This window comes from Grammomys surdaster, unplaced genomic scaffold (assembly GCF_004785775.1).
Source record: "Grammomys surdaster isolate TR1022 unplaced genomic scaffold, NIH_TR_1.0 126158, whole genome shotgun sequence".
Classification (NCBI taxonomy): Eukaryota; Metazoa; Chordata; class Mammalia; order Rodentia; family Muridae; genus Grammomys; species Grammomys surdaster.
The window spans coordinates 2,005,825-2,077,913 of record NW_021620966.1 but is presented as its reverse complement, the minus strand read 5'-3'; the positions used below and the strand labels follow the sequence as shown (position 1 = coordinate 2,077,913).

General features: G+C 42.9%; 2 protein-coding genes across 2 annotated transcripts in view; one reads left to right on the top strand and one right to left on the bottom strand.

Annotated features, from left to right (window-relative positions):
* Nucleotides 1–18,694: 18,694 nt before the first annotated feature.
* Psma5 (proteasome subunit alpha 5) lies at nt 18,695–34,535 on the bottom strand. Its single transcript, XM_028757303.1, has 9 exons — nt 34,159–34,535; nt 31,734–31,800; nt 28,268–28,394; nt 26,940–27,007; nt 25,777–25,884; nt 25,591–25,649; nt 24,737–24,839; nt 23,983–24,069; nt 18,695–18,934 (listed from the first exon to the last, which is right to left on the bottom strand). The coding sequence occupies exons 1-9, from the start codon at nt 34,185–34,187 to the stop codon at nt 18,857–18,859; spliced, it is 726 nt and encodes a 241-aa protein (XP_028613136.1). The 5' UTR covers nt 34,188–34,535; the 3' UTR covers nt 18,695–18,856.
* Nucleotides 34,536–65,018: 30,483 nt separating this feature from the next.
* The window catches only part of Sypl2 (synaptophysin like 2), a 12,300-nt gene continuing 5,229 nt past the window's right edge, over nt 65,019–72,089 (top strand). Inside the window, exons 1-2 of the mRNA XM_028757426.1 lie at nt 65,019–65,072; nt 65,239–65,313. Coding sequence (XP_028613259.1) covers nt 65,019–65,072; nt 65,239–65,313 — 129 coding nt within the window. The remainder of the gene's footprint in view (nt 65,073–65,238; nt 65,314–72,089) is intronic.

Sequence of the window (72,089 nt, the reverse complement as noted above, 5' to 3'; positions counted from 1 at the left end):
CAAAAATATCTCTGTGTGTTCAATGCAGGCAAAATAATTTCTTATGAAATTTTAGAATTCAAAGTTAATTGAATGTATGGATGCAGAAACCGTATCTGCGAAGGGCTGACTATTGCTGTCCTGGAGCCTCTACAGAGCCCCAGGGGAGAAGCAGGGATCACACAGGCTCTGAGTTTGTGCACTGGGATTCTGTAAACAGACTTCTCTCCTGCAGAAATGTAAACATTAGGGTTCCACATGCCAGACCATCTATAGAAGATGCCTGTCATCGTGCACGGGAGCATGGCGCTACTGAAAGCACATGAAGCCTATTTCAGTAACCAACTGGAGAGGAAAGAAAACACAAATCACTCTCTCTCTCTTGGGAATCCACTTCCTTGAGGGTAAAAATGAATCACCCTCTCCACGCTCAGAGCTAAGGATCCAGGGGCCCAGCTTGCCTGGCCTACCAAGGCAGGGACTCCAGAGCCCTATGCTTCCAAATTCCAGCTGGAATGCAGGGACAGGATGCATGACATGCAGGTCTGCAGCACAGCATGGGCAGGAAGACAATCTTTACAGAATTTAGTTCTGTTAAAAGAGGCACTGCTAGAATCGGAAAACATGAGCCAAAAATAAGATCACAAATGTTCCAGTTCTCATGGAAGCTATTCTTAGAAATGAAAAAAAAAAAAACCCTAAACATTAAAAAAAAAAAACCAAGTTTTCAAAGATCTATTCAATTATTCAGAATTCTCTGAGAGGCAGGATGATAAGGAGAACACTGGGCTAATAATCACTGGCCTGAGTTTACTTTCAGCTCTGCCAGAAGCCCTGTGAACTCGGGCAATGCTGTCTAACTTCACGGTGGGGGTAGGGCGCTGCAGTGGCAATGACTCTGGTCTCCGAGTTGCAATTCTGTGACTCAGCAACACTTTAGCCTCTCCATTCTAGTTCCTAATACTAGAGAGCTGGGGGCTGAGGGGGTTAAATCAACAAGCCAGCTCCCTAATTCCAATAGCCATGTTACAAGAGTGACCCTGCATTATTTCAATCCTCGGAGGAGCAGAACACTCTATGGAAGGGGAGTGGTGAAGACCTCTGGTACAGTAGAATGCATGCGTTAGGAAGCTATGTGTGTGCAGCCCCCTGATGCAGTGGAATGCATGTGTTAGGAAGCTATGCGTGTGCAGTCCTCTGGTACAGCAAAATACATTCGTTAGGAAGCTATGCGTTAAGTTATGCATTAGCATTCTGGGAGGAAACTGCATGCCACCATTCTAATCAATGTACGAAAATCTTTCTTCTTAGCTTATGGAGGAAACAGATTAAACTGGGGAAAGGTGCACCTAGAGACAAACAGGGACAGTAGCAGGAAGGGGCGGGGATATTGATAGAAGAATATAGTTACTGCAGGATGAACAAACAAAAAGCCTTAAGCAAGCCGACTTCAGCCTAAGAGTACAGGCCAATACTGGAGAAAACAGCCCCAGGTTTCTGAATAACCCTGTAGGCACTAAACAACACACAACGTTAAAGTCACGTGAGTTCTGGAATAGTCTGACCCAGTCTCTTACTGCTCCAGCACCACAGAATAGACTAAAAAGGCCAAGACATTTTAGAAAACAAAATTCATTAAAAGCAACAAAGTCTTTGGTACTTCCAGGAGTAGGTTTGGTTTTTTTTGTTTTTTTGTTTTTTTAAAAAGAGATCCAATTTAATGAAACAATTTATTTCTAATCCTACCTAACAAATGAGATACATTTCACCATTTTGTTTTTTTTACGTCCAAGTCCTGACTCACAGGAAGGCCAATGGCTGAGAGCTGCTTGCTGGTTGTGGACCAGTCTGCCAGACCCTAAGCTGGCTGCTCAGCCTTCGGGTGTGGGGACTTACTTCCTTGCTCCCTCTGCTACACCGCCATGCTGGCTTTCTTCCAGATCTTGGGTACGTGAAGCTCTTCCTCGCCTCAGGCTTTATGAACACGCTGTTCCCGGCCTGGAGTGTTCCTCCTGGCAAATCCTAGTCATCCTCAGTAGCAGAGTAAGTAACATCTCAGCAAGACCTCGGCGTCCCAGATAAAAGGGCCTCTGCCAGTCATGCTCTTGTGGTTGCTTCTTTCCTTACCATATTTGTAACTATACATTGTTTCTTGGCCATTTTCTCACTGATTCATAAAGTACACAGATATAAAATATAAGGCAGCAGCTATCTGGTTTTTTTTTTTTTTTTTGAACACCAGCTCCCAAGATCTGGCATCCAGTATAGTATCTAACACATGTGAGCTCATGAAACCATTGATGGATAAAAATAACAACTTTTTAAAAATTAGGGTGTCGGTGTCCTGGGCTAGCCTTGAGTTCCCTACACAGCGTAGGATGACCTCGAGCCTGGTCTTCTGGTCCTCCTACCTCCAGCTCTGGAGTGCTGGGATGACAGGTGTGTGGTGGAGGAGCAAGCCTAGGGCATTACTCATGCAACGTCAGGAGATCACTCTACCAGCAGAGACACATGCCCTTGACCCTTGAAGATGCATTTATTAAAGCAGTATTAAATATTATTATAAAGCATCATTCCTACTTTATAAATGAAGAAAGTTGTTCAGAGACATTACATACTCTGCCTGAAGTCACACAGCTGGTAAGTGGAATGACATGGTTTCCAAGTCACATCTGTCCAACTCCAGACAACACATATAAATGCTACTTTTTCTCCAACAACGTGAGAGACAAATGAACTCATGACACGAGCTGGTCCTTGCCTTTAAAGAGTCTACAACCTGGAGAAAAATGCTTAAATAAACAAAAATGAACGTAAGACACTCAGTACTGGACAAGGCGGTGGAGCTAGCTGACTGTTACAGGGAAGAACAGGAGGAAGCACTGAGGACGGGAGGGCCTTTAGACAAGGTGGGAGCCCCAGGAACAAAGCAGGTAAACAACAGAGCTTAGGAGACTGTGGAGGTGGCCACTTTTACTGGGATGGAGGATTTATGTAAGCTTAGAAGCTGTGACGTGGTGGGTTAAAGAAACACGCATATAATAAACAATTCCTTCAGCACTCAGGCCTAACTCCTTACCAAGCAAAGGCCCTGAAAATACCTACCACACTTCATCAATATTTCTCCAACTGGGTAAAAAGCTACCGTGGCTGTTCTGCTGAGGAAGGGTTAAAACGTGTTCCCCCTGCAGCCACTAATGCCAATAAACAGAAACTCAAAGGAGAAGAAAAATCACTATTAAACTACAAGCAGACTTCCTATATAACTGAAAGTTATTTAAAACTCACTACTTACCTGCAATTATCTTAAGCAATTGAGCATGTATCTGGTGATTTTTTTCAGGTTATTAATTTGGTCACTATTCCCTCTCCACTATCCATAGCTTCAAGAAAGTTTGAGGGGACTGTCTGTGGGCAGATATACTGTATACATGTATAAAATTGCCAAAGAATAAATAAAAAATATTTTAAAGACAGAAAGTCAATTTGAAAGGACACTCTGAAATGTGGAAGCATATGACTTTAATCCCAGCACTCAGGAGACAGAGGCAGATATATCTCTGTGAGTTTGAGGCCAACCTGGTCTATAAAGTAAGTTCCAGAACACCCAAAGCAACATAGACAAACCTTGTCTCAAAGAAGGAAGGAAGGAAGGAAGGAAGGAAGGAAGGAAGGAAGGAAGGAAGGAAGAAAGGAAGGTAGGTTGGTTGGTCCTTTCTCATCTCCTCCTTTACCAAGTCCAAAAATATGGTCCCCCATTGATGTTGCAGAAAGGCTGGTTCCAGGAGCACTGCCCTATCTTCTTTGGATAATAAAATCCACCAAGCTCAAGTTCTTTACATTAAATGATGGAATGTTTACATAGAATTTACCTATTTCCTCTCACCCAATATTAAAACCTTCTCTATTTACAATAACCAACACCAGTTGTGATTTTTGTCTAGAGAATCTTAAGTACAAAATAGTGTCCATAGATGTTCATTCTACATTCTCTGTGTGTGAGAAAGACAAAGAGAGACACATACACACACACACACACACACACACACACAGAGAGAGAGAGAGAGAGAGAGAGAGAGAGAGAGAGAGAGAGAGAGACAGAGACAGAGACAGAGACAGAGAGACAGACACAGACAGACAGACAAAGAGAGTATGACAGAGACAGAGTGTGTATGTATGTGAGAGTGTGTGTGAGAATGTGTGTGTGTGCATATGTGTGTCTATGTGTGTGTGTATGTATGTATGTGAGTGTGTATGTGTATACATATGAGTGTATGTTTGGTGCATGGGTGTGTATATGCTCCTGAGAAGGTGGACATGTGTGTGCATATGCACCTAGATAGAGGCCAGAGGGTGATAGCCAGTGACTTCCACAACTGTTTTTGACAGTTTCTCCACTTTATTTTTGAGGCAGTGTTTTTCACTGAACAGGGAGTTTGCTCATTCAAGTGGACTGGCTAGCCAGTAACCCACAGGGATCCTGTCTTTGCCTCCCCATGCCATCATACCTTGCTTTTCATGTGGGTTCTGGGGATCAAACTCAGGCCCTGTACTTGCCTGGCAAGTACTCTATGGGATGAACTATTTCCCCAGCCCATATATACAATTAAAAAAAATTTTTAAATTCATAGACGTGGAACACACAGATACTAAGAATCTAATATACATATTTCTTAATATAGAGAGTTGGGTACTATGAGTACCCTGAATTCCCCAGGAATACTATGTAAACAAATATTTAAACAGCTAACTAGTGATCCATTAGAAGTTTGTAGATAAAGTTCTAAGACATTCTCAGTAAGAGATGGGTCCATTCTAAATCTCAAAAATGGTATAGTGACCCTAAGAAGTAGACATTAGGTACTGGAGAGATGGCTCAGTGGTTAAGAGTACTGACTGCTCTTCCAGAGGACCTGAGTTCAATTCCCAGCAACCACATAGTGGCTCACAACCATCTGTAATAGGATCTGATGCTGACTTCTGGTATATCTGAAGACAGCAACAGTGTACTCACATACATAAAAAAGTTTTTTTTTTAAAAAAAAGAAGTAGATATTAGGGGCTGGAGAGATGGCTCAGCGGTTAAGAGCACTGACTGCTCTTCTAGAGGTCCTGAGTTCAAATCCCAGCAACCACATGGTGGCTCACAACCACCCATAATGAGATTTAATGCCCTCTTCTGGTGTGTCTGAAGACAGCTACAGTGTACTCATAAATAAAATAAATAAATATATAAAAAAAAAACCAACTGTTAGTTGGTTAATAAAAAAAAAAAAAAAAAAAGAAGTAGATATTAGTTTCCCTTTTTATCAATAAAAACTGGGGTTAAGAAAGATTAATATGCTCATGATCACCACTAAAGTTCAATACCCGGGATCCTGTACCATGTCTGCCTTCAAGCATTAACTCAGACAGGTTAAAGCCTGGTATAGTCACAGAGGTTAAAAACAGAGTGAGTCTATAACATACGCTTCCTGCACATCTACCAGTCTTCACTCACCCCCTTTGTGCCCCCAAGCCCAGCAGCCAACCTGGCTGGGAGAGAAAAACAAAAGCATCTGGGCCTCAGCAGACTACTTTCACATGTTCCTTGGGAATTGGTTCAGGGCTGTGTTTATCAGGACTGTTTGATTGACAACTGGGTCCTGTGGAGGCTGCGACAGGTCAACAGGCTTATTAAGAAATCTAGCTGGGCATGGTAGTGTATGCCTTTAACCCCAACACTTGGGACGCAGAGACAGATGGATCTCTGTGAGTTGCTGTTATACAGAGAAACACTGTTTTGAAAAACCAAAAATAAGGAAAGACAAATTATACGAGTCACACTCACAGTATATTAAAGGTTTCCAAAGTCTATCAACTAATGCTTTCTCTTCAAAGCCTCATGGTAATATTACATTTTATACAAGGGGGCCTGGAGGCTTAGAAAGTCTGACTGAGCTCTACTGAGTCCACTGTAACCTCAAGGAGCAGAAAGGAGTTCACAACTATACACCTTAGAAATGGAGTCTACAGCCTCGCCTTACCTCTATGGCAGACAGAGGCACTGACTTAAAACCTGTTCGTGAACTTCCAAGTGCAGCAAGCATCATGTCTGGACACCTGGGTTCACTCCCAGCTCTCAGCCAGTGAGCTATCATCCAGCCTCAACAGTAGAACTAAGGCATGTGCCAGAATGACCTAACAGTCTGACTCAACAGGTTGTCTAGCTTCACCAGTAGATGCAAGGGGTGGTGACATGCAAATGAGCCCAACCATCTATTCAGGCTGCTAAACACAGGCACAGCCAGCATTCAACCTTGTCCTGGAGCTCATGAATATTCAGACAAGAGAAATGCAGTCGTGGGCATTCAGGTTTCTCCTACTTTGCTTCACATTCTCCAAGAATACCCAGAGTTGGGGTGGTGTGATGGTTCAGAGGGTAGAGAGAGGTGCTTGCTCTCAGGCCTAAACACCTGAGCTTGATCCTACAAGATGGCAGGGAAGGAGGACTCCTGGGAGTTCTGCAATCTTCTCATGCTTGCCATGGCGTGTGTGTACTTGCACTTACACACACACACACACACACACACACAAGTGTCAAGATTATTTCTTACACGCTTTCACGGAGACATCAGTTATTCTCATCAGCATCTCTCTCCACACAGCACATCAGCACCCATCTGCAGAGTCACGCTCATGTTTTCCCGTCTTAGCCTTTACGGATCTCTCCACCTTGCCTTCCCAGCACTGCTCCGTGAGGTCCTTCCTGCCTTTCTACAGACTCCTAAGGAGCCACCTCTGAATACCAAAATCTGTACGGTGGTGGCAGTAATTTAGCTTTTTTAGGGCACACCCCTGGGCTCCACTCTGCACATAATAGGAGGCTCGTGAGCTGTTTAAATGGATAGCACCTATCTAGTACATTAAACAAGATACTTTGATAAAAGTTCCCATTTGGCCCTCTGAACAACTAAAGAGTATGCCTCTCTAATTAAAACAAAACAAAAACAACGAAACAAAACAAAACAAAAAATGGCCGTGGTGGTACACGCCTTTAATCCCAGCACTCAGGAGTCAAAGGGAGGCAGATCTCTGTAAGTTCCATGCCAGCCTGGTCTACAAAGTTCTAGGACAGCCAGGGCTGTTAGAGAAACCGTGTCTCAGAGACACCCCCCCCCCCAAAAAAAAAAAACCCGACAAAACAAAACAAAAAACTATGAAGGTCAGAGGTAAAATAATTCTCCATGATCACAGAACCATGAATTCAGGAGAGCCATAACTCAAATGTGGGTAATAAGATATGTCTCGGGCATTTTGTATGCAGCAAATTAATGTTCTGGATCCCTCATGACAAAGAACAAGTGTCATATAAACATCAGGTTAGGGCTACCTTGTCTGAGAAGAATTAAAGTGAAACTGTCTCTCCTAGTTCAATCTCTCGGTCCTTCAGGGTGTTGAACCAGACTTGCAAACTGGCAAGAGTACTACTTCTGTATCAGAGCTTAACACCCAGAGCAAAACCTTAGCTGAAGTCATCACAGGAGAAAATCTTAGCTAAAGCCAACACAGGAGGGCTGGTAGCCAGAGTCTCTGAAAGAACCAATGGTCATTTTCTTCAGATGACAGTAAATCAAGTCAGGTAATCACAATGGAACTTCACAGGTTCACAGACTCAAAGTCAGCCAGCCACAGAGTTTCCAATACTCATGCTGCTGGAAAGAGGATAAACAAAAAAGAGTTTAGAAAAAAAGAAAAAAAAAAACAGAAGACAACAAACCTCACATTTACTGCTACATAGTTATTGGATATGTGCTTGGGCTATCCAAACGAGTAGCCTTTATTAGCATTAAAATTCCCAGCCAACAAGGGAGGATAAACTACTACTTTCCCTAAAATAAGAGGCAGAGGTTCTTTGTAATTGCCTGGAAAACATCCTACTGTCTTTTGAGAATGCTCGCATGTCACTGAAGTGACCTCTGGGAGTGGCAGGCCACCACTCCAGATGTGAATCCACAATGTGTGCAAGTTCAACCAGCAAGCTGAGCGGTCAACATTTGCTTCTAAATTTGGAATCAACCAATAAACATTTGTGATCACAACCTCTGGCCTCTGCTTCCACGTGGAGCACAGAATTTAAAAAAACAAAACAAAACATTCTTATGCTAATCCAAAACTTCTAACATCATTGTAGACCAGGGACTGAGAGACAGAGGCTGAAACACCAAACAGAACACAGGATTAGAGCAGAGGGCTTCTCAGCAGAATGCCACAATTGGGTTTTTACAGTGGTTTCTTTGGGCTGCATTAAGGGTTAGAGAAGGAACAACGGCTCAGCATTTAAATAGACCCCACATGTCAAGCTTTCACCTAACAGTCTATTGATTGAGTCTGTCTGAACGCCTTCAATCCAACTATCTCAAAATTACATTTACTAACCCATTTCTAAGGGAGTCACAGTTAAACAACGGACCACCTAGACTGGACACAAACAGAATGCTTTGTCCTTCAAGCACCATTACCCCTGTAACCCACCTACACATAGACCTTGAGGCCTCAAAGTGGGATGAACAAGCTTGTTTCTAAAAACACAAGAGACGTTTTGGTTACCGGGGAAGAGAACTGGGTAGTGCTAGAAATTGATAAACTCAGTAGCTATTTTATAATATATCGGGACCAGTTCTTTCCCGAGCTGACTACAAACCCAAATTTGACGGGTTTTCTGCCTCAACATCAGTTCCTCATCATATACTAGCCTCATTTCTTCTGCCTCAAAATGAAGTTATAACTTGGCAGATGATGGAGACAGAGGTGACGGGAGATAGGTCAGAACGTGAGGAAGAGGAGGAAACCTTCTCTCTGGCTGGTGCCCACTAGCAGTGCTAAGAATTAAATGCCATGTGGTAATCATACAGGTAAAGCGTTCACCAGTGATGAAACTGAGGAGCACAGACATGGCAGTCACCATGGGAGTCCAGTGCCTGCTGAAAAGAGCTGCTTGCAAATGACAGAGCTCAGAAGAGTGTGTGAGCCTGACATGAAAAAGCAGAGAGTCAGTTGCTGTCATTATTGCAGAAAGAAAGATCCTTTAGAAAGTGACCAGAACAAGGGCTGCTTCCAGTTACCTTCCCCAGCAAAGACAAAACTCAAAACTTCTATTTACAATTTGCAATTCATAGAGGCAACATTAGAGGCAGCAGTGAACTTCCCTAAATATTATGCCACATTCCTTTTCAGCCATCTGTCACACCTGGCTGGCCTTCTACTCTCATGCTAACCAAAGCTCAGCCCTTCTTCAGAGCAACCTTTCCAGAGGTGGATGAAAATTCCTCACAGCTGCTGATGGTTCCTCCCAGAATCCCAAGCATGTGTGGCTGTAACATCCTGCTCAGAGCAGTCTGCATGGCAGAGGTTCCCGGGGGCCATGGCTCACTCTGCTTCACCAGGACCAAGAAGGCCACCCTTCCTAGGTTCCTGTGCCTTGACCCAAACATGAGTGGCAGTAAAGGAGCTTGTGAAAAGTGAGATAAACTAGAGATCAGGAGTGGAGTGTGGGAAATGGAGGGAGACAGAGTGAAGACGGGCTACTGCTGGGATAAAGGAGGCAGCCAGGAAGTTCTGGGACAGTTAAAGGCAACAACCTTCAGATTTCCGGGTGCTACAAAGGTCTGGAGATCCCCAACAGGCTGAGAGCAGCAGCTCCTTGAACCAGCCAACAGACACACTGAGTGCTGTCAGCCTGGACTCGGCTCTACCAGTGAGGCAAACAAACACAGGCATTCTTCTCGGTGCTGAGGCCTTACAACAGCCTCTCTACAGGGCCTGTTTACTTAAGAAACCAGATGCTTTGATGTCGGGGTAGGAGTTGGGAAGTTATGTGTAACGCAGTAGTTAGGGACAGGAGCGGAGAGGAGAGAGTGAGCAACAGCTCCCAGTCCTATTAATCATAAGTTTAGGAACTTTTAAGGAAATTATCCAATGGTCTGTACACAGGAATGAGAAGGAAATTATGTCAGCCACCGCTGTAACTCTGGCCAAGGCATTTCTGCTGCTTCTTTAAAGCAGACTTTCATGCCTACCCTCAAAGGGGTGCTTATGGGGGAATGTTTTGAAGCAACCCAACTTAGCAACCAACATTAATAAAAATCTTCTGGGCCTGCTCAAATTCTCCCATGTACAAAGGTTATGCATGCTGTGAACACTCCTCCAAGCACATAAAGTCAGCAGCAATCGGCTCGTACTGGAGCCTGACATCGGTCTGGGGTTAAAAGCAAAAGAAGGCTACGAAAGTTTGTGGATGATCCCTAACAGGGAGAGCAAAGGCTTGTAACTTACTGAGTGTAAGTATCAGGGACTGTGAGTCCACAAATACAGAGCGTATTTTTATACACTCCTGTTTGTTTCTCATAAGCATGCATGCTTAGCTCCATTTTAAAGATTAAGGATGAGCTGTGGACGCTTAAGTAACTTAGTGAAGATAACAATAGCATTTTGAGGACCCACATGCAGACAGGGCTGGTCTCTGGGAGGCATGGAGGGCCCCATGGGAGGGCCCCATGGCGCTGCAGGGCCTTTCCTGGCATGCCAAACCCTCAGAAAGAGATCAGGAAGTGTAAAAAAAAATTTTTTTTATAAGATGTAAGTGGTGACCTTCTGCCTGCATCTTGTTGCCATTCTTTTTGCTGCTTTAGTTACAGCCAGTTCTTGTGTCACTTTCTTACGAGTCTGTTCTTCCTATTGATAACACTGTAACTAGAAAAAAGTATTCTCTCTGCTCCCTTAAATTCCACAGAGAACTGAATCATTATGACCTCCATGCAAACAACACACGCCTTCAAACTAAACACAGCCCACTTGAAAGGCTGCAAGGAAGGTGAAAGGAGACCTAGAGAGAGAGACAGGGAAGCTTGAGGGAAAGAGAGGGTCTCATGAGTGATGGAGCCCATGTCACAGCATAGGGTGGAAGTCTCCGAAAGCCACTAGATGGGCAAATACTTTGTAGACTTCTTAAGATTAAATGCTGGGACTGAAAATATTGCTTAGTGGTAGAGTAAGCACTTGTCTAGTATGAGCAAGGCATGGGGTTCAATCTCCAGCACGTGCTAAAACCTTTAGCGGTAATGCACTGTCAGGTCTGAATTCCCTTTGTAACTTGGCAGTTTCTTCCCCCACCCCATCTCTGGGCCTTTGGAAAGCATTCACATACACTCATGATAGGACAGGAAAAGAACACCAGGCTGTGAGAAATAAGAAATAAGAACTTCTGCTTTTGGGGGAGAGGTGGATTGGATCCTTTTATATTATACAGAAAATAATTACTTCAAAGAATATAATATCTTCCTACTTCAGCTGTCTGAAAACATAGTGTCTCTGACAATAAGAAAGTAAATATGTTGTTCTGTGCTGCTGCTGCTTTTGTTCCACCCTGTTACAAAGGATCCTGCAACACCAGATCTCTTCAGTCTGGTGTATAGAGATGAATTATGACATCTGAAGAACAGCAGATTACTTCCCAATTCCTGAGAGGAAACAGAACTTTCAAAAACTAACACAATGATTTCTAAGCTGAAGGCTCCACGTTTCCCACCCCCCCCCAATTACACAAAGGATGAACTCTCTTTGAAGAAAATACTATGCAAGGGTAACAACTGGGGGCGGGGACAGTCATTTTAAATAATGACTGAAGGGGGGAAAAACCTAACAAGCTGTAACTAAGTAAAATGAACTAGACAAAGCCCTTTTTGCTTATGAACTTCAAAGAACAACCAGGTTTCTCGGCCTCTTTCTTTGGAACTGGTATACTGTAAGTGACATTTAACCAGGAACTGTTGCAGATTTGAAGATGGGTCATCCAGCAAGAGAAGAATTGCAAGGAAACTGTGGACCTGGAATGATTTGCATGAATTATCAGTGGCAAAAAGTAAATCCTTTCTCAACACTCTACTGAGAGAGAGAAGTCTACACAATTTTATTTTCTTCATTAAATAGGAAGACTTTTCAGTACTCATTCCAGTCTCTCTGATTGGAGAATTAGGTCACAACTAACAAGTATGGAGCTCAAAAGAAAGACCAAGGGAGGGGACACTGAGATTTGGGGGATACTGAGATGGAATGTAAACTAAGAACAGGTACAGAACTCCAGCCGCCCACGGCCACCTCCATGAACATTTTCTCTTGGGAAACAAGAAAAGACATAACACAGAAAATACACTGAACTGAAAACGCCTTTCCCATGCGTGGGTTGCAACAATTGTTAATTTTAGAAGAGAAAAAAAAAAGAGGAGGAGGAAGATGCCCTAGTTGCGCTGAAACCAAGACTTTCCTAACAATTTCTCAATGCAGCAATGTGTCAAAAGGTTCAGATACTTGTGGCCAAAACAGAAGCACCACACAACTTTGAAAGTCTCGATAAGAGCAGGCTTAGAGTATCTGAAGTATGTTTCATAGTTATTAGAAATTAGGACAGGATAGAGAGGTCCTGGTAAGGGTTCAACACAAGGTTAGAAGTCAATTTTCAAGGAGTGAGACAGATCACAGGATCTCAGCTGGCTGCAAGTCACACACAGAAGCCAATACCAGTACTTGTGCAAAGAGCGTCTCATCATCGTAGGTCAACTTAGAAGGAAACAAAGCACACTGGAGTCTGTCTCCAGAACAGATCTGGAGCAAAGGGATTTAAAGAGCCTGTCATTTGCAGGGCTGACTGGTTACAACCCAGACTCTTGTTTGGGACCGTCGGCAACTGTGTGAAGCCATTAGATGGAATTCTGACTAGTCTGCAACTGATTCTAATCTAGGTCCTAGAGGCCGTTTTCTGTTCACTGGGTTCTGGACACAGTATTTTGGTTCGGAATACCTCTCAAGGTCGTTTTGGGTCAGGTCAGAGGGTTCTGAGCCTGCATCCTGAGAAAACATCTTGAACCGTTTTTATTTTTTAGGGAGCAGCAGAGATGTCATTTCACGGTTGGGTTTCAATGTCATTTTTGTTTCCATGCGTGTTCCTTTAACTATGGAAACACAAACCGTGACCTAACAACTGCTGTGGGATTTCTGGATGCCAGTCTCACCACCCCAAAAGTACCAACCCAGGGAGGACACACCTCTGCTTCTGGACAGCCCAACTTCTGCGATCACTCAAGGGGTAATTATGCCTCCAGCTTCCTGGTAGGTACCAGCGTTGATGGACCCAACGTTCTAAATTCGGGGTGGGGGTTGGGGGGAAATGGGGATGACCGGGAGATTCTGACAACTTAAGAAGCAGAAGCAAAGAATGCGGCGAGTCAAAGTCTCGGATTGCCTCGGCTATGACGACACACAGCCCCGCGGGCCGCAGACACTCCGGCCCCCGCCGCCCCCGCGCCTCGCCGCCATCCGCAGCCGGGGTCTCGCGCTAGCCTCGTAGCGTGCAGCGGGAGCCGAGGGCCGCCGGGGGCCGCGGGCTGGGAAGGGCGACCCAGCCCGGGGGGCGCCGGGGCCTCGCGCGCTCACCTGGTGCGTATTATTGGTCAGCTTGGCGATGAAGTCCGGGAGGCGGCCGCAGTCCTGGTCCTCGGCGGGCGCGCTGCGGCGCCAACGGCCAGCGCGGGGGACGGGGCCCCCGGGCGCGGCGGCGCGCAGCCCCCAGCTCACCCCGACCGGACCGGCCCAGCGCAGCAGAGGAGGCGCGGGCGGAGGCGGCGCGTCCAGCCGGTCCTGGCCGACGGCGGCCGGCGGCAGCAGCTGCAGGAGCAGGAGGAGGCCGAGGGGCCAGCGCAAAAGGCCGTCCGCAGCTCCCCGGGGCCGCTCCATCGCCGCCGAATGCAGACGCCGCTGACACCTGCCACCCGGCGCGCCCGCCCACCCCCGCCGGCGCTGCGCCACACCCCCGAGCTCGGCCGGGCGCTGCTTGGATACGCGCAGCCGGGCCTCTCCACCCCCATAGGCTGGCCGCCTGTCCTTCTTCTCCGACCCACTCCTCATTGGCTCGCGTCGCCTCCGGCTTCGGGGGTCCTGGATTCGGATGCCAAGATGCGGGACTGATTGGCTGGAACGTGGCAGGGACGGCTGAGGTCATTCCCTACCGTCGCTCGGCGTCTGCAGGCTGGGCTCCGGAGTTGGCCTAGGGGGTTACCCGCTTCCCCTCCCCGTCCAGCTTGCGAGGTCGCGGCGCCTCCGGAGACCCTCGAGTTAGGATTGGGTCACGTTGCCTTCTCTTCCCCCATCGACCCCCTCCAAACGCTCCTACAATTTTCTTTCGGTGGAAACTGCTCCTGGAAAAGCCAGGGAATCCCTGAACTACTCTCAGTTGGAAAAGGGGCTTTGACATAAACTGGTACATCAGGATTTTAACCCCGGCTCGCCCGCTTGCCCATTGTCTGCCGAAGGAGCCAAGAAGGTGAATGCGAAAATCCTATGGGGCAGAAGAACATTACTCCCGTGACTCATGGAAGCCGCAGAAGTCTTTCCAACATGTTTGGCCTCAATCACCTTCCTCATCTGCAGGGAGGTAGTCCAGAGGCGGAATTACTTATTGGCTTCCCCGGACTTGGAAATGTAGGTAGCTTTGCCACCAAGTGTAGGTATACGGGAAGAGAGGTGCCTAAAGCTTTCTTTATATATGATCGTTTCAGTACAGGCACATTGTGATTTTTAGTTATCTAAAGCACCCATAACCCTGCAGTGAGTACATCGCACCAATTCCCTCTCTGAATATGATGCCTCCTAAATTAATACCCCACCTCCAGTATAAACTTTCCACTGTTCCCTACACCGCAGAAGCTGCTCACACAACTTTTAGAACATGCAGTGCTGGTAAAACCAGTTCTAAATCCTTAACTTCACCCCACCTCTTCCCAACATTTCAGGATGTTCAGTAGGAACTCAGGAAGCCAGATTAAAAAGATACAAAGTATGCAAAATGTTATATTAGAGTGAAAGCAATGGGAAGTTACTTTTAACTTTAACAGTAAACCCAAATGAGTATTTTGCTGTACAACAAAAATGGTAAGCCTACCCCAGTAAGTACATCGAATGGTATAAACAAAACTATTTACATATTTAGGATTTTTCCTCTCCCCAAAACCACGGTGAAAAGTCCTCCAGTTTCTGAGCTACTGAACAAGATGAAAACTGATGAATGTGTTTCTTTCCAGAAATATAAACGCCACATTATTTTTTAAAGCACAACTTATTTTTAATTCGTGTCAAGTATGGATTAGATCACAAGGCAGTCAGTTACAGTAGCATGTGACCAGTTACGGAGGGGAAAAAGGGGGCTACAAAGGAATATTTCTTTGTTTGGGTGACAAAGATGAATGGTCTATTGTCTTACTATGGGGAAAGAAGAAAGCTAACTCAACAGTGCTGCCTGCTGGAGAAACTACCAAATACATCTTTTAGTTATTTAGTACAATAAACATTTAGGTTTTTGTTGGTTTGTTGAAGCCTTTTTTATGTAGCCCAGGGTGGCTCGAACTCATAAATCTGCCTGCATCAGCCTCCCAAGTGCTGGGATTAAAGGTATGTGCCACCACTGCCCGGGCAACCTTCACTTTTTAATGTGTTGTTTTAGTTATATTCTTAACAGTGTCCAGGAGTTTCCTCTGGTAACTTGCCCACCGATTTCTTTTCTTTTTTTTTTTTTTTGCCACACCTGAGATTAACTCCAGAATCTTACCCATATTGGGCAGCGCTGTACTTCTGTATTGGAAATGAGAAATACTATACATGAGATCTTACTTTGACCCCAGAAGTATGTAAATTTTACAACTATGTAGTTACTAAAAACTGTATTTCCCCCAAATATATCTGTCACAAAAATATTAATATGAGGCAATTATCATAAAGCCATACCTTTTTGTAATAAGATCATTTCTTGAACACAAGTAACCTCAACATTTAAAGAAAAGTAAACATCTCTTTGAATTGTGTACACTGTAATTATAGCAGATAATGGTACTTACTGTTTTCTCAGTTATAAAATACAGACACCCTGCCTTGTCAATAGGAAGAACTATAAGCTGGGAGAGCTACAGTGTTTTCCCTTCACTTTCTCCTCTGTATATTCATGAATGACACACCCCTTCAAAGTGACATATTTTTTTCCACATCTGCATTAATCAGTACTGGGCCTGGAGCAATGGCTCAGCAGTTAAGAGCTTACAGAAGACCAAGGTTTAGATCCTAGCACCCACATGGCAGCTCACAGCCACCTGTAACTCCAGTTCCAGGGGATCCAATGCATTCTTCTGACCTCCTCAGGCTCCCAATATGTGTATATGTGTATTCACACACACATACAAATTAAAGAGGTTATTGCCTCTTTTCCCCACTAGAGGTACTTAGACCACGGGAGACCACAGATGGCGCTTTTACAGCTATGTCAGCTTCCCAGTAAAATTTTTTTTTTTTAAATAATACCATGATCTTTTTTTTTTAGAAGTATGTATGTATGTATGTATGTATGTATGTATGTATGTATGTGAGTACACTGTAGCTGTCTTCAGATATAGCAGAAGAGGGCATCAGATCCCATTACAGATGGTCATGAGCCACCATGTGGTTGCTGAGAATTGAACTCAGGACCTCTGGAAGAGCAGTCAGTGCTCTTAACCGCTGAGCCATCTCTCCAGCCTCCCCCAGTAAAATTCTTAAATGACTGGTGGTTTGAATAAGGATGGCCCAGTGAGTAGCACTATTAGGAGGGGTGGCCTTGTTGGAGTAGGTGTGGCCTTGGAGTGTGTCATTGTGGGTGTGGGCTTTAAGACATCCTAGTTGCCTTGAAGTCAGTCTTCAGATGAAGATATTGAACTCCTCCAGCACCAGGCCTGTCTGGATGTTGCCATACTTCTGCCTTGATGATAACAGACTGAACCTCTAAACCTGTAAACCAGTCCCAATTAAATGTTGTCCTTCTAAGAGTTGCCTTGGTCATAGTGTCTCTTCACAGCAGTGAAACCCTAAGACAATAACTAAGTTGATACAGGATTTTAAATATATCAATGTAATTTAATAGTACACTGTATACTACATAATTATTTAGTATTTGTTTTTGCAATTTAAAACAACTGTACCCAGGGGCTAAATAAACCTCATATCCTATTTTATAACAGGATTAACATCAGTAGAAACATGCAGAATGTTGATAATAAACCCAAATTGTTTTCTTCATGTGTGTGTGTGTGTGTATATATATATGGCAAAACTTCTTCCTGTGCTGAAGTAGTTTTCAAACGTTTATCAGCACAAGCTACTTTTCACTACACTATGAATTTTGTATGAAATCAGCTACCATAGTTTTACTATTTAACATCAGAGAACAGTTTCCTAGTGAAAGATTACACAAAGCCCAGCAGATAATTCCTAAGCCATCAATGAACTGCAATGGATTCTTTACCCCTAAGGACCAGCCATGCTTCAGACAGTGCAAACCACATCTCAAACTGCTGTTGAGACTCGTTACTCAAGACTTGGTGATCTGAAACCTTGAAAATCTTGAGATAAGTCCCAACAGGTTTTTGCTAATTTAAAACCATTTTTAATTTTTAAAACTCGTATGGCTGTTGTCTTCATGCCTATATAGCATGTGTGCATGCATGGTGTCTGAGGAGGCCAGGAGAGAATATATCCCTGGAACTGGAGTTATGGATGACAGTGAGCTGCCAGGTGGTGCTAAGAACCACATGTGGGTCTTCTGGAAGAGCAGTCAGTGCTCTTAACCACTGAGCCATCTCTCCAGCAACAATTTAATTTTCTATGTTCAATGACAGAGTCTTAGGTTCTTTACCTGTTAGGAGTGTTCTGAGGTCCAAATGGAATGACTGTTAATTGTAGCAATGTGAGAAGAGCTCCAGTGGAGAAGTTCATCATGCATTCCAAAGTCCAACAGAAATTACTTCTGAATTTTACAGTTCTTTTACTTATACAGCTTAGGTGTGTAACTCTCACTGCAATTGAGATCAAAGCCAAGGCCATTTTCTCTCTCTCTCTCTTTTTAATCCCCTAATTTATATGCAGTCCTTAACTTCATAAAAAGGGTACTCTCCCCAGACTGTTCATTAAGACACAAAGAGGTAGGGAGGCCCCCCAGGAGTCTTCTGATGGTCAATGATCAGTGTCCTCGTATAAAAAAAGCAAGATTGTACGTTTCCTTAAGAGACACTCAAAGGCCAGGCAGTGGTGGTGCTTGCTTTTAGTCCCAGCATTCAGAAAGCAGATGTAGGCAGATCTCTTGAGTTCAAGGCCAGCCTGGTCTACAGAGCTAGTTCCAGGACCACCAGGGCTACATAGAGAAACCCTTTCTCAACAAACACAAACAAACAACAACAAAAGACTTTAAATGGGGGCTAGTGAGATGGCTCAGTGGTTAAGAGCACTGACTGCTCTTCCAGAGGTCCTATGTTCAATTCCCAGCAACCACATGGTGGCTCACAACCATCTGTAATAGGATCTGTTGTCCTCTTCTGGTGTGTCTGAAAACAGCTACAGTGTACTCATATACATAAATAAATCTTAAAAAAAAGACTTAAAAATGGACTTACAGTTGTACTAACATCTACTAACCACTGGGAGGGACTGGGTTAGTCTGAATTACTCTTCCCTGATCTAAGGTTAGAGCTGTCTATGTTGCAGAGATCCACCACAATAATTTTAGGACAGTCATGCTCACAGGAAAGGTATTAAGGGCATTAATTACTATAATTTTTGCCTACCAACATAAGCATTTAAAATTATAATAAGATCACAGACTATTAACAAATATTTTTAAATTTTTTTATTTCAGAATTGCTGTTATGTACAGACATCATAAAAAAACACACACACATATACTGGATATTTTCCACAACATAAGAGCTGGGAATAAAGTCTAAGGGCAATTAGAGCTGAAACTGTCCCACAGAAGTTCGAGGATGGCCCCTCCTTAAATGTCCTTGATCACCTCCTCCAGTTCTTCCTTTGTGAACATGTGGAAATTCTGACCAGGCTGCACCGTGGCTAGCTGCAGAAAAACAGAAAGGGGTTAATAAGCTTGGCTGGGTTCCTTGTTGATGGTCCAAGCTTGGTCAGAAGTGTTAGCGAGGCAGCTGTTTATTAGGAACTAAGGGATCTGCTGTCCTAGGATATCCTTTACAGGCAAGCAGGTCCCTAAAATAACTCTGCGCACACACACACACACACAATTTTGTTTAAAAGATTTCTGTATTTCATTTACATGAGTGTTCTGTCTATATGCATGCATCAGATCCCACTGTAGATGGTAAGCTTACATGTGGGTGCTGGGAATTGAAAGACCTCTGGAAGAACAGCTAATATTCTTAACCTCTGAGTCATCTCTCCAGCCCCTAGAAGTATATTTAAAGTAGGGCCCAGCCCTCAGGATGGCTCAGGAAGTGAAGACACCTGTCACTCAAGCCTGACTGCCTGAATGTGGACCTCAGATCCTGCTGTGGAAGGACCAAATTGACTCTTAAAGAGCTTTTCTCTGCCCTCCACAATCATGCCATGGTATGCCTGCCTGCCCTTATACACACCATACATAGAAAATAAATGTATATATAATACAAACACACGCACACATACACACACACACACTTGAACATAGAAACTGTACTTAGATGCCAACATGTACTAGGCAAGTACCCTACCACTGAACTACATTTCCAGCCTCAAAGAAATATATTTAAAGCATATTTATAAACTTCCAAAATGAACTTGTGTGATGAGTTACTTAGCCATCCTGTGTCACTATTTCCTCACTTGTAAAACAGGAACACTAAATATCCAGAGTAGCAGTGAGGATTAAACATCAATCCACGCAAAGTACTTAGGATATTAATAAGGAACAAATAATTGTTAGCTATCATTGTTAGGTATTTTTTCTACAGCTGTCTTTGTGGCAACCTAACAACAGAAACCCGTTATTTTGGTTAAAAGGAGAATGAAGAGAATCCAGTAGCAGTACAGTGAAAAAGCATTCTGAGTATCAGGAAGAAACAGCAGCCAGCATTTCAGATTAACACAGCATGCGCACATGAACACACACACACACACACACACACACACATCCCACACACACTCAACTGACACCATGACTGGGGGCAAACTTGACAAGCAGGCATTACTTCACATTTGCCTCAAAGGGTTTTGGTGCTTGTTTAACTTAAAAAGATTTATTTTTTAAGTTTATGCTAATGTGTGTGGGCCTGCATGATTTTATATGTACCACATGTGTGTAGGAGCCTGGAGGCCAGAAAACAGTGTCGGATTGCCTGAAAGTGGACCTATAGGCAGTTGTAATCATCATACGGCTTCTGGGAACCAAGCCTACCTACATTCTCTGCAAGGCCAGTAAATGCTCTTAACCACTGAGCCATATTTCCAGGCCTGTGGGCTTGTTTTTAAAGTCTTTTTTTTTTTCATTTTGTTGTTTTTAATTTTAAAATTATACACAGGTGTACTTTATATGTGTGGAAATGTGTGTTCATATATTTAAGTGCATGTGCAGAGGGAGGCCAGAGCAGCCTTGGCTGTTGTTCCTTGGGTGCTATCTTGTTTTTGCTTAGATGTGCTACTGGCTGGGAACGTACCAAATATGCTAGGATGTCTGCCTGCATGCCTGCCTGTCTCTCAAGCCTCAGGGAGCCATCTATCTCTGCTTCCTAAACACTGGGATTACAAGCACATACCATCATGCCTGGCATTTTTACATGAATTCTAAAGATCAAACTCAAATCTCTGTAAGCATTTTACTAAGCTAGCTCCCAATCCCAGTCTACAGCATTTAAAAATAGGATTACTTTGAAATTTAGCAGACAAAATTAGCATAATCTACAGTCTACAATTATTATTTTTTAAGTAAAATTGGGGTGTGTGTGAAGACATCTAATAAATTGGTCTAGGTAAAGATTATAATAAATGCTTTCCTCACAAAGCCTGTCTAGTAGATTCTCCCAAAAGATACATTTAATTACACAAAATGCCAGAAGAATTTCAAAAATACTTTACAAACCTGTATTATGCAATGTGCTCTAGTCCCTATAGCCTATGAGGTCTATTGTACTGGCACTACAAATGCCACTACTCTTAAGGTAGAGCTTTACCCGAACAGTGTCAGTGAGGACAGAGATGTAGTAGCCATAAATGCAATCAAGACTACAGGATTGTTTTGTGAGGTCCCTCATGTCCTAAGGGTAATGTGCCCAAAAGATTACAGGGACTAAAAACAGAAACTGGGCAAACTGAGTAAGAAGATCCTCCAGAAGCAGGAGGCAAATGACTACTAACAGGTTCTGAACCCTGTGCTGCCTTCAGGAAGTTACTCATCACTACACAAGTAAAAATAACCAGTATCATTCGCATAATGATGTGCATTTACATAATGAATAAGATTCTTTTCTACCGATTTCACTTTACTTTTATAACACCTCCAGGAAGCAGGTACACAGATGCTTGAAAACAGGACTCTAGATACTAAAGTCCTGCTCTTCACTTACTAAGGATGCTAAATGCCAGAGGCTTTCAATGTCACCTACTGTTAAAATAAGAGCGCTGAGTGTTCAGAAAGGAGAGGCCCAAGAGTCCAGGGAGGCGCTGGGGAAGAAGGGATTTATGAGTTGTGTATCAACTGGTGAGAGCGTGACAAGGTAACTCCATGAGGACATGTGGAACAGAAGATGAGGTAAAGAGGAACCCTGGCTCACATCTCACGCAGTGTACATTACAGCAGTGTAAAGCACAGAACCTAAGCTGTGGTGGAACATATCTTTAAACCCCATCACTAAGCTACCTAAGTCAGGAGGACAGTAACTTTGACTAGCCTGGGCTTCACAGAATTTCAGACAGCTTGGCCCACCTAACAAGATCCTATCAGAAACAAAACATGGTGGCACATGCCTTTAATCCTAGCACTTGGGAGGCAGAAGCAGGAGGATTTCTTGAGTTTGAGAACAGCCTGGTCTACAGCATGAGATACAGAATAGCCAGGGCTACACAGAAAAACCAGTTCTCAGGGAAAACAACAACAACAAACAAACAAAACAAAACACTCAGGACTCACAATAGTCCTGGGAACAAAGCTCACCCATACACCAGTCATTAAGCAGGGAAAGCGCTCCACTGCGGTGGAGAACCACCACCAACTCATAATGCAAGGCAGCAGAGACTAGATTTGGTTACGAGAGGTCGAAGTCTTGTAGGTTCTGGTGTGAATGACAAGTACCTGGGCTGGTGCTACCAACCAGGATTAGATATATTAGGGGGCTGACATCAGATCCCATTACAGATGGTTGTGAGCCACCATGTGGTTGCTGGGAATTGAACTGAGAACCTCTAAAAGAGCAGTCAGTGCTCTTAACTACTGAGCCCAGACCAGGCTGACTGACACTCTTTCCAAAACACTACACTGAAAGAACAAAGAACTATCCCTGTAGCCTCAAGGCCTTCACTGTGAAACCAAGAGCTAATATCTGAATTCTGTTGAGGTGCCAAGACTGTCATCCAGGACCAAGAACTTCAGAAAGGCACTGACAGCTCCCCTAAAGGTCAGGATCATCATTAGTTGTTGGATCTCACATCTCAGAGACTAGCAAGAAAGAGAATTTTAAAATGTAAATTTTAAAACCACCAAGGATCCCCACAGCAGTAAAGAGACAACTAATACAACCAGGTAAACTTCAAAAATATACTGAGTCAAAATTAAGACAGACAGAAGGCACACACTATACAGACTCCCTTATATGAATGTATAGAATGCAATTTCCATGCATTTTCCACTGAAGAAACCATGTTAAATTAAAGCTCCTTTCTACTTCTGCTCAACGATAACCTGGTCCCTCATCTTCCTTGGACTCCATTTCTAGTACCTACCTTTTCTCTTTTATGGCAGTCGATGAAACCAACAAGATCTCAAGACTCCCGTGCTTTAACTAATCAGTTGTTCACCAGGAATTAATTCTACCAGTCAATCTATCAAACATCCTGGTTGGTGCTGATTTGGTTTAGTTATTGACTTGTGACTACAAAATCAGTTATAATAGTCAGTGCTTTTTCAATCTTTTTAAAAGCAGTAATATACATATATATCACATCTCTCAGGGTAACTGCTCTTCTAGCCTGAAATAGTATTTAAGTAGTCCAGCAATCATTTCCCTCATTGTTACCTCCCTTTTTCCTACCTGTAATGCCTTGTGCCTCAATATTCCCCACTCTCCTTAATATTTCATAGCTACACTCACCCAACAATCTCTAGCCAAACACAGGACATCTTTTCCTGTTTATTTCAAAACCTACACATGTACTCACCATTGCCTCCTTTTCTACCTACTGTTAACACTGTAAAAACCAGCATCCAGAATCGACCCAAGCTTCTCCAATTTTTATTATTTGCCACACCCCCTATTCCACAATGAAAGAGAGAAAAAAATCCTGTTTGATTTTACAAGGCTGGGGCGAGAACCCAAGGGCCTCTGATCCTTTGCAATGCTACTGTTCTCTTTTCCTGGGGTGTGCTTTGGCTTCCTCCTCCAGACATCAGCTCTTCCAGGATGTTTCCTCATTCTCCTCTAGGCCTATGTTAACATGGAAAGCTGTTCTTACTGAGTCCAGAAGTTCCACCTACAACCTTATTATCTGTGTGTGACACAGCGCAGCACTTAGCTAGGGACTGGAGTTCCTGTGTTCTTTCCCTGCATCTGGCATACTACCTAGAACAAAGCTGACTACATATATTAGGGTCTAAAGAACAATTAATTTTACTTTTTGAAACACCTTTGTTTGTACTGTCTTTCACCCCTTTACAATTTCCTATCATTAATTTCTTTTTGTTTCTTCAGTGCTGTGTTTCTGCTGACATCAATCAGTCCTAAGAAAGAAGCACACCCGGTCCTTTCCTTCACTCTTAAATCCACTGCACTCTGGCTCCCACCATCACCATTTCATTAGCACTGATTAAGACACAAATGCTATCAATGACCTAAAAACAGAACAGGCAAAATTTGTTTTCTTGATGTAGCCAGCCTTTAGCAATGGGCGTGAGGCAGGAAACAGTACCTCAATGTTCGTTGCGTTCAGCTTCTCCTCCATGACTTGCTTGAGGATGATGAGTGAAGACTTGATGGCTTCCTTCAGAGTCATAGACTTCAAAGAGAGATGAGCTGTTAGTTGAACATGATCCCTTCCCTCAACCCTCCTCGCATCTCTGAAGAAACAACTTAGCTGATATTAATACTTTACATCCCAATTTGTATAATGTAGTACATTATATAATAATGTAAATACTCAAGTATACATAGAATATACTTAGTCAGAAGAAAAATGTCTTACTTTGAGCTACTAACTCTCATATAGCAAATCATCTTTGAGAAAGAGGAAAAGACTGTACATCCCCAGTACATATCTGAATTAGATTTAGAGGATGATATAACCTGGGGAACAGCCTAATAATACCCAAGTGACCTAAAAAGGAATCCAATGATTCAAAAATTCACTGTTCATTTTATTTACCTGTCTTAGGGTTCCTACTGCTGTGATAAACACCATGACCAAAGCAACTTTGGAAGGAAAGGGTTTGTCTCATCCTAAAACTCTCAGGTCATGCTCCACTGAGGGAAGTAGAGACTATGGAGGAATGCTGTTTACTGGCTTGTTCCTCCTGGCTTGCTCAGTTTGCTATCTTATATACCATACCCCAGAACCAGAGATGGCACCACCTGCAGTGAGCTAGCCCCTCCCATATTAATCACCAATCAAGAAAACACCCTATAGACTTTCCCACAAGCTAATTTGATGAAGCATTCTCTCATACCTTGTGGTAAACTTCTTGCAAGGAGCTCTGGGCACCCTCTGAAGCAGAGCCAATTGCTCTCGCATCACACTGTACAAAAGTCCCAGATGGGTCCATGTGAAACCTGAAAGACAACAATGCTTAAGCGGCGTCTCATGCCACAACACCTCACTAAAGCAGCCTAAGCATTTTACCTGGTAGCCAGGACATGCCACTGAAATACTGAGGCACAGACCCTAAAGACCTTTTATTTTGAAAAAACAGTTTTTAGAAGGTCCTGACTTGATATACACACCTACGTACACATAGAAATGTTACAATAAAACCTACTTTGTGTGCTAAACAAAAAATTCAAATTTAATATTCAAATTGAATGTTAAAACAATATTTTTTTTTAAAAGAAGAAAACGTTAATAAAATCATTAACTTCTCAGGTCTTTGGGTGAGAGAATGACAGAGAATATGTATATGGTATATATACATAACCATGGCCCTTATGTACACCTAAGACACCAAGAGAAGAATGACCACGGTATTTACATATCTTACATGTAATACACCACCAATGTGAGAATGAGAATCAGACAGTAACAGTAATAAGGTAACTTCTAATTCTTCAAAGAATTAGTGCTGGTTCTACAGAGGTTTCTTCATGGATCCCCAAAGTAACAGCACAAAAACACTGGCTCAGAAGCCTTACTTTTCATCAATTATTGCTTCTTTCCTTTTATTTTTTATCTCATTCACTGGTTGGTTGTTTTTCAAGACAAGGTTTCTCTGTGTTGCCCTGGCTGGCCTCGAACTCATGTAGATCCACCTGCCCCTGCCACCGGTTTCTTCCCCACTCCAAAGCAGTGGTGGGAAATGGTACTTACAGTTGGGGTCCTTTCTCATCAACTCCTCCGAACAACAACGCTACACCAAAGGGACGAGACTAGAACCAAAAAGAATGAACTTAGAAGAGGCTACAAATAATGAGAGTCCTCAGAAATGTGTGCCGAGGACCAACGTTCTCAGTCCTACAGAACAGCATCAGCTCATACGCATCAGAACTCACTCACCATGGCACCTGGATCTGCATCCTCTTCTCCAAACTGCAAAGCCAGATTGGACACTGCCTGGGTCACACTCTCGACTGTCATTGTCTCATTATAGGTGAACCAGTGGTTCTAGAAAAAGGGTAAAGAAAGATACTGCTTCTTGGTAAGAAGGACCATCACCTCAAGCTCACATGCCTCTTCTGTTTGGGACAGGGTCTCACTATATATCAGACCCAGAACTTACAACCCTCCCACCTCAGCCTCCCAAGAGCTAAGACAGATCACCTGCCCAGATCAGTATGTTTTTCTTGATTAACACTAGCCACTGAGTGCTGAGTGCTTAGGATTATATCAGAAGAGGAAAGGCTCTGACTGCCAGATACTATGGCATATGCCCATGATCTCTACCCTCAAGAGGATGGTGAGTTTAAAGCCAGTTTGAACTCATCACAGAAAGACCAGATCTCAAGAGGGGGCAGGGAAAAATGAAGGGGAGGACAGAGGGTGCATACAGATAAGCTCTGGAAATAAGGATGCCCTAGAGGCTGCTACCCTTGCAAAATAGTAACACCTAAAAACAAAGCAGCAGGTTAAGTCTTTTCACAAAGTCAGTGTAAATAACCAAGTGTCAATTTTCTTTAAATACTGACTTTAAATCATTCTTATTAAGTATAAAGGACAAACTTGGAAATATGTGCAAAAACTTCTACCTTGTGATTAGTTGTTTCCCTTATTAGCCTACTACAGTCAAAGCACAGATAGTCAAGGATTTGTTTATGGGTTTTTGTTGTTTTATTTAAAAAAAAAATCATTCCTAACCAGTACTTGATACCCAGTAAAAATCATTGCTTATCAGATAAGAACAATTTTACAAGCCTGGCAGTAGAAGTGGCTGCCAGAATATCCTTTTTCTATGACCACATCCTACTATGATGGTCCCACAGATAGATCCTCAGTGCATGCTTTATGTAAGGTAAGCCTAGAAAAAGCAAGAGGCTGTAGGCTCTATTGACCAGAGCTTGCTTTAAGTTGCAATGGCTGGAGAGCTAAATCCTAAGTCCTGAGGGTTTTAGCAGGGGAATGGACCCAACACTCCCAAGAGCCATGTCTAATATCAGCACAGATACCTGCAGGTAGCTCTGTCATCACTAAACAATGGAAAGCCGGGAAGATGCTGATCTTACCTGTGTCTCCACTCTGGCTTTATCAATTAAAGTTTTAGCATCAGCAATTAGCCCACTCATGGCACAACCTGCAATATAAAAGCAACAGTGACCAATGAGGCAAACCCTCTAGAACTTTCATTCACAGCCACTAAGTAAATACTCTCCTTTCTCTACTCCTGGTCTATTCTGATATGGACACAGATGTTCACCAAGGTATTCATCATGATGATAGTAAACCCTCTAAAACTGTGAGCAAGCCAGAAGAAAAGTTCCTTCTCTTAAGTTGTCAGATATCTGGTCACAGTGTAGAAAAAGTATGAGAATACTCATGACCACTGAACCCAGATAAAACTCTTTCCTCCGTCACATCCTTACTGAACACACACTGTGCACCACCACAAATAAGACCATCAGTTCCTGGAAGACAAGTGCCATGCCTCCCTCTCTATATCCATGAAGTCTAGCACGATGTTTTCTCTGTTGAGTGAAGTGACACTGACCTACCTCCAAAAGACTGTTGACCTGAGATATGGCAGACAACATTCCAATTGTAAGATCTGTTTCACTAGCTGTGAAAGGGGATATTAAGCTCCCAGTTACCATAGCATTTAGCTCTTATGGCTTTTGAGCAATTAATTACTTTGCAAATGTTTTAGTAATTGGGCTGAGTAGGTAAGATAAGCAAATCTGGACAGCCAACTACAACACCAAGATGTAACTGTAAAAGTATGTATCTTTTAATGCTACATTGTTAAGAGCAAAGCAAGAAAATTATACTAAGACAAGAGAAAGGGCAGAGAGGGCCAGGAGAACAGTTAAGTCTCACACACAGGAACAGGCTGGTCTAGTCAAAGTTCGTATGACTCCTCTAACACTCTGAATCTCACACACTCCAAAATCTTTGAGAATTACTTTCTTCTCAGTGGACATTACAATTTTCCACACTATTTCTGCTCCAGCTAGCTTACTACCAAGGTAACATTCATGAATTAAGACACAGCCATCACAAGAACTAGCCAAAGATCCAATCTTTATGTATTTAAATATCGTATTTGCCATAATTGGGTTATAGTTCAGTGGTAGAGTGCTTGCCTAGCATGTGAGAGTATCTTCAGTTCAATCCTAAGCACTACAAAAAATATAATAGATGAAAAGACTTTCTGGTAGTAGGTTAAGATAACTGAGTTCTGAGTCTGCTTTCCACTGCCTAAATTTATATATAGTGGCCTCCTACATAATAGCAAATAAAAAGATAAGCCATTTACTGTGTGAACCTCTTTGGGATCACAGAAGATTGATTAACCCACAGCAGACCCTACACTAGACAGCGTCCACTTATTCCTTACCTATATGAGCGTCAATCTCTACAATCTTCTCAATGCTGCTAGGCTCCATTAGCGGGGAGGTAATTCTCTTCTCCACAGCTAGACACACACCCTCTGAAGTCTGGATGCCAATGGCCGTAGAACCAAGCTAAAACAAAACAAAGAAACAAAACCCATGCCATGGTTATCACATACAGCTCAAAGAAATCCCTGTACACCTTCCTAAGTAGAAACTCAGTTATCTATACCTAGGATGCAGGAAGAACAGAAAGCACCTAAAGAACACTACACTGTTCCCCTGAATAGCAAAGGCATTTACAGAATCCTGTACTTGAGCTTACCTCAAATGAGCAAGGTTTGGTTCCCAGTATCAAAAATGGGGTGTGATATCCAATAATGTCAGAACACATCTGAAAACTTATCTGTATTAACACTAGTACTGAGAGGAAAAATTCTAAAGTTGTAATCATAGGTTTTGTTTGTTTTCTTCTGGAATTGGTGGCTTTTACCTCTGCCATCTATATTAGTCTGTCCAATAGGTTATGCTTCCCAAGCCCATGTTACCCTGGAAAAGAAAAGAGGGAAGGAGCAGGAACAGACTGGACGACCATCCTCACTAACCACAGGGAAACACTAACTTAATCCAAAGTCACACTAGCAGTCCACAATGTAGTAAAGTCACCTCTTCATCTCCATGTCACCTACACACTTCATCACTATGTACTCAACTGTCTGCAAAATAAAGACAATCCTGAGAACTCCATAGAGAAAATGGTACCTAGCACACAACAAACACATGTTCCTGTTACATGGCCCACTGCCCAATCTCTTTGTTGTGAAATGGTCCCATCATAAAACTCTAGCCAGACTGAAGCCAGATTTTCTTTTTTTCTTTTGTTTAAAGAGGCCCTGGCTGTCCTGGAACTCCCTCTGTACACCAGGCTAGCCTCAAGCTCATAGAGAGCCATCTGCCTCTCTGCTTCCCAAGTGCTGAGATTAAAGGCATGTGCCATGATGGCCCGGCTCAGGCTGAAATTTTCTATGTAGACCAGGTTTGTTTCTGCCTCCTAAGGTATGAGCCACACTTAGCATCTTTGTTTCATCTTTAGTCTCTTGCTCTGAATGGATTTTTTATTGATACACTGAGGGTAAAGTGTTATTTTTACTGTTTATCTCAAGAACTGATACATTCAGTATTACCTTTAATTAAAAACCAAATGAATTTCTCATAATCTAATGCTATCTTTTACCTCCAATTTTATTACTCACTACTAACTGACTAACCCCTTAGGTACAACTAACACAACTGTTCAAAGTACTACATGACTAGCAGCAACACTAGCACCCTCCCTGAAGCTGTCTCCCGTGGAATGTACTCTCCTTCTGCCTCTCCAAATTTATCCACTAGTCATACAATCTCCTAAGACCATGCTTTATCCCCTGGATTTCCACTATATCTACTTATTTCTATACAACAATGTCCCACAAACTGTAAACATTGATTAAACCTGTTATTGTAATAATAATAATAATAAAAGACCCGCAGAATTCCATAAATCTTTTAAAAAGTTTTAAATCATTTTTATTTATGTGTTACTTTGTGTGTATGTTCCCTTGTGTGAGATGCCTGCAGAGGCCAGAAGATGTCAGATCCTGAGGCCTAGAATTACAGGGGTTGTGAGCCACCCAACATGAGTTCTGGGAACTGAACTCTGGAAGAGCAGCAGTAACTACTGTTAACCACCAAGCCATTTCTCCAGCCCCCTCCATGAAATCACACAAAAAGCATATTTGACCTGTCTTTAGACTGAACATGGTCAAAATATTTGATTTTTTTAAAAATTTATTTTATGTATATGAACACTCTATCTGCATGCCAGAAAAGGACATCGGAACCCATTACAGATGGTTGTGAGCCACCATGTGGCTGCTGGGAATTAAAACTCAGGACCTCTGGAAGAGCAGTCAGTGCTCTTAACTGCTGAGCCATTTATCCAGCCCCAATCAAAATGTTTCTGACAAAATATCTGACATAAAGCACCATAAAGGAGGAAGGGTTTATTTTGGCTTATGGATACAGTGCATCTCACTAGGGAAGACATGGTGGCAGGATGGGGAGCTGTTGGTCACACTGCACACACCGCCAGGAAGGACATGAATGCTAGTGCAAGCTTCCTCTTTTTATGAAGTACAAGAGAAAAGCACAGATTTAGGGTAGGCCTTCCCACCACAATTAACTGGAGGCTTGCCTCCTCAGTGATTCTAGAACCTGTTAAGTTGACAATCAATATTAACGAGTACATCATGTCTTATGTATACAGATTACTCTCAAATGCTCAACCATGAATGAGCAGTTCTACTCACACAACTGCTGATTAAGTCTATAAAAGTTGTTATGTGTAAGCTATTTGAGAGGTTTCATTGACTGTTCCCAATCCTCTAGGCAACTGTGGGTAGGCAGAGAACAGATATGCAGAAATCTATTCCATAATAAACAATGTGTAGATGATGCCTAACAATGCTTGTGTTCTAAATACAAGGTGATAAAGGAGTTGAGAGTGGGGCTGGGGAGATGGCCCAGCAGGTCAGAGCAGCTGCTGCTCTTGAAGAGAACCTGGATCCCGTTTGCAGCACCCACACATTGGATGGTACATAACCATATATAATTACCACTCCAAGGGTTCCAGTGTCCTCTTCTTGCCTCTGAAAGCATTCCACACATGGTGCAAATATATGTAAGGAAAAACACCCATATAAAAATTAAACTTTAAAAAAAAAAATGAAGTTTAAAGTGCTGTCTCTGGGAAGCTGAAATTAGACGGCAAATTTAGTCTAAAGGACTCTGTTTTTATTACATAATTTATAGAGCCATTTTAATCTTTGATTCTAAAACCACATATGTGAATGCCCTAAAAATTTAAAAAAAAATCTAAAACCATTGCCCAGAAAATTAAACCTAAGACTTATGTGTTCTCTAACTACCATATTTTTAAAACTTGGGCACAGACTGGACCCAGGGCTTCTCTTATGCTGGGCAAACACCCTACTACTGTGCTACATCCACAGCTACCTGTTTACTGAGGATCTTGAATCCTCAACCAAACAAGATAGAAACAATTCACAACTATGTTTATGTTTTTCCTACTAAAGCAACTCTCAAATGGGGACTCTCTTTCCTGATACCAACACTCAGCAATGCCTGCAGACATTGTGCTGTATGGAAGGGTAAGGGTAAGGGTTAATGCATCTAATAGGCAGTGGCCTACACCAGAAGCCCCACAACACAAAAACACTTTCAGTCTACTCAATTTGGATTCCAATTTTCCAAAATACCAAAAATTCCAACTGTTATAATAAAAATAGTAGTTGGTTAAAGGAGTGTGAAAATATTTTCTAAAAGAATGGCTAAAACACTTTCCCCAAATGCCCTTTGGCAATGTGTGAGGCTGTTATGAGATTTCCAAATCTATACTATTGGCTACTATACCTTGATAGCCTCAATGGCATATTCCACTTGAAATAATCTTCCTTCAGGAGAAAAAGTATTCACACCCCTGTAATTAAAAACAATAAAAACTACATTAGAAACCTTCAGAAGTATACAGCAAGCCTTTCAGTCTTTTGGTGTACCAACTGTTTTCAAGGCCCTCAAATCTATACATAACAGGATGTTCTGAGTGATGACTCACCATTCCCTACCTTCTCCTTTATCCTACCACAAGCTAAGTCATCCTGCCTCACATCAGCTCCTCCTCCATGGTAACATCACTGCCATCCTACGTCCCTGTTACCCTTTACCTAACTATTGTCTAAGCCTCCTAACTGGGGCCAACATGTTCTTCCAGTCAATTAATCTTTATAAAAACAACTGTGATGAGGCAACTTCTTAAAGAAAACATTAAAGGCCTGACACAGTGGCTCATGAGTGTGACTCCAGAACTCACAACACTCAGGCAGAACGGATCATCACAAATTACAGATCACTTAGCTCTGGGTCACCCTGGGATATAGACAATGCCTTGTCTTTAAAAAAAAAAAAAAAAAGACTAAAAAAAGAGAGCTGGAGAGATGGTTCTGCAGTTAAGAGCACTAGGGGCTCTTTCAGAAGAAGCACTTACATAGTGGCTAAAACCCACCTGTTATACCAGCTCTAGGAGATCCAACACTCTCTGGCTTCAAAGGACACCAGGCATGTACATGTTACATGGACACCTCCAGCCCCCACCGCCAAAAAAAGGAAAAAAAAAAAGCCAAAACGAAAAAGAAAACTGATTGCACATAGTGCCTACAGAGTGAGATCCAAATTCTAAGTCTATCGAAGCTGTCAGTATCTAGCACCATCCTAGCTTTTCCATAGCATCTACTAATCCCATCATATATATGTGGTAATCAGCCTGGACTTTTTCTCAAATGTGTTATGCCTTTCCACTGGTCCTCCTTTGTTCATCCTTTATTATCTGTTGGTTCTCCTGGTCTTGGTTTATTAAAAATTCTACTTTCTCTAGACCTGTTTGAATTATCAGCTTCTTTGTGAAGCTTTTCCCCAACTCCAACAATGAATGTAACCTCTCTCATCAGAACGTCCGACTTAGTTTCCTCTAGTAATATCAATACACACATTTCTGTCTCGAGTTACAGTTACTCTTGCCAACAGAAGAGTAGGGATCTTGATTCTGCACACTGCTGTAAAACCAGCTCCCTAAACAGTGCTCCTTGTACAGAGCAAAAGCTCAAGAACATTAGCTAAATAGAGGCCTGTGCTTTATTCAGTCTTAGCAGATACAAAGGGGGAAAAATCCACAAAGCAACTAATACATACAAATAAATGGGCAAAGCTCAATAAAGCCTTTCAGATGAGGATCACAATTTTCTTAAAATTCTATCACCTAAAGATGACTCTCTTCAATGCTCTGAAAGCTAAGTGCTAATGACCATTTTATCTGGCAACAGGAAATAGTTTTAAAACTTCACCTGTATTTTCTGAGTTAGCAGAAGGATAAAAAAATGCCATTCTGGGAGCTACAATTTTGACAGGTTCAATATATATTTGCCAAGAAAAGTAAATTCTCATACCACCTGGAACAAAGAAAATGTCTGCTTTCCCTAACTTTTAAAGGAACTCAATGGTGTGCAAAACTGCTCAAAACAGAAACTGAAAGTTACAGTATCTACAGCATTTATGACAGTATTAGTTAGCATTTTCAAGACTTAAAAGCTTTTAGGTTGTTTGCTTTTTTAATAAGCACAACCACACAGCTTTGACTTTACAAAACATTTAGCCTTCAACATAACAATAAAATTAACTTGCTTTCAACTCTCCCCCACCCCTTTGGTCAAATGGACTCAGCATACTAAAACTCTTCTGAGAACCACTGTACATTCTAGTTCCTACAGAACCAGATTGCAGTCAATATATCCGGGCATAACTGAAACTGCCTTCCCGCTTAAAAAAAAAAAAAAAGATTAAAACGTACAGCACAGCACGGATTCCTACAAACTCATTCAACAGTCTTTGGTAGCTTTCTATTCAAGGGAAAGTCGTTTCACTTTTCTTTTTCTTAAGCAGTCATACTTAGGTTGAAAAGACGAACGCAAGGCTGGTGAGCCTCTAATCTACTCCAGGTTAAAGGTCCGAGTCCGGACCCCTCTCCGCCGCCTGCCTCCAAGCAGCCCCAGCTTCTTGCTTCCTCGGGGAGTCGGGACTAGCGGTGACTCAGCGGTAGCACAAGTGCAACGGGTCCGCTCCAGTGTAGCTTGGGGAATCTCGCCGGGCGCCTCGGGAACCAGATTCCCTGGGTCCCGCCAGACTGAGGTCCTCCGGGCGCCCCATGACACTGCAGAACCCAGGCCGCGGCCCGGGCCCCAGGCCCGCCCACCCAAATCTCGACCTTGCTGCTTCCCGCTGTACGAACCTGTCGTACTCGGACCGAGTGAGGAACATGGTGAGGACAAGAGGAGGCGGCAGTGTATACGCGGGGTTTCCAAAAGCCACAAGACTAAAAGCAGCACCCTAATCAAGCACACCGCCACAGCACCAAGGACCCTGCAGCCGTCTGCGCGTGCGCACGCGACCTTTTTAGCCCGCCTTCTCGTGCCTCCCTTCTATTGGCTAATCGATATTTTCGCCGCTATGATTGGGGTGACAAGCTTCCTCACCGGCCTTGGGTTAACGGGGAGGGCGGGACTAGAGCGCACTTCCGCTTTCCGTCACCCTTGGTTGCTACGGGCGCTGGGACTCGAGGCAACCGGTGAGAGTGAACCTCGCAGAGGTGTGCGCACGCCGCGTTTTGGACAGCTGCAAGACTTGGACTGATAGTTGTGTTGTTGGGATCGTGACGTAAGTCTCGCCGGCTCGCGTGACTGCAGCCTGGGGACAACGGTCTCTTCGCGCTCATCTGCCCATCTCTTCGCCGTCTTCCTGGCTCTGTGGCAACCGGAACCAGCTTTGCTAAGGACTTTTTGACTTGGGTAGAGATGTGTGCGCTTCAGTGCAGTCTCGACCAGCGTGCCCGGCGATTCTGCCAGCCAGGCTTGTTGAAAAAAGTTTTAAAAATTGATAGGTTCTAATCTGCAAGAACGTTTTTCAATTTCCTGCATAGGTAAGATTATTTTACCTAGTCTTTCCTGGATTCACACACATAGCACCACCACCCTAGCTATCCAAGTTTCAGACCCAAAGACCTGGAGTTTAGGACCTGAGATTTAGATTAGTCACTGCTTTTTCATGAAGAATATGTACCTTCCTCTGTGTGTGTGCGCCTTATTTGCTCTTCCTAAGTACAAGAGCAACTTGAGAGCTTTTTAAGAAACATGGTAAATGAATCATATATCAAAGAAGGATAGGTTAAGAAGTCGTGGCCCTCTAAGAATGTAACTCGGTGACAGAGCACTTTCGTCGCATGCATGAACCTCTGCCCAGTCTTGGCGGGAGTGGGGTGTAAAGTGGTCAGAGTACAAAGTTTCAGGTAAGATTAATATCTAGTGGAGATATACTATACACCAGGATAACTGGAATTAATATCTTACACTTGAAATTTTTCTAAGAAGGTAGATTTTTAATCACTACAAAAAAAAAAAAACCAACAACAAAAGGGCAGAATGTAGTGACTGCTAATTTAACTTAATCATGATATATACATATATATCAAAACATAATTCTTAGCTTAGCAGTTAAGAGCACCTGATGCCCTTCTAGATACCCGAATTCAGTTCTCAGCATCCTTGTCAGGCTGCTCGTAACCACCGTTTATTCTAGCTCTAGGGGATCCACTGCCTTTTTCTGGCCTCTGCTGGCACCTAAATAGGTGCCATACATACCACACAAACACACACACACGCACATGCATGTACACACACGCACACACACGCACACACACATTTAAAAGCCTTTTTAAATATCATTCTGGGTTGGGTGTGATAGTGCCTTTAATCCCAGCACTCAGGAAGCAGAGGCAGGGGATCTCTGGGAGTTCAAGACCAGCTTGGTATACCTAGTGAATTCCAGGCCAGCCAGGGCTATGTACAGAGACTCTATCTCAAAAATAATTTTTTTAAAACATTTTTTATATTGTAAATGTAGGCAACTGCTGTTTGTCAATTATACCTTCATGAAGGGGAAGTCACAGGAGGGAGGAAGGAGCTGGGTAGTGGGCCACATTTTTCTGAAAGGGAAATCTTGTTTTTTGTTTTTAGTGTAAGTACTTACTTTTAGCCTATGCTGTCTTGAAACCATGTAGCTTAGGTTGTTCTGGAACTCAAGGCAGTTCTCCTGTCTCAGCTTCCCAAATTCTGAAATTACAGGTGGGCAACACCAAATGCAACTCTAGCTGATTGTGGGTAAAAAAAAGAAAGCTTATTATTTTTTGCATCCTCTGAGTTCAGTGAGAGACCTTGTCTCAAAAAATAAAGTGGGAAGTAATCGAGGAAGACACAGATGTCTCTTCAGCTGTATGTGCTCTCTCACACACATATTCCCACCACTTTTTTTTGCTGTAGTACTTCACAGAATGTCTTGCCTATAATCATTCAATAAATGACTCCTTCATGGACAGTTAAGCCAGATGCCCTTCCCAGGGAAATAATGAAGGAGGCAGAAGACAACAGATGGAAAGGTTCTTATTCATGAGTAACGGAAAAGGCAAGGATCAAGGCTGAGTCTTGGTCCTGAACCTTGCATCTTCAGGTCTGAATCTTGTGTGGGGTGATGGTAGATGTGTGAATCCAAGGAAGGCCTGGCAAAATAACCTCAACCATGTAGAAGTTTGGTTTGTATTTGTACTTTCTTGTCAGCTAGAACCTACAAAGGTGCAGACCAGGAATATGGTGGCCCACTGGTAAAAGGCGCCTACCACCAATCCTGACACCCTGAGTTCCATCCCCAAGACCTGCATTGTTAAAGGAGAGAACCAACTCCTGCAGATTTTCCTCTGACCTCCACACACACTTTCTTGTCTACTTGACACAACCTAGACTCACCAGGGAAGAGGACCCTCCACTGAAGAATTCCCTAAATCAGACCAGCCCATAGCTACGTCTGCAGAGCATTGTGTAAGAGAGCTGGCTGAGCATGCGCTGGAGAGTGAGCAAGCCAGAAGCCGCACTCCTCACATGGCTCTGTGACCTGGAAGTAGAAACCAAATAAACCCTTTCCTCCCCAAGGATCTGGCCTTTGGTCAGAGTGTTTCATCACTACAACAGAAAGCAAACTAGGATACATTCCACAGCACTTGTGTCCATACAGATTTATTTCTTTTATTTATGAATAAATAAAAGTGTACTGTAGTTGTCTTCAGACACACCAGAAGAGGGCATCAGATCCCATTACAGATGGTTGTGAGCCACCATGTGGTTGCTGGGAATTGAACATAGGACCTCTGGAAGAGCAGTCAGTACTCTTAACCACTCAGCCATCTCTCCAACCCCTGTAATTTGAATTAAACAAAAAACCCTACCAACTTTTCTCAACAATATGCCAGATTGGCTGAAGCACCCTCTGTACTGTGCACATCTCTGTCCCCCCAAAAGCTATTAAGAATCTCACCAGGCAGTGGTACACATCTTTAATTCCAGCATTCAGAGGACAGAGGCAGGTGAATCTCGAGAGTTCAAGGCCAGCCTGGTTTTTTTACACAGTGAGTTACAGGACACCTGGGGTTACATATAAACCCTGTCTTTAGGAAAAAAAGAAAGACAAGAGAAAAAAAAATCCTAGTTTGAAATCATTAAAAAACCAACCAACCAACCAACCTATAATTACCCAACTTGCAAATCTTTTTTACTATATGGAAAGTAGAAATTTTTACTTTCTTTCTTTGTGTGTGTATATCTGTTTGTTTCTTGTTTTGAAGCAGAGTTTCTCTGCATAGTCCTGGCTGTCCTGGAACTCACTCTGTAGAACAGGGTGGCCTCTGCCTCCCTAGTGCTGACATTAAAGGTGTGCGCCATCATACCTGACAAAAATTTTACACTTCTGGAAAGTGTATTACTGCTCTAATAACTTTTTATAAAGACACAGTAAAAAGAGAATGGGATATGTTTCTGAAATGTAGCCACAAAGAATGTGGTTCAAAACACACGGGGCAGGTCAGGTGTGCTTCTGTTCCGGAACTGCTCAGTCGGTGGGACTTGGCGGGACTCCCTGCTGATGGTTTGATCTCGCCCATGCCGTGGGGCTTGGGCTGTCCACACGCTGCAGTGGCGCAGGGGAAGAGGGTATGCCAGGAGCAGGGACAGTGTCCCTCGGACTGTTGTAGGGGAGAATGTTTCGCAGACCGCTGGAGCAGGGAGTGCGAGAAGGGCTTTCCCTGGTGCGAGTTTCCCACTTACACAAAGAGAGTCCAGAGTCCCAGGAGACATGTGGAATTGAAGACATGGAGATTTTATTGACCATGATGATGTATCTGAATGGTGGTGCTCTCCCACAAAATGCCAGGAGGGGCTCCCTTATATTGGGGAGTGGGGAAAAATGAGGGGCTAGGGCCTTTAGGTAATATGTAAATCTTGAGGCAGAGACCTGTTTCACGCCCTCTACCTGTGCCTTACGTGACCCACTACATGTTAGGTCTCTGGGTTCTGGGGGCGTGGCCAAACACCCCAGGATTTCTACAGCCCCACAAAAGAACACCTCAAACTTTGCATGGAATTAACAAAGGCAGAGAATGGCTACTCAAACAGATAATGGGAGGCTAGAGAGTCTGCCTTCTACAGGTAATTCAAGGCCTCGTGTTTGTTTTTAATAAGCCTGGTGGGGGTACTCACCTGTAATCCCATCACTAGAAAGGCAGAGGAAGGAAGATAACTACAAGTTCAAGTTCAGCCTGCTCTACATAGCAAGTAAGCACTTAAGAACTGTATAGCAAGACTTGGTATCAAAAAATCGGACAAAAATTATAAAAAATTAGTTAAAGATAGCATGTACCTAGCCTTTAAATGAAAAGAAACTGATATTTTCTGCAAATTGGATGTTTATGCTAAGGCTGGGGGCATAGTTAACTGGTTGAGCACTTGTCTAGTTTGTGTAAGGAAGACCCTGGAGTTTGAAGAGTTGCAGTGGTGTGGGGGTGTGAGAGGTAAGAGAAAAGAAGTATTCAGTGTAGTGTGTAGGACCCAAATACCATGACTTTACCTATATGAAGTACCTAGAACTGTCAAGGGCATAGAAGGAACAGCAGTTACCAAAGGGAAGGAGGAGAAACTGAGTCATGATTTAATACACACATAGTTTTTTCTAGAAGAGTTCTAGAGATGGACCATGGTGATGGTAATCCAACAACACAAATGTACTTGATCCCAGTGACACATGTTTAAACAATGTTATGAGGATAGATTCCATGTTATGTGTAGTTTAAAGTTAAGAAAAAGAAAAGTGATTGAAATGTGAGTCATTCAAGACTCAGTACTCCATGTACCACTCAATCTGTCTCATAGACTCTTAGGTAGATTCATTGAGAAAGAAGAAAACCAAGACCTTACAAACATGCTAGCCACACAGAGATTAATGTTTGTTTGGAAAAATGAAAAGCTTTTGTTGTGCTGGTTTTGAGGATGCTGGTATCAAACCCAGGGTCTTGTGTATGTTAAGCATGTCCTCTACCACCTAGTGTAGACTCCTAGCCCTGACTTGAAGTAAAGTGAGAACCTTCAGTATTTATTAAAATTAAAACTATTGATACTTTTAATTTTTAAAGTATTTTTAGCCAGGCAGTGGTGGTGCATGCCTTTAATCCCAGCACTTGGGAGGCAGAGGCAGGCGGATTTCTGAGTTCGAGGCCAGCCTGGTCTACAGAGTGAGTTCCAGGACAGCCAGGGCTACACAGAGAAACCCTGTCTCGAAAAACCAAAAAAAAAAAAAAAAAGTATTTTTAAATAAAACAAGTTTATTAGTATCCTGATTAGTTTTTGTCAACTTGACACAACCTGGGATTATCTGGATAGATGAAACTTCAACTGAGAAAAATTCATCTATCAGACTCCTGTCAGCTTGTCTAGTTGGGCATTTTCTTGATTAGTGATTCATATGGGAAGGCCCAGTCCACTATGGGCAGTGTTTTCCCTGGGCCAGTGGTCCTGGGGTATATAAAAAGCAAAGTGAAGAGGCTCCACTCAGCAGCTGACTCAAGAAGATGCAGACACCCAAACTGTGGGTGAAGCTTGGGGACTCTTATGGAAGAACTGTAGGAAGGATTGTGGGCCCCAGAGAGGATGGTAACTCCACAGGAAGACGAACAGAGTCAACTAACTTGGACTCTTGGGGCTCTCAGAGATTGAACCATCAACCAAAGAGAATACCTGGGCTGGACCTAGGCCTCCTGGCACTTATGTAGTACATATGCAGCTTGGTCTTCATGTGAGTCCTAAACAACTGGGGTGGGGGCAGCTATCCCAAAAGCTGTTGCCTGAATATGGGATATTGTCTAGTTGGGCTGCCTTGTCTGGCCTCAGTGGAAGAGGATGCACCTAGCCTCTCAGAGATTTGATGTGCCAGAATGGAGGGATACTCAGGGAGGTTCCCACCCACTCAGAGGAGAAGGGGAGAGGGAGGGGGAAAGATTGTTAGAGGGCGTGCTGGGGAAGGAGCAGTGAGCAGGATGTAAAGTGAATAATAAATTAAATAAATAAATAAATAAATAAATAAATAAATGCAAACTGAGCAAGCTGGTAAGCAGCACTTCACCGTGGTTTCTGCTTCAGTTCCTGCCTCTGAATTCCTGCCTTGAGTTCCCACCCTGGCTTCCCTTCATGAAATAAACCCTTTCCTCCCCAATTTGCTTTTAGTTATGGTGTTTTAACACAGCAACAGAAACCTAACTACAACAGTTAGATACAACCTTTCTAAACGAAATACTGGAAGATGAGATTGCTGTTGCTTCATGGAGAAATGTCACTTAGATATTAATAAAAATCCTACATTCATCCACAGTCTGAGAGCTTTAAACATTCTGGTAACTTTTTGGACATTTTTTTGCAAAGAAGGCAAGAGGTTATAACAATTTTAGACATACTATAATTTTTTCAAAACCTATTTTTAATGATGGTTCTTAAATGCTTTAACTTCCCTTTTAACCCACCACCCACCAGAGGTAGTGAAAAGAAAGAATAAAGGGAAAGTGGATCTATTTAGAAAGGTTCTTTGGAGCAGCTCCCATCTGTGTTTTCTGGAAATCAGCAGTTCAGTTCACAGGCCAGCAGCAGCAGCTCGATCTACTTGAAAACACTTCACAGATACACCAGCAGTCCAGTTCAGTAGAGTCAGAATAGCAAACACAAGTCAGCAGCAGTGGCACTACTTTTTAGGAAAAGCCAAGCCTCAGCACAAGTCAGCAGGAGGGACCCTGAGAGACGCCAGCATTTCAGCCTCCTTCATTGTCCTATTTTTATCCCTCCAAACATCAGGTGTCCTCCTCAGTCTTGCCTGAGCAGTTGCATTTATTTCAGCTGACATTGCTCTGCCAGTCAGCCCAAGCCTGAGGAAACTTGGCAAGAAACTGCAGCACACCACCAGAAGTTTTTTGGTATATTTCTTTCTATGGTGTTCCAACAAATGCAGCTCAACTCTGCAATGTAAGGCAGACCAATACATCCGTGTTGTTAGCAAAGAATCCTTCATCACGTGTCCTTTCACATGCTTGCTTTAACAGAACATCCTTTCACCTGTACTGCTTCAGCTAAATGTTTCTTCATATGTTTGCCCCAGCAAAATACCGTCCATTTCCAAAGAGCCCTTAAGTTTCCACTTCAAGATACAGTGTAGGATCTAAACTGTTACAGTAAAGCATGGCACTTTCCCAAGTATACATTAGAAGCCTGTTATTCCACTGGAAGTACATACATTTCTGAAGCTGATTGCTCAGTAAATATTAGAGAAATACAGTTATTTGTTAATGACATAGGATCACTTGGTGTCAGATATTTCTGGGCAAAATGCAGGAAATATGTGGGGAATTTTTAAAAGTGATTTCAAACCAATTGAAATCTCTCTGCACTTCTTAAATATTATGTTCTGCAAATCCATCTGTCACATTTATCTCTGCAGCTACAATTTGTTATTTACATAATAAGACATTTTAAATTTGGCTGCCTCCCTATATGAGATTTTTTTAACCTCAATCATTTTGTAGGAATATTTAAAAATAACTGCTTTAATGCAAGGATATTGTGAGTTTTATTTAGCTTTGATTATTGCAAATTTCTTCAGAAATAGTAATTGACACTCCTCGCTGGTGACTGAGTGTAACAGGAAAACTCACACAAACTTGAAGCTCCATGCTTCTGAGGCCATTGCTTGAAGACAAACCACCAATGCAGATGTTGCCTGGTGCTTTGCTTCCTTCATACAAATCAGACTTGGATCATAGTCTGCAGAATCTTGCATTTTCTGTTTCTTCCCTTTACCTTGTACATATATTTTCTGTAGTATATGTAATAGGAGTTATTATGAACTGAGCTGAGTCCTCAAAATTTAACCCTCACCTTTAGTGCCTTAGGTGTGACTATATTCAGATATAGGGCTTTTAAAACAGCCTGTCTAAGATCAGTGTTTGTGTGGTTTGTGGGGTAACTACTGAACCCCAACAATAGTAAAGATGGCCATCTTACCAAAAGCAATCTACAAAATCAACGGAATTCCATCAAAATTCCAACACAATTTTTGACAGACCTTGAAAGAACAATACTCAACTTAATATGGAAACACACAAAAAAACAAGGATAGCTAAAGCAATCCTGTATAACAAAAGAACTTATCACCATCCCTCATTTCAAGCTGTACTACAGAGCAATACTAATAAAAACTGCATGGTATTGGCATAAAAATAGCCAGGTTGATCAATGGGATCAAATCAAAGATCCAGAAATAATCCCATACACCTACAGACACTTGATTTTTTACAAAGAAGCCAAAATTATACAATGGAAAAAAGCATCTTCAACAAATGGTGCTGGTGTAACTGGATGTCTGCACATAGAAAAATGCAAATAGATCCATGTTTATCATCTTGTACAAAACTCAAGTCCAAGTGGATCAAAGACCTCAACATAAAACCAGAAACACTTAATCTGATAGAGGAAAAAGTGGGAAATAGCTTTGAACACATTGGCACAGAAAACAACTTCCTGAACAGAATATCAACAGCTCAGACACTAAGATCAACAATTAATAAATGGGACTTCATGAGACTAAAAAGCTTCTGTAAGGTAAAGGATATTGAAAATAAACCAAAAATGGCAGCCTATAGAATGGAAAAAGATCTTCAATAACCCTATATTTGACAGAGGTCTGTTATCCAAAATACATAAAGAACTCAAGAAATTAAATGCCAACAATGGGTTATAGAGCTATACAGAATTCCAGACAGAAGAATCTCTAATGGCCAAGAAGCACTTAAAAAGATTATCAATGTCCATAGTCATCAGGGTAATACAAATCAAAATGACTCTGAGTTTCCATCTTATACCAGTCAGAATAGCTAAGATCAAAAACTCAAGTGATAGATCATGCTGATGAAGATATAGGTCAAGGAGAACAGTCCTCCATTGCTTGTGGGAGTGCAAACTTATACAACCATTTTGGAAACCAATTTAGCAGTTTCTCAGAAAGTTGGGAATATTTCTACCTCAAGACCCAGCTATATCACTCTTGGGCATATACCCAAAAGGTGCTCCATAAGGACACTTGCTCAACTAAGTTCATAGCAGCTTTATTCATAGTAGTCAGGAACAGGAAAAACAATCTAGATGGATATTTCTCCATTGAAGAATGGATAAAAAAATATGGTACATTTACAAGTGGAATACTACTCAGCTATCAAAAACAAGACATCATGAAATTTGTAGAGACTAGAAAATATCATCCTGAGTGAGGTAACCCAGACCCATAAAAACTCACGTGGTATGTTCTCATTTATAAGTGGATAGTAGCCAGAAGTACAGGATAACCATGCTACAATTCACAGACACAAAGAAACTAAGTAACAAGGAGGGACTAAGGGAGGAATTCTTGAATCTCACTGAGAATGGTGTAAGGGTCTGAAGATCTCTGAAGGAAGACTCCAGACTCAGATAGTATGCAAAGACAAAGAGTATTTATTCTGCAGAAACATCTAGCATGCAAGGGTAACCATTGTTCAGAATGGCAACATCCACAGAGACATTCGAGCCCCTTTTATCACAGAGCTGCTTAATTGCTTTTGAAATAACAGCAGACTTCTAAAACTGAGGGCACATTCCGAGGGATTACAGAAACCATTAACCTGAAGGTCATAAAGAAGATACACACCACAGTACCCCAGGTGCAAAAACAGGAGACAAGATATTGACTGGGTTTGTCTAAACAAAACTTCAAGGATGGCTTAGTTATAGTCTTAAACATTCCATGACCCTGTAAACTAGTAACAAATGATGAGAGTTAAGCAAGATAATCGCTCCTAGTGCATATGCACGTTGGTATCCTCTGTTATAATCTCTTATTCCATTTATGATCTGAATGTGCAAACTCACAGTGAGCTTTTTACCATGTGAACACAAGGTCTGAGAGTTGTACAAGCACTGAGAACAAAGGGCAGAGATAAATCTCTCCCTCCCCTTTTCTCTCAGAGACTTCAACTTAGAGAATCACAGTTCCCTGTAGGCTTTACCTAGCCTTCTGCTATATTCATCATGAGGTGCAGCCTCCAGCCCCAGAGCACTCAGACAGACAGATCAGCTGCAGAAGCAGAGTACCTTACACCCAGGAGAGATAGCAAATGGCCCATGGCCTAGTTTCTGAATGGAGACAAAATGGGATATGAAAAATAAACTCCTCAAAGAGGAAATAAAATAGACATCAGGGTAGATAGCGGGAGGGAAATGGGGGGGCAGACAGGGTAGGGAGGGGGAACAAGAGGGATCAAGTATGGGGAGAATAGAGGGAGAAAGAACTGGGATAAGGGGGGCATCTCTGGGATGAGCTAGAAATGTAGGGCAAGAGAAACTCCAGGAACCTATGGGGGTGACCCTAGCTAAGACTCCTAGAAATAGGGGATATGGAACCCAAAAAGGTCACATCCTATAACAAAGAAAGACTTTCAATGGAGGGATGGGGACACTAACCCACCCACAAAACTCTCAACCCATAATTTGTGCTGCCTACAAGATGTGCAGGGTTTAACAGTGGAGCAGGAATTGAGGGAATGGCCAACCAATGACTGACCCAGCTTGAGATACATGCCATGAGAGATAGCCTACCCTTGACACTGTTAACGATATTCTGTCCTGTGAGAGGCTTTGCCCAGTAGCTGATGGAAACAGATGCATGACACCCATAGCCAAACATCAGGCAGAGCTTAGGGAATCTTGTGGAAGAAGGGGAGGAAGTACTGAAGAAGAAAGACGAGTCAAGGACATCACAAGAAAACCTACAGAATCGGCTAACCTGATCCCATAGGAGCTCACAGAGACTGAAGCACCAACTGAAGAGCATTCATGGGATGAACCTAGGCCCTGTCTCTGACTCTGTTGCTTGCCTTTGGACCCTTTCCCCCTAACTGGGTTGCTCAGGAGAAGAAGCACCTCTTCCTACTGCAACTTGATATGCCAAGGCAGACTAATATTGACAAGAGGCCTCCCCTTCGCTGAGGAGAAAGGGGGGAGGGATGGGAAAGGGAAGTAGGAAAGGCACTGGGAGGAGGGGGGGATTGAGATGTAAATAAGTAAATTGATAAAAAAAAATTTAAGTTTAATGACGGTTTTTCTCCTGCTGGGTAAAGAGGACACCATGTAAGTAATATAGGAAGATGAATGGTCCCTAGCACAAGGTGGTGACTCACTGGAAAAATATCCCAGTAGAGGGAAAGCCCTTGTAAATATAATTTCAGGAACTTGAAGTACATTGGAAGGTAGTAGTTATAAGGATAGTGGGGTTGTCTGGCTACTGCTAACCAGGCTCTGAAGAGGAATAATGGGAAAACTAGTCTCCTTTGGTGAATGATCAAGGAAAGACTGAGGAACTTTTTTCCTATTAATTTATTTATTCACTTTCCATCCTAATTGCAGCTCCCTCCTCCTCCACTACTCACAGGACCCTTCCTTTTCACCTCTCAGAAGGGGAAAGCCCCCCTGGGTACCAATCCACCCTGGCACCTCAAGTCACTGGAGGACTAGGCACATCCTCTCCCAGTGAAACCACACAATTCAGCCCAGTTGGGGGGACAGGATCCACAGGCAGGCAAGGAGTCAGGATAAATCCCCACTTCAGTTGTTAGGGGACCCTCCCACATAAAGACCAAGTTGCCTATCTGTTATATATGTGATGGAGGCCTAGGTCCAGCCCTTGTATGCTCTTTGGTTGGTGGTTCAGTCTCTGGGAGCCCACAAGGGTCTTGGTTAGTTGACTCTGTTGGGCTTCTGTTGCATGTAATTTTAAAATGATACCGCCTTTGCCTGGGATCGGCCAGGCTACCAGCCCCTCCCATCTTTCCTTTTGCTTTACATGTCTTTGGTTCCGAGAGTTGACTGTGCTACCAGCCCACTTCCATCCTTGAATCCAAAGATAAAAGACGTACATACAGCTTGTTACTTTACAATTTGCCTTCTGGGCACAGTTGCTGGGTTCAGGTATCTCGTGCCTGGAAAAGGGTGCCCTTACCAATTTATTATCTCCATCTCTCCACCTGCCCTAAACTTAGTTGCTAGTCCTACCTAGCCCTGCCAAACATCATTGGCCACCCACCTGTAGTGTAGGCCACAGGCCCAATCTCTTTCCAAGGCTTCACATGATTGCTGCATTCTTCTTACTCCAAAGCAGAAAAAGCCCCTCTCCTGCATCTGCCTTTTTCTCCTGGGACCCAGAAGTCCTAGCACTACCCTCTCTCTACTCAGCAATTGGCCCCCGGGCCTTCTTTACTGACACATCAAGAACCAACTGGGGAACAGGACATTAGTATCAGAACCTCCCATTACAGTCATCCTGTGGAGTCCCTATCCCATCCAGGTTTCTGAGGAACTCTTAAGTAGCTCTCAAAGATTAAAGAGATTTTATCCTTGTAGTTGAAGAGCTAAGACAGTTGAACCACAGACTCAAGACATGACAGTCACAGAACTTCAGACATATAATCTGCAGCTAAAGCAGGTTAGACTCCTATTTTAAAAAGCCAGAGACCCTGAAACAATTGCCAGGATGCCTAGGTGGGCACCCTTAAGGATACTTGCTCTACAGGTCTCTGTATACTTCCAAAGATGGTAGAGATTGTCTGCTTCTCTAAAACAGCTGTAGTAAGGATGACGACAGAGTCACTCTCCCACAAATAAAACCACAGGAATTGTCCCTCCCTCCTCTCCTGGCTGCCAGACCAATAGCCAAATACAAGTAAAACCCAGCTGGCACCTGATATAGGAGATTTTCTACCAAGGAGCTAGGTGAGTTAATGTGCAGAAAACAGCTGAGAATTAAAACTTGACATCATTGACTTGGGGACATTTCTTCAGACAAAGAAATTAATTTAATTTATTTAATACCTTAACAAGGACCTGGGATTGAAAGTCATTAGTAGATTTGTCATAGAAACCCAGAGAAATTATGATCAATGCCAAACAAAGTAGAAATGTTTTTGAGTTGCCCTACATGATGGTTTGTAATATGCTTTGTCCAGGGAATGACACAATTAGGAGGTATGACCTTGTTGGAGTAGGTGTGTCACTGTGGGTGTTGGCCTAAGATCTTTACTCTAGCTGCATGGAAGCCAGTATTCTGATAATAGCCTTCAGATGAAGATGTAAAACTCTTAGCTCCTCCTGCACCATATCTGGATGCTGCCATGTTCCTGATATGATGATAATGGACTGAATCTTTGAACCTGTTAGCCAGCCCCAATTAAATATTGTCCTTATAAAAGTTGCCTTGGTCATGGTGTCTGCTCACTGCAATGACACCCTAACTAAGAGACCCCAATACCTCATAAAGCAATAAATAGAAACATAGGAGAGTTTGCTGTTCAGAAATCAGTACTTTACATGAGACCAGATCATTGTTTCACAGAAGAGTCCAAAAGAAATCTATTTATTTACCAAGGCCGCTAAAAATGCCCTAGTAAGAGGGCCATTAGTATCACTAAGTTCTCTGCTGTCCCGGGTTGATAACCCCTGACAGAGCTGGAACTGATGCGTAATTATGGGAATAGTGTCGCTCCACTGTCCATGTAATGGAGGCCAGATGGTGCTGTTTCCTCACAGATTCTATGAGGTCCAATTACCAGAAAGACCAGCAAGATCTGGCAAGAGAAACAAAGCAGAAATGTCCAAGTTATCCTGTTTGTTAGAGATATCGTCCCCACTTTGTCCACATTTTCCAGTAGTTTTTATACTGAAGGCGTCAGAGACGTGAAAGGATACACTTTGGAGTTTGTGATGCCTACTATTGTGTTAATTTGACAGGGCCATTGAGTTTCCAGATATTCAATCAAATACCATTCTAGGGGTGTCTGTGAGAGTGTTTCTGAGTAAGATTAACATTTATATTGGCAGACCCAGTAAAGCATGTTGTCTTCCCTCTGTGATGAGCCTCCTCGCCACCCCCATCAGTGGAAAACCTGGATAAAAAAAAAAAAAGGTTGGTGAGAGGGATCCCCAACCTGGTTGCTTAACATGAGACATTGCATTTTCTGGCCTTTAGGTTTGAACTGAAACATCAGCTTTTCTTGGTTCTCGGGATTTCCAGCTTTCAGACTCAGACTTAAGCCATCGACCCTCCCAATTCTTGTGCATTTAGACTGGAGTCAATTAGACACTGCTTCTCTTTGGCCTCGATCTTGTGGACTACAGATTTAAGGATTTGTCAGCTCCCATAATAACATGAGGCAATTATTTTCTCAGCCTCCATCTCTCCTCTCCCTCTCCGTTTGTCTCTTGAGGAGCTGTCTTGGTAGGCAGGCACAAAGACAGGGAAAAGAGGCCCTAAGTAGATTAGTGTGTGCTTCACTAACATTTAAGATGGCCGACATCTAGGTTAACCTCTCTTGGCATTTGTCAGAGTGATGAAAACTTAGTGATGTTGGAGAGCGCCTCTGGGCCCTAATATGGCACTATTCCTCAAGAAGATCACCTGGCAATATTATTGACCAGTTGACTATATTGGGTTACTTTTTACTCTGGAAGGGACAGTGGTCCCTACTCACAGTGGTAATCACCTGTGTATTAGTTTTCTTTTCCTACTCACAGATCTTTGAAGAACTATTGCTATAGCCCTGTCAGGGAGCTTACGGTACACACAATCCACAAGCATAGGCTCCTGTGAAGCATATCTTTAGGATGAAAGAGCTGCGATGCAAGAGTTGGGCCCATGGGATCCCCTGATGGTGCCACATGATGCAAGAGCCTTGTCTCATAGAGAGCTAGAGTGGTCCTGTCATGGTCAACGTGAAGCGCTGGCTGCTCAGAGGCAACTCTGAAAGAATTCAGGGTGTGTAATACATATTATAACCCCAGTGAGACAAGGAGACAGCCTGCTGACCAAAGACTGGACACTGGAACAGGCCTGCTTACCTTTCCTAACAGTGACCTACTATTTCCAATATCCCAAATCTGGGTTTGGCAGGACCAGTCCTCCTCCTAATTAGGAAATACAGCAAGTATCCAGGTGAGCTAACAAGCAGTGAGTGCCTGTACCCAGTGCTGGGGCGTTCTAAACTTCTTAAGTCCAGAGACCAGTTAGTAAAAGAAGGTGTCATTATTATGACAGAAGTAATGAACTCTGAGCAGGAGAAGGATACAGGCCTGCTCAAAGCCCAAGTGATATATTTAGACGTCTCCTATTATTCCCATGGCCCATTGTAACTTAGGGAACACATGGAGAAAATCTGATGAGAGAAGACTGGATTTGTCACGAGTTAAGATTTGAATCATCCCACCATCTACTACACCAAGACCTGCTGAGGTGATACTAGGGGTCAGGGGAATCTAGAGTGGGTCACACTCACTGGGCAGTGGTGGCACATGCCTTTAATCTTGGCACAGGTAGGCAGAAGCAAGAGGATCTCTGTAAGTTCAAGGCCAACCTGGTCTTCAGAATGAGCTTCACAGTACAGCCAGGACTACACAGAGAAACCCTGTCTCTTACAGATCTGTGGATAGAGACTGTGGTGCTTATGAAAACAGTCCTTTCAGATACCTAGTGCTGGGTCATAGGTAATTCATTACCCAGATGCTCACTTTCAGCGTCTACTGTGTTTGCAAGTGAGACCATGCTTCCTATGAGTTATTATACTAGGCAATGACCAAGCACGGTAGAGTACAATGCAGGCTCATTGCTGTAAGACTTAGGACCCAATGAATGTTTTGATTTGGTTAGGGTGGTTAAAGGGGCATTTGAAGAAAGTGATAGCAATTTCTGTATTTTTAATGTAATATATTATTGTTTCTTTGAGAATTTTCTGAAATTTATTTTTGATCACATTCAATCCTGTCCCTCCTCCAGCTCCTCCCAGGTCCACCCCCTTTCCCCACTCTTCAGCCTCACATCTTAAAAACAAAACAAAACAAAACAAAAAACTCACCTAGTCCAATTTGCAATGCTAATATACTCACAGATGAGAGGGCCTCTACTGCAGCATGGTCACCCTACCCCAGAAGCGTCAACTGTCAATAGCTCCTCAGCCAAAGGTAGGGGCTCATTTGCTCTTCCTCTCTCTGAGGAGCAGCAAATTTAATGCACATAAAATAAAAGTAGGGCCAGCCAGATGGCTCAGTGAGTGAAAGCACTTACCAGGCAAGCCTGCTGACCAGAGTTTGATCCTCAGAACGTACAGCGGGAAGACAGAACTAACTCCCCAAAGCCATTCTCTGTCCTCCACACATACTCTGTAGCACATGCCCACTCGCTCATAGAGACACACAATGATAATAAATAAAAACGTTTAAAAGAAAATCAGAAACCAATGAAATAGAAAAACACATAAACATGTTTATTTATTAAATATGTGAGAGAAAAACAAAAGCCGAAACTTAATAATCTTCTAAGATAATAACGAATAAGAATAAACTATGAAGACTAGTGAAGAGAAAAATGAAAAAAAAATCACTCGTATTAGCAATAAGCCAAGTGACATCACCATAGGTCCTATAGACATTCAAACCTAAGAGGACACTCTAGATAACTTTGTGTCGATTTGACAATTCATATGAAGTGAGAAATGTATTACAAAACAAAATTTATCAGGACTGGCACCAGAATAAACAAAAAACTTTATATTCTAAAAGAACTGAATTCATAATTTAAACCATCCTACAAAGAAAACTCCAGATGGCTTCACTGGTGAATTCTTTCCAACATATATACTGCTTTTAGAAAAGCATAAAAGACATAGTCACACTTTGTAATGTTTGTATATTACTCTATCTGTGGCTTCACGGTTCCCATCCCCATGCATCATTTAGTGAGCACACCTATGTTCAGGGCATCATGGCAAGCATTTTAGATACATTGGTGAACATGGGTTTGGGGGGGATGGGAGGAGGATCTTGTTTGAAGTAGACACACAAATGCAATGAAGTAAGTGCTGATAAAGATACGTATAGAGCACTATGACAGATGGAGATGAAATCCAGGGAAGGGAAGGCTTTGCAGGGCGGAGGAGGGACAGAACGGACGACAATACGTCTTGTGGTATGGGCATTAAAGATCTGGAAAAGTGTTTCTTCAAGTTTTTTGTACTCAATCTTTGCCCCCTTTTCCCAAACCCTTTTTAAAAACAACTAAAATCATCAACAACAAACTTCTGTCCTTGGTTTCCATGTTTTATACATTCTAAGTGGTTTAATCCATTCGCACACAGACTGTCTTATACCAAACCTATGCCTCCAACCTCTACCTCTCTGTGGAGCCCGCATGTGCTTGAGGGCTTTGCCTCCACACTGACTCTCTTCTCAAATCAGCAGCATTTCCTCCCTTCTTGATAACACCCTCCGCTGGTGGCCTGTGGCCTCCAGTTTGCAGTTTCTCTGCTTGCCTTCATATGTGAACCGCCTCCCTTCCTTTCTGCTGTGTGCTACTCTGCTCCAGTGAAGCTTTCATCCCGAGATTGTTCTCGTCCGGGTCACACGCTGTCTTCATGCTGTCTACCCCAGTTCTCACTGGCATAAATAGCAGCTGGTGTGATGGCCACGTCTTTCTTAAACGACATCCTTGGCTCCCACTGTCTTTTGGCTTTCTTCTCATCTCGTTAGCCACTCTTTCTCAAACTCTTCATTAGATCCCTACTTTCCCCCTACCTTTTAAGAATTTGGAATAGTCTAGTCCTCTGCTCTTGAACTAATATTTATTAAGATTTGTTTATTTGTACTTGTGTGTGTGATAATTTTGCCTACAATATGTGCATGTGCAGCACACACGTGCTTGGTGACTGTGGAGGTCCAAAGAGAGCATCAGATCCCCTGGAACTGGAGTTGTAGATGATTGTGAGCCTCAAGTTGGATGCTGGGAACTGAACCTAGGTTCTCTGCAAAAGCAGCCAGTGCTCTCAATCAATGAGTCATTCATCTGTCCGGCCCAATGCTTAGTTTCCCATTCATTTCCCAGAAAAATATCATTTATAGGTGATTGAGAGACGGTGCAGAGTTAAGTAGTTAAATAGTTAAGACCTGTTTGGTTCTAGGACCCATGTCCAGAGACTTATAATGTCCGAAACCCCAGCTCCAAGGGATCCAGTGCCTTCTTCTTAACTCCTGGATCACCTGCTCCCACATGTGCATAGCCACACACAGAGACATACAAATATACATGATTAAAAATAGCAACAAACCAGGAGTGGTGGTACATGCCCTTAGTCCTAGCACTTGGTAGACAGAGACAGGTAGATGTCTGTGAGTTCAAGCCCAGTCTGATATACATAGAAAGTTCCAGACTAGCCAGGGCTATATACATCAAGACCCCATCTCAAAGATAAATAAATAAAAATAAGGTAGGTGTGGTGGCACATAGTTTTAATTCTGGTACTTAGAAGGCAGAGGCAGGTGGATTTCTACGAGTATGAGGTCACCTTGTCTACAATTGATTTTTAGGCTATCCAGGTCTGCACATTGAGACCCTGCCTAAAAGAGAACCATTTATATGTCACTTATATGTCATTGATTCTAAGAATGTGTGTCTCCAACCTCAGCCTTTCCCTTGAAACTCCATTCATCTTCACTGGCCACTGATCATGGATGTCCTGAGTATGCCAAACTAATGATATCCAAGACCAAATTTCAGGGGAGGCTGAAATAGAGGGATGGCTCAGCAGTTAAGAGCTCTTGTTGCTCTTGCAAAGGAAAGACAAGCAGCACCTACATTGGGTGGTTCCTACCTTCCTGTAACTCCAGCTCCAGGGGGATCCAAATGTTCTTTTCTCTCCCAGGAAGCAGAGACAGATGGAGCTGTTGCTGGCTTCCTTAGGCATCTGCATGTAGACGCACACACATGTACACCCACAAAAATGTATATACATAAATAATATATTCTTAAACCTTGAGCTTCGATTTCCTGCTGCTCAAACCTTATTCTCCTGCCCATCTCTTATCTCAGTAATGGTGATGGTAACTATTCATTGTCAACTGCCTGAATTTAGAACGACCTAGGAGACAATCTCTTGGTATGATTTTTAAGAGGAAAGGCAGCCGAACAGTAATAGTCATCTGTCTTTGATCTCTTCTGGTGTGTCTGAAAACAGCCATAGTGTACTCATAAAATAAATAAATCTTTAAAAAAAAGAAAAGAAAAAGTGTGTGTGAGGAAGAGTGCACTTACCTATGCAGACATGTGTAAAGCCAGAATGTCTTCTTCTTGTTATTTAAGAAATATGGTTTGTTTTTAAAAAAGATTTATTTATTTTACATGAGTATTCTGCATGCATGTACAACTGCATGTCAGAAGAGGGCATCAGAACTCATTATAGATGGTTGTGAGACACCACGTGGTTGCTGGGAATTGAACTTAGGACTTCTGAAAGAGCAGCTAATGCTCTTACCGCTGAGCCATCTCTCCTATCCCCCAGAACATCGTCCTGGCATCGTCATTGTCTTCCTCTTCATCATCTTTTTTTAAGATTTATTTACTTATTATGTATACAGCATTATGTATTCTGCCTGCATGTATACCTGCACATCAAAAGAAGTCACCAAATCTCATTACAGATAGTTGTGAGCCACCATGTGGTTGCTGGGAATTGAACTCAGGACTTCTGGAATAGCAGCCAATGCTCTTAACCTCTGAGCCATCTCCCCAGACCCAGAATTCTCTACTTTGTTTTTTGTTTTTTGAAAGAACGCCTCTCACTGAAGTTTGCCATTTCTTCTGGACTGTCTGGGCAGAGGCTCCTCAGGATTTTCCTGTTGGCCTCCAGCCCTCAGGTCTGGAGTTACTGGAAGGAACCACTGCACCTGCCTCATAGGTGGGTTCTAGGATTTTAAACTAACACCTTTGTGCTTTTATAGCAGGCTCTTTACCCACTGAGCCATGTTCTATAGCCTTTCTTTCTCACTGGAAACCTTCTCTACCCTTCATCCAGTGTAGTCTACGGACATGAGGAGGAGTCATCTACAGGACACGAGCCATTCCTCTGCTCAAACTTTTCTATTGTTTGTATTATACTTTGTCTCAGGTTCCTACCGTTATGATAAAACATCACGAGGAAAAGCAACTTGGGGAGGAAAGGGTTTATTTTAGTCTATAGTTGTAGTCTATCGCATAGGGAAGACAAGGCAAGCATTAAAGCAGAAACCATACAGGAGTACTGGCTTGCTCTCCAAGCCTGCTTTCTTACGCCGCCAGGATATCACTGCACTTGGTAGTCTGGGCTCTCCAACATCGGTCATTATTTTCCCAGTTGAAGTTCACTCTTCTCAGATAACTCCAGACTCAGTCAAAATGATAAAAAACAAACTAACAACAAAACAACAAAAAACTAGCCAGCACACACTTCCATGACCCAACTCTTGCTATGTTATGACTTTCTCTCCCTAATCTCTGGGCTCCAGTCACCATGGTGTTCTCAGCCGCACGGCAGGCTCATTGCTGGATCTCTGTACTGACCCTTTGCTCCACCCGAAGAACCCTTTCTCCCAATATGCACATGGCTCATTTCATCACCTCATTTAAGTCTGCTGAAGTGTCACCTTCTCTTGGTGAACCATCCTATCTAAAATAACTGTTCCATTTGCTATACTTTTACTTTGCTCTATATATTTTGTTTTGTTCTTGAGATAAGGTCTTGTTACGTAGCCCAGATTGGCCTAGAACTTGCCAAGTAGCTCAGTCTGGCTTTGAACTCATGATCCTCCTTCCTTGCATCCCAACATTTTCTGCTCCGTTTCTAACTTCATAACAACACAGGCTTACCTTACACAGACATTTATTGGATACAGGATGTGACTACTCTACTAGAATTAAGCTGCACATAACCAAGTTCTGCTCACTCTACCTCTTAAAAATGTCTTTATCCATCTACTCTCCATCCCCACAGTCTCCACCTCACTTCAGTTATGATCGCTTGCTTGGACCACTTTGGTACTCTACTCTATCCCTGCCACTACTACAATGTAATAGCATTCTGGCTGATGCCTGTTTATATTTGTTCTCTACGTAAAATCATTTTGTGAGGGACCCTGTCTTTGCATATTAGGCAAAATAAGCCTCTTTCCATAGTATGCAAACCATTTCTAACCTCATCTCCCTTTGTCTTAGGATTTTATTGCTGTGAAGAGATACCATGACTACGATTACCCTTATGAAGGACAGCATTTAACTGGGGCTGGCTTACAGCTTCTGAGGCTTGATCCATTATCACCATCACAGGAGCATGGTGGTGTGCAGGCAGACGTATTGCTGGAGAAGGAGTTGAGAGATCTACTTCTGGAGGCATCAAGAAGAAAGAATGCCACACTGGTGGCCCGAGCATTTGAAACCTCAAAGCCCACACCCCCAGTGACATACTTCCTCCAACAAGGCCACACTTCCTAATAGTAACACTCTGTGAGAGTCTATGGGGGCCATTTTCTTTCAAACCACCACACTCACTCACCACCTCCTCCCTCAACTCTTCAGGAGTGCCCAAGGCTTATATCTTTTCTGTTTCTTGCCTCTATCCTGAGACATGCTCCTGCCTCTACTTTGGTTCCCTATCCTGGCTCGCAGAGATATAAATATTTCCCCCCTCTGGTGATGCTTCTATTGTAGTTTTCATACTGTATCTATTTTTTTTCCAGAGGAGAGGTTACAAATATATGAATTCCTGAAGAGAAGCCTTCTGTATATTCAGAGAACAGCTTTTGTCCCATAGTAAGTGGAGATAGGAAGATGGTACAGAATGTTCAAAGAATACGGAGTTGTATGGATGGATGCCGTGAGGCATAGAGGAGGTTGACATGTTGGGGAAATAGAGAAATCAGTTGCGTCTATAGCCTGGTAAACACAAGGGACAACCACAGAATGAACTGGAAAGACTGGGTTAAAATCATGGGAGTCTTGTTGAAAGATTTTATGTAAGCTAATGTCAAGATAACAATTCCTTCAAAATGTCATTATCAGATAACAAGTCTGGAGCAGAGATAGAGCGATAGCTCCCAAGTTAAGAGCACTGGCTTCTCTTGCAGGTGACCTGGGTTGGGTTTTCAGCACATATGGCAACTCACAACCGTCTGTAACCCCAGATCCAGGGAACCTGATGTCCTATTCTGGTGTTCATGGTTACTGGACATACACAATGCACATATGCACAGACATACATGCAGGGAAAGCATCCACACACATTGTTTTTTAATATCATGCTTTTGATGTGGTGGTATACATCTGTATTCCTTACACTCAGTAAGGAAAAGCAAGAAGATCTGGTGTTCAAGGTCCTCTTCAGCTACCTATCCAACTGAACCACATAAGGCTATCCCAACCCAACAAAACAAACAGACAGAAGGCCTGATGGGTTTGGTGACTCATGCCTGGAAATCTCAGGAGGTGGGAGGCTGAGGTGAGAGAATGCTGTGAGTTCCAGGTCTGTTTTACATAGCAAGTTTACATAGGCCAGCCAGGTAAAGATCTGTCTCAAAACACACACTACACAGGGACACACAGGGACAGCAGGGTGACTCAGCCAATAAAGGCACTTGTCAAGAAGCCTGACCACTTGATTTGGGTGCCTGGTATTTATACAGTGGAAGGAGGGAAACAGCTCCACAAATTTTTTTTTTGGCCACCACACACATACCTATCATATACATGTTTCCACAAATATAAATATATATAAATAAACTATAATAAATAATAAACAAATGTAAATAAGTGTAAAATTAAATTCACACTAATTACAATGGCTACTATGTAAAAAAGGACTAAAGGGATATAAGAATGGATGGGGAGCCCAGACAGCTGTTACTGTAGTAGTCCCAGTAAGAGATAATATACAAGGCCCTAGGTTTGATCTCTAGCATGTTAGGTAAGTGGAGTGTATTTAAAAGGAACGACAGGGCTGTGAATGTAGCTCAGAGACAGATTACTAGTCCTGGGTTCATTCCTCAACACTGGGCAGGGAACAGCATGTAAAGATATAAGGCAAGACTAATACGGGCCCCAGGGTAGGATATCCTGGGAAATGAGGCCAGCACAGAGAAAAGACAAGTTGAAAGAGAAAGACAAAAAATAGAAAGACACAGAAACAGGCAGAGAGCCACACAGAGAGACAGAGGATCGGGACCTCATGGTGTAATTTGAGCCCTTAGAGGCAGCCATGATGAAAACTCTTGGATTCTTCAGTTATACGAGGCAATACATTGCTTTCTTTGCAGAAGCTCATCTGAGTTGAGAGTCTGCATTGACAGAATGAAATTCACTTGGTTTTTTTTTTTTTTTTATGCAAGCAGATTTAAGGCAGCAATAGAAGAAAGAGAGGGGATGGGGAATGGGAATCCGCAGTAATTTCACTGACTTTTTAAAAATGTTACAAATCCCGCACATTTAACTAAATAAAACACAGTAATTTAACTAAATACAACAGCAAGAGCAAGCTAAAAAACCAAAAAACCAAAACCAAAAAAAAAACCCTCACAATCTCTTTCAATCCAAGGACGAAAAGAAAAAAAAAGAAATTTGCTCTATTAGTTATGACACATCTTATAGCACAATACTGTATGGAGCAGAATAGTGTTTAATTTAATTTTGATTATTTATTATCATTATTATTATGTGTATATGATGTAGGTGTGTGCACATACCACAACATGCATGTGGTGCTCAGAGGACAACTTTGTGGAGACAGTTCTCTTCTTCTACATTTGTGTGGGTCCCAGGGATTGAACTCAGATCATAAGGCTTGCTCAGCAAGCCTTTTCTGGAGCCCAGGATAATGTTTCTCACCCTAATAACATTTCTTATTTTTATAACTGACCTCAACATTCTCTCACACTTAAAGCCATCTTTGATTTCCTCCCTCACTGAGTAGTTGGAATGCTATTACTGATGCTTCTGTTTTAGTCTCCTGTAAAACTGAAGCACCGGGCTTCATCCTGCTATATTTGACATGCCCAACATTTATGCTTTTAAAATTAAAAACTAGATATTACTTAGCACGTAGAAAGCAAACATTGTGAGCCTGGCATGGTGCTGCATGCTTACAGTCCCTGCCCTTGAGAATGAAGACAGGAAGGACAGTTGGGAATACAAGATGACACTCAGTTACATGAGACCCTGTCCCCTAACACACACATAAAAATTCCAGAAACATTAACAAAAACAATCTTTACAAACACAGTACGAAACACTCTGGCCGCCGCTGCTAGCTCTATTGCTTTCTAAATGGTCACTGTTCCCAGGCCAGCTCCCTTCCTCAGATTCCCCACCATGCTTTTTTTTTTTTCCAGGAGAGTATAGTGGAAGAGGGTGAATTAGGAAGAGGTGGGGATCTAAAAGGTAAAAGGGCCTGGAAGGAATGCGAGAGTGATGGGGGCTTCTAGGGGGTTTCTGTGAAAAAGAAAGGATGGGAAGAGTGTAAGTGAAGGAAGCTGGCTGGTTGCTGTGTAAAATGATGGCATCGCACTACAAAATACCCAAACCTCTGTGCTTAAAAATAGCACAGTGTATCCGAACGCTGACATGGAGAAATGCTGACATGCAAACATGACTGCATCTCTGATCTGCAGGCAGAGCAAGCCTCTGAATCTTGCTAATTTCCCTTCAGAGACACATCTTCGCACCAAGAGATTCTGCTCTTTGAAAGAGTCTTGCCCTCAGCCTTGGCTCTACGTTAGGAAGGAAAGCCATTTGCTTAGCTCCCTTTGCAGACTGCAGCCAGATTAACATTGGAGATGCAACTTGGTTGCTCCTTGCTAGATTTTAGGCACCAAGCTCTACGTATGTTGTGGTATTTAACCATCACAATAGCTGTTTGTAGTGAATACTATCATCAGACTCGTTCTGTAGATTAGAAAAATGCTTAGAAAAGTTCCATCTCTTGAAGGGGAAACACGGATACTGAACAGCAGATCTAGTCTAATGACTAGATCTCTAAAAGTGCTTCAGCCTACAGCCAGCGTAGGGGTCTCCTCTCATGTTACATGTTCTGCTCAAAAACTAACAGGGGGCCGAGGCTCATGGATTTGAGGCCCATCTGGGTTACATATTAAGAGTCTACCTCAAAACAAGCCAACCAACCCTGAGTAGTCCATAAAATCTAGGCATTTCTCATTCAGCACTGTTACCCTCAAGTACTATTCAAACCTTATTGCCTGGCACTTGACTTTCTTACATCTCATTTCCAAAGCAAATGGAGCTGTTGCCCCATCCTCACTACACCCTTACCTCATACTTCATGCCTTTGTTTACATAAGGATGTTTTCTCAGCTCAGAAAACAATGGAAATATTTAAATCATGGCTTCATACAATTATGGCCATGATTTTCATTACAGTGGGGAGCCAGGGAGAGGGTACAGGCACTTATTGTTCAAGCTTGAAAAGTGGCACCCATGCTCTCCGCCCCCCACTTCAGGCACAAACCATAAATAAAACTCTTAAACGGTGTTTACTACATTAAGTGCTGCCGATTATCATTCTCATATAGATATTGTTTAAACTATTTTTTTGTTCTGAAGTATGTATAAATGTTCAGGACTTTTAAAATGTATTAGCTTTTTGTTGTAATTTTTGTTTTGTTTTTACAAATTATTCATAAGTCCAAATCTTGCACAAGTAGGATTCCTGATGATAAAAGAGATTTTTGCCCAAAATAAGCCTTCTTTTCTTTATTGTGAGAGTTGTTAACTCATTAGGTGCGTAGCCCAAGCTGACCTCAAATTCATGATTTTCTTGCTTTAACCTCCCAAGTACTAAAATTACAGCCATAAAGGCCCAAGAAGTCCTTATATTTCCAGGTTACCTAAATTTAGAGAGAGAGAGAGAGAGAGAGAGAGAGAGAGAGACTAAGAGGCAGAAATTTGACAAGGGATTCATCTCTTTTTGTAATTACATGTGCCTCTACTCCTAACAGGCAGGCACAAACTGTCTGCTGGAATATCTGTAATGGGGTAATTTCATTGGTTTAATAAAAAGATAATCAGCTTTGGTGGCATGTACCTGTACTACAAGCTACTGGGGAGGCTGAGGTAGAAAGATTACTTCAGCCCGCAGGTTTGAGACCAGCTTAGGCAGTACAGACAGATTCCGTCTTGGCAAGCAAAGACACTGAGAGATAGTTCCTTGACTGTGTAGTTGGTTTGGCCACAGCGTGTGTAATAGCAACTCTCCATGTTGCTGGAACAGAATTTAAAACCACTGTTCTTCATACATAGCATTAAGAGAATAAAAAGACAAACTAAGACTGGGAGAAGATATGTACACACACACACACACACACACACACACACACGGGTGCACATGTGTGTGATATACATAAGTGATACCTATCTACATAAACATATATCTAAGGACGGCGTCCAGAGTATATAAAGAATTTTCATAACTTCATAGTAAGTAAGCACAGCTTGATTATTTTTTTAGAAAAGCAAAAAGCCTTGAGCAAATGAATTCTCCAAAGAAGATATTCAAATGGAACAATAAATAAATTAAAAGATACTAACATGATTAGCTACTAGGGAAAAGCAAATGAAAACCACAACCAGATAGCCACATGAATTTTAGAATGGTTAAAATCTCAAGTAAGGAATCCTACTGAGTCCTGAAGCAGACTGAGCAAGGGGAGGACATTGCTAGCAGTGGGAATTAACGGAGCCACTGTGGAAAGGGTTTAGTTGTTTAACATAAAGTTAAACTTACATCTACATATCACCAAAAAAATCCCATTTCTGCCTATTTGTCTTAGACATAGGGATTTGCAGGCACACAAGAACACATGGATGTCTGTAGATCTTCTACAAATAAAAACAAGAGAAATGGAAGCAACCAAATGCACTTTCTTCAGGTGAATGGATAACCACACCATGACACGGCATATTAAGTAGTATGGAATACTGTTTAGCAACAAAAAACTGACCCATTTGACAATGTAAATGAATAAAAGCACTATGCTAAATGAAAGAAGCCAGACACAAAAGTCATAGTATGTAGTTCTGTTTGAATTCTATTTCAATAGTTCATTTCAATAAGACTAATCTACATAATTTCAAATTCTAGGCAAAGCAAATTTCATTTTTTGGAGTGAAGATTTTTTTATAATGAATATATTTTACAAAATCACAGGAGAATTATGCAGCGTTACCTGCACTGGATGCAATCCTGGGTCACAGGTCTGCACATTCCTTTGCAACTGGATGTGAGACAGCAGAATCTTTCATCTCACCTTTATTGTTTACTGTGACCCCTGTATCATCTTCAGAACAAACACCCACCTTTTATACTATATGACTTTTGCTGTTGAATTACCACTGCTTGGATGGGGCCATCTTTCTTAGCTCTGGTTTGCTTTTCTTCTTCCTTCCTTCCTCTCTTTTTTTTTCTTTTAAGATTTATTTATTTTATGTATATGAGTACTCTGTGTGCATGTCATCCAAGTGCCAGAAGAGGGCATCAGATCCCATTACAGATGGTTGTAAGCTACCATGTGATTGCTGGGAATTGAACTCAGGACCTCTAGAAGAGCAGTCAGTGCTCCTAACCGCTGAGTCATCCCTCTAGCCTGCTAGATTACTTTTTAGTAGATTGCAATGTTTATCAAATTGCTAGATATTCACTATGAATGAGCCATCAAAGGACAATAAATCATTATCTTGAAAGTAATAAGGCGGGCTGGAGAAATGGCTCAGCAGTTAAGATCACTGACTGCTCTTCCAGAGGTCCTGAGTTCAATTCCCAGCCACCACATGGTGGCTCACAACCATCTGTAATGGGATCCGATGCCCTCTTCTGGTGTGTCTGAGGACAGCTACAGTGTACTCATATACATAAAATAAATAAATCTCTAAAAAAGAAAGAAAGAAAGTAAGTAATAAGGCCTGGTCAGGCTTTGTACTTGAATTTTGTGGGCCAGAAAGATGGTTCAGCAGAGGAAAGGCACTTGCCATCAAGCCTGATGACAGAGTTTTATTCCTAGGACCCATATAGTAGAAGGGGAACTCTGTGCAAGTGGTCCTCTGACTGCCATACAGTTGTTATGTCACAAACACACCCACATATGAATGAACATTAAAAACCTTTTAAAGATAACTTTGCAACAATACAGTTTAGAAAAAAAAATTGTCTTTCAATGACTTTAGGTTCCCTAAAACTTGAATCTGCCACAAGGTAACTGGAATTTCTTAATGAAATGGGATAGAAAAATATGAGTTTTGCAAAAATCTTTGTTTCAGGTTACTTTTGGAATTGTAGTTATTACTGGTCTATGTGCCTGTTGTGAGAGTCTGTTGTTTCCTTCAGCTCCGGGTTCCAGGAATCAACTCAGATCATCATGCTTGACTGACAAGTGCTTTTATCCCCTTGAGCCATCTTGTCAGCCCTGGTTCCATTTGTACAACCAGGGTACATGTTTGGACATACATACACATGCACAATTGAGTGTGCATATACACATACACATACACACACACACATACACACACACCATTGTTGAAAATTCAGTGCTGTGTAACAAATATATACAAGAAGATAGATACATTTGTAACAGCAGTGTGTTAGAAGAATGGACTTTTGAATGAACCCAAAGACTCATGAATATGCTAGTAGGAAAATATTCTGCTTGTGTTTGTGGATAAACTCTCTACAGCTAAAATGAAAAAACAAAAACAATCTCCTTCCAAAAAACTAAAGGTATATGTATCAGGACAGATGATTGTCACCAAACAAAAGCAAATCAAAGAACCATGATATGAATAGAATAAAGTTTAAAACAATTTGAAAAACTTATGGTGTAATGTCTACGTACTTCTAGATACAGTATAATTGGTGGGGGGGAGTTGAAACAAGAGACAGATGAGCAATGGATTCAAGGCAAACAAGGCTGGTCAGAGGATGTTGGTAATATGTATTATTTATTGTAATTCTTATTATTGTTGTTATTATTACTATTATTTGGTTTTTCAAGATAGGGTTTCTCTGTGTTAGTCTGTCCTTACTGTCCTAGAACTCACTATGTAGACCAGGCTGGCCTTGAACTCAGAGATCTGCCTGTATGCTTCTCACATATTGGAATTAAAGGTGTGTACTACCACTGCCTAGTATATATATATAATATAATATGTGTGTGTGTGTGCATGTGTGTGTGTAAAATTATTTCATATCTGTGTGGTTTGGGCATTTACACCCCAGTACAGAAATGACTGTAGAACAAGAATCTAAGACAGCAGAATAACTTTTAAAAGATATATTGATCCTTACTTTATGTGTATGGTTGTTTGCCTGTTGTATGTACGTGCATCTAATGTGTAAGCCTGGTGCCCAGAGGCCAGATGGGACTGTGGATAGCCTAGAACTGGAATTGCAGATGATCGTGAGTTGCTGAGTGAGTTCCAGGAACCAGTCCCTGGTTCTCTGAGAAAGCAATGTTCCTAACTGCCGAACCATTTCTCTTGTCCCCATGATTTATTAAGGGAATATCTCTGGACTCAGCAATTCCTTATTTAACCCCAATTTGCATGTAACTCCACGGCAGAAGTTTCCTTGAATCCTAGCCTTAGCTAGTTGCCCCACCCACTCATGGCCAGGTTTGGGAAGACATTTATTTAATGGCTGAATTGTATAAATAACAGCAGAACGTTTAATCAAAAAGCATTGGTTTTGAAATGCTGGAAGAATAGTGGCAGATCACCAAAGAGTGATTTTGACGGATGAGAGTTAAGAGCAAAGGAGGGAGGCTGGTTCCCTCCTGGGTCCGCCCATTGGCTCATTCAGCTTCTTTGATTAAATGAAGTCATCTTTTACTACTTAGACTTCCATTCCTTGTAAACCTAATGTGTAATACTAACAACTCCTCACTTCCGGCTCCCACAGAAACTTTTCGAAAACGAGGCCCATTCAAAGTCAATCAAAATGCAACGTTGCCTAGTTTTCAATACAAACGCTAATCTCCACTCCCACGATTCCTGAGAGACTTCATTCTCATTTAAATAGTGTTAGCGATTAAAAGGAGATCGAATTCTTACTTTTTAAAGTTTGATAACTTTAAAACTCATTAACACCCAAACATCGTTTGTTGTTAAAAAGTAAAACCATGTCTGATGCGAAGAGAAGTCTATAGTTCCGTTCTTTGTCTGTTCTGGCTGGTGGAGCACCGTTATTACAGCAGCAGAAGCACTAAGGATGCCTTAGGAAAATTTTGAGTGCTCTAGTCATTACGGTATACAAAAGAAGAAAAACTCTTCCACAGAACCCGGGAAAACTGCACTAGACCCGTATGGGTTCCTGACCTTGGCCGTGGCGTTGGAGCAGCTGGGCTGTTTCAGTGAGGACCCATCCTGGAAGTTTCTGGCAAAACCCCGAGCCTTCTGGCAGCCCGACGGCTAGCAGGCTCCACAGGTCCCTTTAAGGCGCCCTACGCGCGGAAAAAGGGGAGAGCAAGGGGAGGGAGCAGGGTTCGCGATCGCATGCCACGTGACTGGGTTGCCAAGTCTGCCAGCGAGTTTGACAGAAGTTTGAATCAGGCTCGGTGGTTTTCTGCAGCCGGAGGGGCAGAGCGGCGGACAGAGCCTCCGAGAGCACGAGCAGCAGCGCCCCCACGACCCAGCCCGCCAGCCTGGAGCCCGGCCTGCCCACGGCCGCAAGCCCGCCGCCCCCAGCGCCCCCGCGCGCCCCTCAGTCTCCCGGCCAGGGAATCGAACGCCCGCACTGCGCCCCAACGCGCCAGCATGTCCTCGACGGAGAGCCCCGGTCGCACCTCGGACAAGTCTCCGCGCCCGCAGGTACGCCCCAAGTGCCCGGCCCCTGGACTTTCGCTAGCCCCTATCCACCTAGATGTCCTGCATGTGTCCGATTCCGCCTTCCCTGCCCCCCAATGTGAGTAGTGGGGGACCCACGCTTTCCCTCCGGGCTGGCCGCCTTGACTGGCTGCTGACTTTGTCTCTGCAGGTGGACCGCCTGCTCCTGGGGCTGCGCTGGCAGCGCCTGGAGGAGCCGTTGGGCTTCATCAAAGTTCTCCAGTGGGTGAGTCGGCCCTAGCCCCGGGCTATTTCGGGAACCTGGATTGTGACGCGGACCCGAAGCAATGTGGTCCCGGAGGAGGCTGGGGAGATGCAGTAGGCCCAGCCACCGCGGAAGGGTGGGGGGTGGCGACAGGTGGGCGGGGGAGGGGAGGACCAGGGTTGGTGCTCCAGTGCAGGGTGGAAGAAGGGAGAGGAGCCAGGCATGCGGAGTCCCGGATTCGGACCTTCTATGTACAAGGTTCCTTTGCCCAGGGCGCTCACATTTCACTCGGACGAGAGGACCCGGGTGTAACCTTTCCAGAACTCTGATCTGCACATACCACTCTTCAGTGGCGGGAGGGGTGATGAGGGACAAGGAGGGTAAGGTCCACTTTGCAGTGAGGACAAAGCTACTACGGAGGGCACTAGGGAAGGAAGAGGGTTACAGGAACCATCCTGGCCGGAACCCTCTAGGACCTGGATGATCCTGGGGGTGGACTCAGGGGACAGACTTCCAGCTGAAGTCACTAGAGTAATTTGGGAAACTGTAACCAAGTAAAGAAGTGGATGGATGAATGAACAGTTTCCCAGTCCAATGATTAAATAAAAGACAAGACAGAAAAAAATGTGGCAGGTAGCATAACAGAACACTGAGTGGGAAGGTGAGGTGGTAGGTTGCAGGCCTAGATCTGCCTGTCTCAGCTCTGTGACCTTGGGCAAGTCTCTTTTCTGGACACTGGCTTCCAGCATTAGTCAAACATGGATCAAACCTGTCAGCATACTAGAGTATAGCTCAGCATTAAATTTACCCTGTGACCTTGAAACATTCATCTGCCCAGGGCCTCAGTTTCCCCTTCTTTGGTCTAGTGGGAATATTGTCTTGTTTCACTGGTACTTTAAGACATTGGTAAGACATTGGGTTCTTAGACTCCAATACCCAAGTTCTCCATAAAATAGGAACATGGACAGATTCAGTCAGTTTTTCAAATCATAAAGACTTGGGGAACATTTTGTGCATTCTTGCAGAAAATGTTCTGTTAGACAAGCCATACACCAAATTCTATATGAAATTATTAATGTGCCCTCAGCACTGGATTCAGCTAGGGACCAATTTACCATTAATACCCAAGAGGACAGAGTTCTAAAGAACTTTGAATTCACAGGAGATAGGACTTAGCACGCTGTCACCAAATCCTAAGTAATTGTGGTTGGATGGAAATCATCAAATCTGGAGAGCATTTGGGATTGTCTCTGGGTATCTGAGACCTCGATGGGCTGCAGGCCAGCCTGGGAGTCCCGAGAGTAAATAAACTCTGGGACTTTCCATTTTCTCTGCTGCCTCAACAGTGGGCCAATGCTGACTGAACTCTTTCACCTCTTGACTTCCTTTGTTCTGACCTGAGTACCAGAGGGGACGGAATAGGAAAGGTAAGGTTACAAAGGCATTTAGAAGTAAGGTGTCACTGAGCAATCCCTAGACGTAAGTGCTATCCAAACCAGACAAGCAGATCTAACGGAAAGTGACAGATTGTCAGGGGATGGGGAACAATAGGAAACACCATGGATTTGTCTTCCCTGGGAAGATTCCGGAAAGCTTCCTTCCTTAATCCTACCACTGATTCTCATGGCTACTTCCTACGACATTCCTGCACACAGTGAGTGACTCCTAGCCCAACAGTCCAGTCTTCTTCCAGAGTCATCATTGACTCCCTATAACACCTTTCTGACTTTTATGTTCTCCACCTTTATAGGGAAGGAATTGTACAAAACAGGAACTATCTTCCTTTCACACAGCTAAACCAGGTTTCTGGGGGATAGACTTGGAAGCAGCTTTCATTCATAGCAGTGCTCCTGACCTATGGGTTGAGACCCCTTTGGTCTGAATGAGCCTGTGATAAAATTACAGTTATGAAGTAGCAACAAAAATAATTTTATGATGGGGGATGGTGGTCACCACAACATGAGGAACTGTATCAAAGGATCACAGCATTAGGCAGGTTGAGAGCCACTGTTTCACACAGTAGCATCATAAGGAGCCATGGTTTGCTTTCAGTGCTATCTTAGGTAGCCTAAACACAGGGCATGAGTTTGGCTTGCTTGAACCTTTGCAGGTGAACAGGAAAGTACATAGGAACCAGTGTGAGAAGTAGTCCTCACCAGAGGGGAAACAGAAAGCACAGATCTTGTAGTTACTATAATGGTAATTGAACATTTTCATTATTATCACCAAAAGGCAAGGGTTTTACTGGAATCCTTGTGAGAAGAAGTGATGTAGGCAGGACTTAGAGTGTCTTTAAGATTTAGAAATTAAGCTGGCTGCAGTGGTGCACACCTTTAATCCCAGCAGTTGGGAGGCAAAGGGAGGCGGATCTCAGCCTGGTTTTCCAAATCAACCAAACTAACCAAAAGATTCAGAAACGAACCTAACCTCAGTTCCAATTCAAGAATGTTATCATGTCTATATCAAGACAGCCAGAAAGCTTGCTCTATCTACTTGTCTGACTGTCCATTCATCAGTCTGTCCATCCATCCGTCCAACCATCCATCCATCCATCCACCCATCAATATATCTAATATATCTACCAATCTATTTTAGTTTTTTTGAGAGTCTTTCTCTGTAGCCCTGGTTGTCCTGAAACTCACAGGGCTAGGCTGTCCTCCAGATCATAGAGATCTGCTTGCCTCTGCCTCCTGAGTGCAGCCAAATAACTCCTATATAGATATAGACAAGTTATTGAAGTAGGGTTTTTAAAAACTTTTATATTATCATATTATCATTAGTGTGTGTGTGTGTGTGTGTGTGTGTGTGTGTGTGTGTGAGAGAGAGAGAGAGAGAGAGAGAGAGAGAGAGAGAGAGGAGAGGAGAGGAGAGGAGAGGAGAGAGTTTGAGTGAATGGGTATGTGCACAAGTGCCTGGTATATATGGAGGTCAAAGGAGTTTGGTTGGTTTTTTTTTTCCCCTCTTACTTAGATTTGGGGGACGGAAGTTGAACTCACCAGAGTTACATGGCAAGTGTCTTTGCCCACTAAGCCATCTCATTGGTCCTAAAAACTAGCACTAAGAGAAAAGGAAGTCTAAAATTAGACGGACTTTTGCTTAAATTCAGTCTCTGCTTCTCGTCCCTCAAAGCTCCAGCAAGGGATGAACTCTTTGTGGGCTTCATTTTCCTCATCTGAGGCTAAGCCATGCCCTCTAGGTTTACTTGGAGGATTATGGGTAGTGATGTCCACACAGCATAGAAGATCATAGTGAGATCTTTCATCAATGTGTGCTCCCTTCTGTCCTATTCCCAAACCTTCTCTAACTTCCTTCCTAATGTAGACTGTCCTGGTAGACTTGCCTTTCGGTGAGATTACTCAAATGTCACTGCCAACCCTTCAGTTTGAATGTTCAGTGCAAAAGAATCCAGGTGACTCAGTCATATGGGATTTTAATAATTGTTCATATTAAATTTATCCAACGTATGCCCTCCTGATGGCGGCTGATGATCTTCGTGGGGAGGGGCATTCAGAGATCTATAATACAAGGAAGCTATTTCACTGGTGGGATATGTTTTTATTTCTTTGATGCATTTTTCCTACTGGAGATTTTGAGTAGACACTGTCAGAGTTCATAGCACCAATAGATAGTTGAGGCAGGACTGTGGGAAACACCCTATGTTCTTGTGCCTTGAACTCCCTGGTGGTTAGTGTTGACACCAGTGTATACAGTAAGTCAGCATCAAAGTGGAGCCCCAACCTCAATCTGGGAAGGTTATTCTATCTTTTCAAGGAGATGCAAAGGCAGGAGGAGGATGAGGCAGAGGTGGGCAAAGTGTGACCATCACCACTCCCAGCATCTGAGCTCAGGAAATGCCCTTGTTCTCAGGTACTCCATGTTCTTTATGGCCAATGTGCTATCTCATAGCCCTGTGTGTGTGAGAGGAGTGGTTCCAAGCTCTTCTCTTCTTGTTTCTGTGCATTAGTTCCCTACATGGTCATGGCAGGAAGCAAATCTTGCACAGAAAAGTAAAGGGTTTGAAGCCATAAATGGGCTGGACAGGTATCTCTGCTCCTCCAGCTTGGGGCAGAACACCTGCCTTTGTCCTTGTAACATGCACTGTACAGAAGAGACCTTCTCTTCAGCCTTAGGGACCAGAGTGCAGGGTCTTACTCATCTCCATATCAATAGCATCAGGCACAGGTAGATGCTTACTTTAGAATGAATGAATGAATGAATGAACGAACGAAGCTCAGAATAGGGACTCAGAAGATGTAAGCTTGAAGTCCAGCTCTCACATTAGCTAAATATGACTTCGAGAACGTTACTTAATCAAAGGAAAGAGGGCCTCTTCTGTTTCCAGAAGTGGAATTAGACTTAGAATTTTAATCGATGATGGAAGAGTTCTGCAGTCCATGCTGGCCAGTAGAGTAGTGGTTGCTATGTGGCTGGTGTGACTGAGCAGTTGAATCTTAGCTTTTGTTTCATTTTAAGTAACTTAAATAGCCATGGTTGGTTGGACACTACATTTTGAGCAGGATAGTTCTAAGGCATAAACTCCATGAGGACAGCTCCGCTATCTCTCTGTCTCTGCCTCTCTGTCTCTCTCTGTCTCTGTCTCTGTCTATCTCTCTCTCCCTCTCCCTCTCCCTCCCTCACCCCCCCCTCTCTCTCTCTCACACACACACACACATACACACACACACAGTCTCTCACTGTTAAAGTGCCTGCCACAGGTATATACTGGAGGAATGGCATCTTTTGGCAGATGTTTAACAGTTGCCCAGGGAAGAAAAGGTCCATACTGACTGAGTTAAGAATCTTTCCATGCTCCTTTATACTTTCTGACCAACAGCCAATGAATAAAAAAACACTGACCCAACTGCTATCCTTCCTCAAATGGGATACCCTCACTGTGTCCTGTTCTAGACCCCAGAAGCCAAGAGGTACAAAGACTTCTAGGGAGAATCGGAGATCCACAGAGTGAATGAAGACTAGACAGTCCCTCTAAGGAACAGCTAGAGAAGGGTCACTGCTCTGCTCAAGAGGCCAGCTTTGAATATATCAAGGGTGATGATGCAGAGGCTGCTAGTGACTTCTCTCTGACTGTCAGGAAGGTGGGCCAACAGTCCTCTACTGCAGCTCTCAGAGCTTGGTCCAGATGTGGAGGCTATGCACCCATTGCAAGCAGGTTACACTGTCTTCTTTCCTGGGTATCTTTACCTATACAGATAATTATCACTCGTTTGGAACAAGTCTACTAAAAACAGGGGCACACACAACCTTTAGAGAGCAGCCAATGGCTCCAGCACAGAGTTCTGCCAGGCCAGGCCATGCAAGGCAGGGCAGGAGCACTGGATACCACCCAGGGGCAGAACACAGCTGTTACTAAACCCAGCCAAGAGCATACTCTGCTGCTAGCATTAACTTCAGAGGGTGGAAGAGTTCCAGAGCTGGAAGCAACCTTTGAATTATCCCCAAGTCCTTCATTTTACAAATGAAGAAACTAGGACTTGACGATCCAAGCCACCTAGACACTAAGTTATGGGGCCAAGACCAGGACCCGGGTTCCTTGATTCCTAATCTAGATCTCTTTCACTCCGATTAGCAGTAGAAAAATAACGCACAATACTATTCTTGACTGGATACAAGACTGGAGTAGAGATTATTGTCTTCTTGCTTAATTTTCAAAACATTGATTGAGTCACAGAGTAACAGATAGAAACAAACAATTAACAGAGTATATTCATCATTTAGTAAGAATATTTGTATCATGCCAAAGGTAAGTGCATAGAAAACGGGCTAGGGGGCCAGAGAGGTGGCTCAGCAGTTAAAAGCATCTACTGCTTTTCTAAAGGTCCTGAGTTCAATTTCCAGCAACTACGTGGTGGCTCACAACCATCTTTAATGGGATCTGATGTCTCTTCTAGTGTGTCCAAAGACAGCTACAGTGTACTCACATAAAATAAGTAATTCTTTTTTTAAAAAAAAAAAGAAGAAGAAAGAAAAGAAAGCAGGCTGGATGGACAACGTGGTAGAACAGAAGAATGTAGCTTCTTTCCATTCTGATTAATGTGTGTTCCCCAAGAAAGAAACGTGAGAATCATAGGATGGGGACTTTTCAGATCACTCAAGACAGAAGGTGTAGTTAGCTGTGATGCAAGACGGACAGGAAAACAAATCAAGTGGTCTGACACATCCCCACTTCCTATCACTCAGAAATGACAGCAGCAACAGACTACAAACAGGAGCACGCAGTGGTGGGAAATTGTAGAGCTGATAAGGCAAGTGGAGGGTACTTTTCCCTGGGCTTGAGCCAGGCCTGTCAACATTCACCCAGCCAGCACTGTTGCTAGAAGGAAAGGAAAGTCAGGCTGGCAGTACCATGAGATGGCTCGGTAGGAGCCTCCAGCACCATACCTCCGATGAGGCAGGAAACTATAGCAAGTTTGCAATAAGGTCAGGGCGAGAGTCTATGACTGTTCAAGGAGGAATAAAAATAAAATTAAAGGAACAACATTCCAGGCACACATGATCTGGCTTGATATAAGGGAATCGGCCAGGTGTGGTGGCACATATGTTTAATCCCAGCACTTGGGAAGCAGAGCCAGGCGAATCTCTGAGTTTGAAGCCTAGATTACCCAGAGAAACCCTGTCTTGGACAAAAAAAAAAAAAAAGTGTGTGTGTATTTCTGAGCTCTCATTTGGAGAAAAAAAGTAAGTCTAGCTTTGAAACAGATACTTCCATAGCCAGAATTATAGAGTTTTGTATTAGCCATTATCTTAAGAGGCCATATGTGCCCAGTAGAGTGATCTGG

Bases quoted from the DNA above. Each gene is read 5' to 3' on its own strand.
- Psma5 (XM_028757303.1), bottom strand. From the start codon at position 34,187: ATGTTCCTCACTCGGTCCGAGTACGACAG. The intron at 28,395-31,733 runs GTATAGTAGCCA...GTTTTGTTTTAG, and splicing joins ATGCCATTGAGGCTATCAAG to CTTGGTTCTACGGCCATTGG. The intron at 25,650-25,776 runs GTGAGTGAGTTC...TTTTGGTTCTAG, and splicing joins ATGCAGATCCAGGTGCCATG to TCTCGTCCCTTTGGTGTAGC.